At 51.3% G+C, this 62,734-nt stretch overlaps 2 protein-coding genes across 2 annotated transcripts; one reads left to right on the forward strand and one right to left on the reverse strand.

The window, feature by feature from the left end:
• Positions 1-16,104: 16,104 nt before the first annotated feature.
• On the forward strand, positions 16,105-19,933 carry FEM1A (fem-1 homolog A). The gene has a single exon (XM_005587586.4). The coding sequence runs from the start codon at positions 16,226-16,228 to the stop codon at positions 18,233-18,235; it is 2,010 nt and encodes a 669-aa protein (XP_005587643.3). The 5' UTR covers positions 16,105-16,225; the 3' UTR covers positions 18,236-19,933.
• A 20,042-nt stretch (positions 19,934-39,975) lies between these two features.
• TICAM1 (TIR domain containing adaptor molecule 1) lies at positions 39,976-56,525 on the reverse strand. The gene is made up of 2 exons (XM_005587588.5): positions 56,411-56,525; positions 39,976-43,663 (listed from the first exon to the last, which is right to left on the reverse strand). The coding sequence occupies exon 2, from the start codon at positions 43,525-43,527 to the stop codon at positions 41,392-41,394; it is 2,136 nt and encodes a 711-aa protein (XP_005587645.3). The 5' UTR covers positions 43,528-43,663; positions 56,411-56,525; the 3' UTR covers positions 39,976-41,391.
• Between the last annotated feature and the right edge of the window lie 6,209 nt (positions 56,526-62,734).

Consider the following 62,734-nt stretch of genomic DNA (forward strand, 5'->3'; position numbering starts at 1 on the left):
ATGTTGACCAGGCTGGTCTTGAACTGCTGACCTCGAGTGATCTGTCTGCCTTGGCCTCCCAAAGTTCTGGGATTATGGGTGTGAACCACCATGCCCAGCCCAATCCAGGCAGTTTGATGCACAGTCTGCAAGTTGAACCCCTACCTTCCACCCCTCTAACAGTTTGGTATTCAGAGACAATGTGGCAATTATAATGTATCTCTCTGTCATTTTCCCAGGAAAGGATGCCAAGACGCAGACAGGAGCTTGTGGCGGTCACCCAGCGAATCGTCCCCAGCTAGGGCTAGAACTGAAGACTCAGGCTTGGGGAGGAGTCAGTTCAGAAACCTTGAGGGTCTTCTCTGACGCCTGCCTGGCTCCCTTGCGTATGTTTTGGAGAAGTTTTTTGTAGGGAGGCAAGTGAGGGAAGAGGGCAGAACTAAAACGCTGCAATATTCAAGGGCTCAAACGGTGGTTGCCTCCCACCAGGGAGGGCAGGGGGCTGCCAGAGAGAACCTTGATTATTTCCTGCACCTTAATGGGTCCTTCCTAAGAGAGTGGCTTTGGTTTCCATGACAACAAGCCGGCAGCATCAGAGCAAGATGGTGGAGTCTCCTCCCCCGACCCACATCTGGTTCTGGAATTTCTATCCCTGTCATTCCAAATCGCAGGAATCCAGCTGTGGCTCAGCCCAAGACCAGAGTGGGCAGCCGGGCAGTGGACAGCATTCCTTCTCTGTGGCCTGGCAGGCAGGAGGACCTCTGGCCCTGCCCCACACGGGTAAGGAAGAGATGAATGGACAGACATAGCGTATGCCGGGCCTGGCACAGTGGCTTACGCCTGTAATCCCAGCACTTTGGAAGGCTGAGGCAGGCGGATCACTTGAGGCCAAGAGTTTGAGACCAGCCTGGCCAACATGGTGAAACACCATCTCTACTAAAAATACAAAAACGGCCGGGCGCGGTGGCTCAAGCCTGTAATCCCAGCACTTTGGGAGGCTGAGATGGGCGGATCACGAGGTCAGGAGATCGAGACCATCCTGGCTAACACGGTGAAACCCCGTCTCTACTAAAAAAAAAAAAATACAAAAAACTAGCCGGGCGAGGTGGCGGGCGCCTGTAGTCCCAGCTACTCGGGAGGCTGAGGCAGGAGAATGGCGGGAACCCGGGAGGTAGAGCTTGCAGTGAGCTGAGATCCGGCCACTGCACTCCAGCCTGGGCAACAGAACCAGACTCCGTCTCAAAAAAAAAAAAAAAACAAAACAAAAACTAGCCAGGTATGATGGCACGTGACTGTAATCCCAGCTACTTGAGAGGCTGAGGCAGGAGAATGGCTTGAATCTGGGAGGTGGAGGTTGCAGTGAGCTGAGATTGTGCTATTGCACTCCAGCCTGGGCAACAAGAGTGAAACTCTGTCTCGAGAAAAAAAAAAAAAAAAAAAAAAGCTACAGCCAAGAAGGGAGCAGTGGGTCACGCCTGTAATCCCAGCACTTTGGGAACCCAAGGAGGGATGATTGCTTGAGGCCAGGAGTTCAAGATCAGCCTGGGCAACATGGCAAGACCATGTCTCACCAATAAGTAAATGAATAAAAAATTAGTTGGGTGTGGTGGCACTTGCCTGTTATCCTACTTGGGAGGCTGAGGAAGGAGGATTGCTTGAGCCCTGGAGCAGGAGGCTGCAGTGAGCCATGACTGTGCCACTGCACTCCAGCCTGGGTGACAGAACAAGCCCCTGTCTCAAAATAACAGCAACAAAACAAACAAGCAAAACAAAACAAGACAAAAAAACTCTACAGCTAACAGCACACTTAAGGGTACAAGACTGAATGCTTTCCCCCTAGAATGGGACTAAGACAGAGACGTCCAGCTCTGTCACCCAGGCTGGAGTGCAGGGGTGTGATCTCAGCTCACTGCAACCTCCACCTCCTGGGTTCAAGCAATTATCATGTCCCAGCCTCCCATGTAGCTGAAATTACAGGCGTGCACCACCACACCTGGCTAATTATTGGCAGGTAATTTTAGTAGAGACAAGGTTTCGACATGTTGGTCAGGCTGGTCTCAAACTCCTGGCCTCAAGTGATCCACCCGCCTCAGTTTTTCAAAGTGCTGGGATAACAGAGCCACTGTGTCCAGCCGACTCTCATATTTTCTTCCTTTTCTTTTTTTCTTTTTTCTTTTTTGAGACAAAGTCTCACTCTGTCGCCCAGACTGAAATGCAGTGGCGCTATCTGGGCTCACTGCAACCTCCACCTCCTGGGTTCAAGTGATTCTCATGCCTCAGGCTCCCGAGTAGCTGGGGTTACAGGTGCCCACCACCACGCCTGGCTACGTTTTGTATTTTAGTAGAGATGAGGTTTTACCACATTGGCCAGGCTGGTCTCAAGCTCCTGACCTCAGGTGATCTACCTGTCTCAGCCTCCCAAAGTGCTGGAATTACAGGCAAGAGCCACCGCGCCCAGCCGCCACTTCTATTCAATATTGTATTGGAAGTTCTAGCCAGAGCATGAGAAAAAAACAAAAAATAGGCCCGGCACAGTGGCTCACGCCTGTAATCCCAGCACTTTGGGAGGCCGAGGCGGGAGGATCACAAGGTCAGGAGATCGAGACCATCCTGGCTAACACGGTGAAACCCCGTCTCTACTAAAAATACAAAAAAATTAACCGTACACGGTAGTCCCAGCTACTAGGGAAGCTGAGGCAGGAGAATGGCGTGAACCCGGTAGGCGGAGCTTGCAGTGAGCCGAGATCCCACCACTGCACTCCAGCCTGGGTGACAGAGCGAGACTCCGTCTCAAAAAAAAAAAAAGAAAAAGGAAAAAACAAAGAGTAAAGGCATCCACATTGCAAAGAAGTAAAATTGTGTTTACTCATGGGTCCTGTGGTTGTCTATGTAGAAAATCCTACAGAATCTACAAAAGGTTGCAGGCTCCAAGAACAATATAAAACATTAATTGTATTTCTATATACTAGTAACAATCTTTCAGAAACTGAAATTAGGCTGGGCGCGGTGACTCATGCCTGTAATCCCAGCACTTTGGGAGGCCGAGGTGGGTGGATCATGAGGTTAGTAGATCGAGACCATCCTGGCTAACGCGGTGAAACCCCATCTCTACTAAAAATACAAAAAATTAGCCAGGCGTGGTGGCGGCACCTGTAGTCCCAGCTACTTGGGAGGCTGAAGCAGGAGAATCACTTGAATCGGGGAGGTGGAGGTTGCAGTGAGCTGAGATCGTGCCACTGCACTCCAACCTGGGTGACAGAGCAAGACTCCATCTCAAAAATATAAAATTAATAATAATAATAACAATAATAATAAAATCCACAAACATCTGTTTTATTGTGAAGATCCGATTCTCTCCCTTGAAAGTGGGCTAGATTTGGCAAATATGATGTGGCAGAAGTGACCCTGTGACTTCTGAGGCTGCATAATAAGAGGTGATACTATACAGCTGCTGCCTGTTTCTCTCTCTGGGTGCTTGCTCCTGGGACCCAGCAGCCATCTTGTAAGGAAGCTCAAGCTACAATGAGGAGTTCCCACCGGCAGTCCCAGTTGAGGTTCTTCAAGATGACTCCAACCTCAGCCTCCTTACGACGTGAACCACATAAGAACCGCCCCCAGTGAGAACTGTCTAGCAGAGTCCACTCTCAGAACCATGACAAGTAATAATAAGAGGTTGTTGTTTATGTCACTAACCTTGAGGTTGTTTGTTAAGTCAACTTACGTATCTAGAGCAGTCTGGAGCATTTCTTTCTTCCAAATCTCTACCTACAAAAAAAATCCCTGTCCAGGCTGGGCGTGGTGGCTCACGCCTGTAATCTCAGCACTTTGGGAGGCTGAGGTGGGCGGATTACGAGGCAGGAGATCGAAACCATCCTGGCTAACACGGTGAAACCTCGTCTCTATTAAAAATATAAAAAATTAGCCGGGTGTGGTGGCGTACGCCTGTAGTCCCAGCTACTCGGGAGGCTGAGGCTGGAGAATGGTGTGAACCTGGGAGATGGAGCTTGCAGTGAGCCGAGATCACGCCACTCCACTCCAGCCTGGGTGACAGAGCAATACTCCATCTCAAAAAAAAAAAAAAAAAAAAATCCCGGTCCATATGTCCATATTCAAATACTAGCCTCGTCCATGAAGTATCTCCCAGCTTCCTCCTTTCCTCTCCAGCCAGATACAATTCATTCATTCTCAGGCTCCCGCATCCCCAGCCACACAGTCTAACTTGAGTTATTCTCCTCCCATCAGACTCTAGGCTCTTGAGAACATCTGCTTGTTTACTGCTATATAACCAGGATCCAGCACACAGCCCAGCACATAGCAGGTGCTAAGAATATAAATAAATGTGGCTGAATGTATAAATGAATGAAGAAATGAAACAAAGATACATACTAATGCCTTCAGGCTGTGCTACATTATATAAATCTATCTAGTCCCTTCAGGGAGTGGGAGACACACTGAGACTGTTTCTTAGAAACTAAACCATGTCATATTTTCCCAATGAACAGACAGTTCCCCGGAGAGGAAACAGACATTGTAAACAAACTCTTGGGGAACTGTGTGATTTGGTTAGTAATTATAGACAGGCAAATTAAAGCTACCAGCTAGCACGTGGCACGATTCCAGTTACTATTACTGCACCACAGATGACCTCAAAATGTTCAGGCTTAAAACAATCATCATGGCTGGCTGGAGTGGCTCACGCCTGTAATCTTAGCACTTTGGGAGGCCGAGGTGGGCGGATTGCTTGAGCTCAGGAGTTCGAGACCAGCCTGGGCAACATAGTGAAACACTGTCTCTACACAAAAATACAAAAATTAGCTGGGCATGGTGGCACAGGCCTGTAGTCCCAGGTACTTGGAAAGCTGAGGTGGGAGAATCGCTTGAACCCAGGAGGCAGAGGTTGCACTGAGCTGAGATTGCACCACTGCACTCCAGCCTGGGCAACAGAGACAGATCCTGTCTTTTTTTTTGAAATAATTTTCTTATATGTTATGGATTCTGTAGGTCAGGAATTTGGGGCAGGGCTCCACTGGGAAAGTAGCCATTTGCCGAAGCCAAGGAGAGAGGCCTCAAGATAAATCAATCTTGCCCATATCTTTTTTTTAAATTATTATTATACTTTAAGTTCTAGGGTACATGTGCACAACGTGCAGGTTTGTTACATATGTATACATGTGCCATGTTGGTATGCTGCACCCATCAACTCGTCAGCACCCATCAACTCGTCATTTACATCAGTTATAACTCCCAACACCATCCCTCCCCCCTCCCCTCTCTTTCTTTTTTTTAAGTCAGAGTCTTGCTCTGTCACCCAGGCTGGAGTGCAGTGGTGCAATCATAGCTCACTGCAGCCTCGATCTCCTTGGGTCAAGATCCTCCCACCTCAGCCTCTCAAAGAACTGGGATCACAGGTGTACATCACTGTACCTGGCTAACTTTTAAAATTTTTTCATAGAGACAAGGTCTCGCTGCATTGCCCACACTAGTCTCGACATCCTGGACTCAAGCAATCTTCTCATATCAGCCTCTCAAGAAGGTGGGACTGCAGGCGTGCCCTACCATACTCAGATCATTCTGCCCATATCTTGATCTTGAACTTCTAGGATCCAGAAATGTGGAAAAATAACTTTCTGTGTTTAAGCCACTCAACCTGTGATATTTAGCTAACTAATACACTTACTCCTCTTCTCTTTCCTTTTCTTTTCTTTGTTTTTTTTTTTTGTTTTTGTTTTTGTTTTTTTTTTCAGATGGAATCTCGCTCTATGGCCCAGGCTGAAGTGCAGTGGCGTGATCTTGGCTCACTATAACCTCTGCCTCCCAGGTTCAAGCAATTATCCTGTTTCAACCTCCTGAGTAGCTGGGACTGCAGGCACGCACCACCATGCCCAGCTAATTTTTGTATTTTTAGTAGAGACAGGGTTTCACCATGTTGGCCAGGGTGGTCTTGATCTCTTGATCTTGTGATCTGCCTGCCTCGGCCTCCCAAAGTGCTGTGATTACAGGCACATGCCACCATGCACAGCTGATTTTTGTATTTTTAGTAGAGATGGGGTTTCACCATGTTGGCCAGCGTGGTCTCGAACTCCTGACCTTGTTATCCACCCGCCTCGGCCTCCCAAAGTGCTGGGATTACAGGCATGAGCTACCGCACCCAGCCGAGACCAGTGTTCTCAGTGAAGTAACTCAGTAATGAAAAACCAAATACTGTGTATTCTCACTTATAAGTGGGAGCTAAGCTATGGGTTTGCAAAGGCATACAGAGTAATATAATGGGTGGGACACAGTGACTCACACCTGGAATCGCAGCACTTTGGGAGGAGAAGGAGGGAGGACCATTTGAACTCAGGAGTTTGAGAACAGCCTGGGTAATGTAGCAAGACCCCACATCTAAAAAAAAAAAATTAGGCCAGGCATGGTGGCTTACACCTGTAATCCCAGCACTTTGGGAGGCCGAGGCAGGTGGATTCCGAGATCAGGAGATCGAGACAATCCTGGCTAACATGGTGAAACCCCGTCTCTACTAAAAGTACAAAAAAATTGGCATGGTGGCAAGCACCTGTAGTCTCAGCTACTTGGGAGGCTGAGGCAGGAGAATGGTGTGAACCCGGGAGGTGGAGCTTGCAGTGAACTGAGATCGCGCTACTGCACTCTAGCCTGGGCAATAGAGTGAGACTCCATCTCAAAAAAAAAAAAAATTAGCTGGGTGTTGTGGCACCTGCCTTTAGTCCCATTTACTCAGGAGGCTGAGGCGGGAGGGTCACTTGAGCTCAGGAGTTCAAGCCTGCAGTGAGCTATGATTGCACCACTGCACTCCAGCCTGGACAACAGAGCACGACCTTATCTCAAAAAATAAATAAAAATAAATAAAATGGTATAATGGACAGCGGAACTCAGAAGTGAGGAGAGAGTGAAGAGTGAGGGATAAAAAGCTACACACCGGGGCCAGACACTGTGGCTCACACCTGTAATCCCAGCACTTTGGGAGGCGGAGGTGGGTGGATCACCTGAGGTCAGGAGTTTGAGACCAGCCTGGCCAACATGGTGAAACCTGTCTCTACTCAAAATACAAAAATTAGCCAGGCATGGTGGCAGGTGCCTGTAATCACAGCTACTTGGGAGGCTGAGGCAGGAGAATCACTTGAGCCCAGCAGCTGGAGGTTGCAGTGAGCTGAGATTGCGCCACTGCACTCCAGCCTGGGCAATAGAGCAAGACTCTGCCTCAAAAAAAAAAAAAAAAAAAAGAAAGAAAGAAAGAAAAGAAAAAAAGCAGAACAAGAAAACTGCATATTGGGTACAATGTACTGTACTTGGGTGATCTGTGCACTAAAACCTCATGCTTCACCACTATCCAATTCATCCACGTCACCAAAAACAACTTGTGCTCCAAAAGCTATTGAAATTTTTAAAATGTTTTTTTAAGGGTCCGTTTTGTTTTATTTTGCTCCCTGGTCTAGCTCAGCTCCAGAATCAGTGCAGACACGCAATATCCTCTCAGTAAATATTTATGGAATAAATAAATCTGTCTCATCTTTCTTTGGCATTGCTATGATGGGGTCTATTTTGTCTTTTTCTCTATTCATCCGAGTGTTTAAAATATTTTTTCATTAGAAAAAAAAAAAAACGGAAGGCACCTTAGGATGAAAGCACCCCCACCTCCCGACCCCCAGTGGGGTTTGGCACGTCCCTCGCTGTCCCCATCACCTCCCCAGCCCGTGCAGGTGGCCTGGCCGTGGCTCTGCACGGGCAGTCGCGTTTAGGCGGCGCTGCAGCTAATGACACCCCGCTGTGTGTGCCCTGGCTGGCAGCCCGAGATGTGCCTGTGCATGGCATGGGGACGTTTGCAAGCCTGGAGCCTGGCGCGGGGGCGGGTAGCGGGAGAACAGGCACGCAGATGGCAGAGGGGCTGCGGCGGAGACGCTCGCCTGGCGTGGGCCACAGTCACGACCCAATCGTAGCCCCCACTGTGTCTCTTCATAGTTGCATCCTTGGAAACCGGCGGGGCCGCAGGAAAAAATTTAAAAATCAGATGAAAGAAAAGAAAGCAGTGGAGACCTCCAGAATGCGCCAGCGCCGCAGCGCTGTAGTCAGGGTGGTGCTGTGGTTAGAATGTGCTTCCTGGGGTGCTGCCTTTATTCATTCCACAGATATTTATTATTATTATTATTATTATTATTATTATTTATGTATTTTCATTTTTTATTTTATTTTACTTTATTTTATTTTTGAGACGGAGTCTCCCTCTGTCACCCAGGCTGGAGTGCAGTGGTGCAATCTCGGCTCACCACAACCTCTGCCTCCCAGGTTCAAGCGATTCATGTGCCTCAGCCTCCCAGGTAGCTGGGATTACAGGCATGCACCACCATGCCTGGTTAATTTTTGTATTTTTAGTAGAGACGGGGTTTCTCCATGTTGGTCAGGCTGGTCTCAAACTCCTGACCTCAGGTGATCCACCCGCTTCAGCCTCCCAAATTGCTGGGATTATAGACATGAGCCACTGTACCCGGCTTCCACAGATATTTATTGAGCATCTACTCTGTTCTAGAAACGGGAACACAGCAGTGAACACGACAGAGAAGAGTCCCTGAACAAACATTCCCAAATATGTAAATTATACAGCAGGCTAGGTTAGACAGTGCTATATGCTATGGGGGGAAAAATAGGCTGAAAGGATCCTTCCACCTTAGCCTCCCAAAATGCTGGGATTATAGATGTGAGCCACCGTGCTCAGCTTTAATTTTTAATATTGGCCATGATTAACAACTGGTCAGAAAAAAAAATCCTGAAAATTTAACAATCAGCTCTTGTGAGCCAGTTTACACCAACATACCAACATACGCACACTCTGGAGGGGTAAATTGTTTTGTTTTTTTGAGACGGGGTCTCTCTGTCACCCAAGCTGGAGTTCACTGGCATGATCTTGGCTCACTGCAACTTCCCAGGGAGTTGGAGGGAGAGAGGAGGTTGGAGGGAGGAGGTTTGCTGGTCTTTAGCATTGACCCATTTCCCATGGTGTAAATACTCAGGCCAAGAATGATTTCCAGCTACCACCAAGGAGCCATAGAACAGGGTATGGGGGGCGGACGTGGTGGCCCACACCTGTAATCCCAGCACTTTGGGAGGCTGAGGCGGGTGGAACACAAGGTCAAGAGATAGAGATCATCCTGGCCAACATGGTGAAATCCCATCTCTACTAAAAATACAAAAATTAATGGTGTGGTGGTGGGTGTCTGTAATCGCAGCTACTCAGGAGGCTGAGGCAGGAGAATCGTTTGAACCTGGGAGGTGGAGGTTGCAGTGAGCCGAGATCACACCACTGCACTCCAGCCTGGCAACACAGCAAGACTCCATCTCAACAAACAAACAAACAAACAAAAAACAGGATAGTCAGAAGGAACGTGCAGGAGTACCCCAGCACACAGTATCCCAGTACCACTGGGTAGGTGCAGCGGACTTAAATAACCCAGGAAACATAGAACAGAGGAGGACACAGTAACAAAAACAGTGAATTTGTGAGCATTTGTTATTTGTCACCTTTGTTTTTTTGTTGTTGTTGTTGTGTTTTGGGTTTTTTTTTTTTTTTTTTTTTTGAGAGAGTCTCTCTCTGTCGCCCAGGCTGGAGTTCAGTAGTGCCATTTTGGCTCACCACAACCTCCACTTTCCCAGTTCCAGCCATTCTCCTGCCTCAGCCTCCAGAGTAGCTGGGAATGCAGGCACCTGCCACCATGCCCAGCTAATTTTTGTATTTTTATATTATTTTATTTTATTTATTTATTTATTTTTTTTGAGACGGAGTCTCACGCTGTTGCCCAGGCTGGAGTGCAGTGGCGCGATCTCGGCTCACTGCAAGCTCCGCCTCCTGGGTTCACGCCATTCTCCTGCCTCAGCCTCCTGAGTAGCTGGGACTACAGGCGCCCGCCACCGCGCCCGGCTAATTTTTTGTATTTTTAGTAGAGACGGGGTTTCACTGTGGTCTCGATCTCCTGACCTTGTGATCCGCCCGCCTCGGCCTCCCAAAGTGCTGGGATTACAGGCTTGAGCCACCGCGCCCGGCAATTTTTGTATTTTTAGTAGAGACAGGGTTTCGCCATGTTGGCCAGGCGAGTCTTGAACTCCTGACCTCAGGTGATCCATCTGCCTCAGGCTCCCAAAATGCTGGGATTACAGGAGTGAGCTACCACGCTTGGCCTACAAAGCACTTTTTAAATTATTTATTTATTATTATTATTTTTTGAGACAGTCTGGCTCTGTCACCCAGGCTAGTGTGCAGTGGCGCGATCTCGGCTCACTGCAACCTCTGTTTCCCGGGTTCAAGCAATTTTCCTGCCTCAGCCTCCTGAGTAGTTGGGATTACAGGTGCCCACCACCACGCCGGCTAATTTTTATAGTTTTAGTAGAGACGGCGTTTCACCGTGCTCACCAGGCTGGTCTCGAACTCCTGACCTCAGGTGATCCGCCTGCCTCAGCCTCCCAAAGTTCTGGGATTACAGATGTGAGCCACTGCACCTGGCCACAAAGCACTTTTAGCCATGTTTTTTCTCTCACACTCCTGTGTTCTCATTTTATAGATGAGAAAGCTACATTCGGGGAACTTGGGCTGCTGTTTGAAGTCATGCCGCTGTTTGACCGTGGACCTGGTTGTTGGATCCAGGAATTCAGCGTTTAGAATTAACCTCTTGTCTGTGTTGAGAGGCAAATGGTTCATAAAGTATTTTCACGAGACCACTTAGCCTCCCTATGGTGCCAAACACTATAAGAGGCAAAAGGAGTGTCCCAGGGGTTGACCAAGGTCCATCTGGCTGGAGCTTCTCATGTCCCCAAATGGTCTTATGGCCAGTCCCAGGTGCACCGTGGAAACCTTAAAAGTAGAAATTTAACATGCAACTTTAAGCTGCTGTCCTATTATTGGATCACATTCCCTCTAGTGAATTAATTTTTTAAATAAATCCATAATTACTTCATGCAAAGAACAATTATATTGCAAGATGTTGCCATCTGTGGAAGGACATTAAAACACAATGAAGTGGCCGGGCATGGTAGCTCACGCCTGTAATCCCAGCACTTTGGGAGGCCGAGGTGGGTGGATCACTTAAGGCTAGGAGTTCGAGACCAGCCTTGCCAACATGGTGAAACCCCATTTCCACTAAAAATACAAAAATTAGCTGGGTGTTGTGGCGCGTGCTTGTAGTCCCAGCTACTTGGGAAGCTAAAGCAGGAGAATCGATTGAACCTGGGAGGTGGGCCGGGCGCGGTGGCTCACGCCTGTAATCCCAGCACTTTGGGAGGCCGAGACGGGCGGATCACGAGGTCAGGAGATCGAGACCAACCTGGCTAACACGGTGAAACCCCGTCTCTACTAAAAATACAGAAAAATTAGCCAGGCGTGGTGGCGGGCACCTGTAGTCCCAGCTACTTGGGAGGCTGAGATAGGAGAATGGCGTGAACCCGGGAGGCGGAGCTTGCAGTGAGCTGAGATCCGGCCACTGCACTCCAGCCTGGGCAATAGAGAAAGACTCCGTCTCAAAAAACGAACAAATAAATGAACCCGGGAGGTGGAGGTTGCAGTGAGCCAAGATCACACCACTGCACTCCAGCCTGGGCAACAAGAGTGAAACTCTGTCTAAAAAAAAAAAAAGGCCGGGCGCAGTGGCTCAAGCCTGTAATCCTAGCACTTTGGGAGGCCGAGACGGGAGGATCACGAGGTCAGGAGATCGAGACCATCCTGGCTAACATGGTGAAACCCCGTCTCTACTAAAAAATACAAAAAACTAGCCGGGCGAGGTGGCAGGCGCCTGTAGTCCCAGCTACTCGGGAGGCTGAGGCAGGAGAATGGCATAAACCCAGGAGGCGGAGCTTGCAGTGAGCTGAGATCCGGCCACTGCACTCCAGCCTGGGCCACAAAGCGAGACTCCGTCTCAAAAAAAAAAAAAAAAATTACTTTGGGGTGTGTGTATGTATATTTCAAATGGTTGAATTGTTCATTAAAAACATTTCAAATATGCCATGAAATCCTATTTGGAGGCATTTCTTCATGTTGTACCACACACAAGAAAGCATCAAAAAAGAATTGGTGGCCGGGAGAGGTGGCTCACGCCTGTAATCCCAGCACTTTCCAGCACTTTGGGAGGCTGAGGCGGGCGGATCATGAGGTCAGGAGTTCAAGACCAGCCTGACCAATATGGAGAAACCCTGTCTCTACTAAAAATACAATATTAGCTGGGCGTGGTGGCGCATGCCTGTAATCCCAGCTATTTGGGAAGCTGAGGCAGGAGAATTGCTTGAACCTGGGAGGTGGAGATTGTGGTGAGCCCAGATCGCACTATTGCATTCCAGCCCAGGCAATAAGAGTGAAACTCTATCTCTTTTTTTTTTTTTTTTTTTTTTTTTTTTTTTTTTTTTTTTTTTTTTTTTTTTTTTTAATTTTTTTTTTTTTTTGAGACGGAGTCTCGCTCTGTCGCCCAGGCTGGAGTGCAGTGGCCGGATCTCAGCTCACTGCAAGCTCTGCCTTCTGGGTTTACACCATTCTCCTGCCTCAGCCTCCCGAGTAGCTGGGACTACAGGCGCCCGCCACCTCACCCGGCTAGTTTTTTGTATTTTTTTTTTAGTAGAGATGGGGTTTCACCGTGTTAGCCAGGATGGTCTCGATCTCCTGACCTCGTGATCCGCCCGTCTCGGCCTCCCAAAGTGCTGGGATTACAGGCTTGAGCCACCGCGCCCGGCCTTTTTTTTTTTTTTTTTTGAGGTGGAGTCTCGCTCTGTCGCCCAGGCTGGAGTGCAGTGGCGCGATCTCGGCTCACTGCAAGCTCCGCCTCCCGGGTTCCCGCCATTCTCCCTGCCTCAGCCTCCCGAGTAGCTGGGACTACAGGCGCCGCCACCACGCCCGGCTAATTTTTTTGTATTTTTAGTGGAGACGGGGTTTCATTGTGTTAGCCAGGATGGTCTCGATCTCCTGACCTCGTGATCCGCCCGTCTCGGCCTCCCAAAGTGCTAGGATTACAGGCTTGAGCCACCGCACCCGGCCGAAACTCTATCTCAAAAGAAAAAAAGAAAAGAAAAAAAAAGAATACTTACACTCGTAGGCATTACCCAAGAGAAATGAAAACATATTTCCACACAAAGACCTGTACGCAGAAGTTTATAGCAGGTTTATTTGTCATCTAAAACTGGAAAGAACCATTACGTAATGGATAAAAGAATGGTGGCTCATTCTTGCCATGGAATACAGCTCCATAATAAAAGGCAACGAGCTACTAATACGCGCAACAGCATAGTTGCATCTTGAATGCATTGTGCTGAATGAAAGCAGCAGACCCCAGAGGCCGCATATTGCATTTTTCCATTTCTATGCTGTTATTATGAAATGCAGAGAACAGATCAGCATTTACTAGTGGCTGCGGGTGGACAAAGGCGTTGACCAAAAGGGCATGATACAACATTCTTTTTTTCTTTTTTTTTTTTTTTCAAGATGGAGTCTCGCTCTGTCCCCCAGGCTGGAGTGCAGTGACGCAATCTCGGCTCACTACTACAAGCTCCGCCTCCCGGGTTCAGGCCATTCTCCTGCCTCAGCCTCCTGAGTAGCTGGGACTACAGGTGCCTGCCACCACGCCCGGCTAATTTTTTGTATTTTTAGTAGAGACGGGGTTTCACCGTGTTAGCCAGGATGGTCTTGATCTCCTGACCTCGTGATCCACCCGCCTCGGCCTCCCAAAGTGCTGGGATTACAGGCATGAGCCACTGCTCCCAGCCAGCATGAGATAACATTCTGAATGAAGATGCTGTTGAACATCTCAGTTGTGATACTGGCTACATAACTGCATGTTTGTCACACCTGTTCTATTTATTTATTTTCATTTATTTATCTTGGAGACAGGGTCTCCCTCTGTCACCCAGGCTGAAGTGCAATGGTGCAATCATGGCTCACTGCAGCCTTGACTTCAGAGGTTCAAGCAATCCTCCCACTTCAGCCTCCTTAATAGCTGAGACAACAGGTGCACGCTACCACGTCCAGCTAATTTTTGTATTTTTGTAGAGATGGGCTATGTTTCCCAGGCGGGTCTCGAATTTCTGGGTTCAAGCAATCCTCCCACCTCAGCCTCCCAAAGTGGTGAGATTACAGGTGTGAGTGACCCTACCTAGCCAAACCTGTCCTCTTTTTTTTTTTTTTTTTTTTTGAGATGGAGTCTCGCTCTGTCGCCCAGGCTGGAGTGCAGTGGCCAGATCTCAGCTCACTGCAAGCTCCACCTCCCGGGTTCCCGCCATTCTCCTGCCTCAGCCTCCCGAGTAGCTGGGACCACAGGCGCCGCCACCTCCCCCGGCTAATTTTTTGTGTTTTTAGTAGAGACGGGGTTTCGCCGTGTTAGCCAGGATGGTCTCGATCTCCTGACCTTGTGATCCGCCCGTCTCGGCCTCCCAAAGTGCTGGGATTACAGGCTTGAGCCACCGCGCCCGGCCCTGTCCTCTTTATTAAAAATGCATTTTAGCAGGCCGGGCGCGGTGGCTCAAGCCTGTAATCCCAGCACTTTGGGAGGCCGAGACGGGCGGATCACAAGGTCAGGAGATCGAGACCATCCTGGCTAACATGGTGAAACCCCGTCTCTACTAAAAATACAAAAAACTAGCCGGGGGAGGTGGCGGGCGCCTGTAGTCCCAGCTACTCGAGAGGCTGAGGCAGGAGAATGGCGTAAACCCGGGAGGCGGAGCTTGCAGTGAGCTGAGATCCGGCCACTGCACTCCGGCCTGGGCGACAGAGCAAGACTCCGTCTCAAAAAAAAAAAAAAAAAAAAAATGCATTTTAGTGTATATATATTGCATCTTGAATACATTTTAAAAATAAATAATTCGGGCCACCAAAGATTTCTGTCTCATAATTCACTGCTGTCAAAAAAATGCCAGGAAATGGATCACCTTACAACTGCTAGAATAGCTATTATCAAAAAGATGAAAGGTACCAAATGTTGGCAAGGATTTGAAGAGAACACTTACGCACTATTGATGGTAATTTTAATTAGTATAGCCATTATGGAAAATGGTATGGAAGTTCCAAAGAAAAATTTAAAAATAGAACTACCAGATGATTCAGCAATCCCAGTTCTCAGTATTTATCCAAAGGAATTGAAATCAGCATGTCAGGCCGGGCACAGGGGCTCACGCCTGTAATCCTAGCACTTTGGGAGGATAAGGCGGGGGTATCGCCTAAGGCCAGGAGTTCGAGATCATCCTGGCCAACATGGTGAAACCCCGTCTCTACTAAAAATACAAACATTAGCTGGGTGTGGTGGCGGGCGCCTGTAATCCCAGCTACTCGGGAGGCTGAGGCACAAGAATCGCTTGAACCCGGGAGGTGGATGTTGCAGTGAGCCGAGATTGCACCACTGCACTACAGCCTGGGCGACAGACAGAGACTGTCTCAAAAACAAAAACACACAAAAAAATCCCACGAAGTTATTGAAAGATAAGAAATAATTACGTAAATAAAATAGAAGAAGGAAATTCTGACATATGCTAGGATATAAATAAATGCATGTAAATGAATGAATGAATAAATGAATGGGGGAATAAGAACTGAGCGCGTAATTTTTTACCCTTATCTCTCCCTGTTCTCCCAGCTCAAAACGCTTTCGCCCTGTCTGGCTTTTCGGCCTCCTCTTGGCGCCCCCTGCCGGTGGGCTGCTCGCCTATGCTCCAACCCCGAATCATGACTCGCCCCCTCTGGCCGAGCTTGGCCTTCGGTCTAGGTCCTGATTGGCTCAGAGTCGCTCGCCATGCCTTTTGGGAAATGTAGTCCTTAAGGGCATCGTGCAGGCTTTTTCCATAGGCTCTGACGTAGAGACAGCCACGGGAAGTACGTCACCAAATTTCGCCGGTTCCCACAAGCTAGGTCGTGTAGCGCTGCATGACGGGAATTGTAGTTCTCAAATTGCTAACTTCCCTGGTCATGCACTGCGACTGGAACACCAATTTCCATCATGCCGCGCGCTCACAGCTCGCGGGGGCTGTCCTGTGGCCTTTTGGGAAGTGTAGTCTTAATCCCCCATGATTCCTTTTTTGTTCTATGGAGTGGGCCCGCGCAGAGGACTCCATTTCCCGGCGTGCTCCCATTCGTCGGGTCGCAGCAGCCATTTTGTTCCGCCCGAGGAACCCCTAAGATGGCGCCGAGGGAGACGGTGAAGGTTGCCTCCCGCCCGTCCGGGCTCTGATCCTCTGTCTCCCCGTCCTCCGGCGGCCGGCCCATGGCCTGGCGGAGGCCCGAACCATGGACCTCCGCACCGCCGTGTACAACGCTGCCCGTGACGGCAAGCTGCAGCTGCTCCAGAAGCTGCTCAGCGGCCGGAGCCGGGAGGAACTGGACGAGCTGACGGGCGAGGTGGCCGGCGGGGGGACGCCGCTGCTCATCGCCGCGCGCTACGGCCACCTGGATGTGGTGGAGTACCTGGTGGACCGGTGCGGCGCGAGCGTGGAGGCCGGTGGCTCGGTGCACTTCGATGGCGAGACCATCGAGGGCGCGCCGCCGCTGTGGGCCGCCTCCGCCGCCGGCCACCTGGACGTGGTGCGGAGCCTGCTGCGCCGCGGGGCCTCGGTGAACCGCACCACGCGCACCAACTCCACGCCCCTGCGCGCCGCCTGCTTCGACGGCCACCTGGAGGTGGTGCGCTACCTGGTCGGCGAGCACCAGGCCGACCTTGAGGTGGCCAACCGGCACGGCCACACGTGCCTCATGATCTCGTGCTACAAGGGCCATCGTGAGATCGCCCGCTACCTGCTGGAGCAGGGCGCCCAGGTGAACCGGCGCAGCGCCAAGGGCAACACGGCCCTGCACGACTGCGCCGAGTCCGGCAGCCTGGAGATCCTGCAGCTGCTGCTGGGGTGCAAGGCCCGCATGGAACGTGACGGCTACGGCATGACCCCGCTGCTTGCGGCCAGTGTGACGGGCCACACCAACATTGTGGAGTACCTCATCCAGGAGCAGCCCGGCCAGGAGCAGATCGCAGGGGGAGAGGCTCAGCCTGGGCTGCCCCAAGAAGGCCCCTCTACCAGCCAGGGGTGTGCGCAGCCTCAGGGGGCCCCATGCTGTAGCTCCTCCCCGGAGGAACCACTGAACGGGGAATCTTATGAAAGCTGCTGTCCCACCAGCCGGGAAGCTGCCGTGGAAGCCTTGGAATTGCTGGGAGCTACGTATGTGGATAAGAAACGAGATCTGCTTGGGGCCCTCAAACACTGGAGGCGGGCCATGGAGCTGCGTCACCAGGGGGGCGAGTACCTGCCCAAACCGGAGCCCCCACAGCTGGTCCTGGCCTATGACTATTCCAGGGAGGTCAACACCACCGAGGAGCTGGAGGCGCTGATCACCGACCCGGATGAGATGCGCATGCAGGCCCTGTTGATCCGGGAGCGCATCCTCGGTCCCTCGCACCCCGACACTTCCTATTATATCCGTTACAGGGGCGCCGTGTACGCCGACTCGGGCAATTTCGAGCGCTGCATCCGCTTGTGGAAGTACGCCCTGGACATGCAACAGACCAACCTGGAGCCTCTGAGCCCCATGACCGCCAGCAGCTTCCTCTCCTTCGCGGAACTCTTCTCCTACGTGCTGCAGGACCGGGCCGCCAAGGGCAGTCTGGGCACCCAGATCGGCTTTGCAGACCTCATGGGGGTCCTCACCAAAGGGGTCCGGGAAGTGGAACGGGCCCTGCAGCTGCCCAGGGAGCCCGGAGACTCGGCCCAGTTCACCAAGGCGCTGGCCATCATCCTCCACCTGCTCTACCTGCTAGAGAAAGTGGAGTGCACTCCCAGCCAGGAGCACCTGAAGCACCAGACCGTCTACCGCCTGCTCAAGTGCGCACCCAGGGGCAAGAACGGCTTCACCCCTCTGCACATGGCTGTGGACAAGGACACCACAAACGTGGGCCGCTACCCCGTGGGCAGATTCCCCTCCCTGCACGTGGTCAAAGTGCTGCTCGACTGCGGGGCCGACCCGGACAGCAGGGATTTTGACAACAACACCCCACTACACATAGCAGCCCAGAACAACTGCCCGGCCATCATGAATGCCCTGATCGAAGCAGGGGCCCACATGGATGCCACCAACGCCTTCAAGAAGACGGCCTACGAGCTGCTGGACGAGAAGCTGCTGGCCAGGGGTACCATGCAGCCCTTCAACTACGTTACCCTGCAGTGCCTTGCGGCCCGGGCCCTGGATAAGAACAAGATCCCTTACAAGGGCTTCATCCCGGAAGATCTGGAGGCATTCATTGAACTGCACTGACCTGCCCAGAACGTCTGTACCCTCACCTCTCCACGCTCCTGCTGAAAGGCGGGAAATCGGGCTGGGGTGTAGCAGATGCTCCGTCTCGCCTCCTTCCGGCACCAATCAGGAGAAGGGTTCTTCCGCCTCCCATCCCTTGACCTGCAGAGAGGGTGGGAGGTGTTAGCCAGCCTTTGGTGCTAGAAGCCTTCAGGGTCACGTGCTAAGAGGATAGTCTTTCTCCAGGAGCCCGCTTACTCATTCTGAGTTAGGGAAAGACACAAGGCCTTCCCCACATCCTGTCTGCCTGGGTTACAGAGGCCTTTGCCTTGTTACCTAGAGGTGGAGGGACCGAAGCCATTGCGTTCCTTCCCTGCTAGAAACACAGGAAGAAGTTGAGGACGGCCTTCCTTCCCTTTCCCCTTTACGTGGCCGGATAACTCCAGCTGCCGAATACAGTGTTAGGACTGGGGGCTCCCGAGATGAGAGTCTGAAAGTCAGGGAATGAGCCCACCTCTCATTTCTTCCAGCACGATCACGCCCTGCTCCCGTGCCACCGTAGTCCCTGGCAGACAGGCAGGGCTCTGCCCAGGGCAGCCTGCCACTTGCATAGCTTTCGGTTGGTTTGGTGTTCTATTTATTTAATAAGTGGGCAGGTTGCAAGCATTGCACAGAAGTTCTGAGATTTTACTGCCTTTTTTTTTTTTTTTTTTTTTTTTTTTAAAGAAAGTTGTTTGTTGGACTCCATAAGTGAATTTCAAGCCGTGAGGATTTTGTGGTGCCCGAGATGGCCGAGGCCACAGGAGTGAGCTGTGTGTGTGTGAGGAATTTGGTGAGCGAGATAAAAGTCCATGGGTGTCGACCCCTAAAACACGGGCGACCGTACATTTTTATACATCTCCACTCTACCGCCTTTTACAGGCTTTCCGATTTTACAGGCCTTTCCAATTTTCCATTCTCATTAGAAAGAGAACTGTTCTTCCAAGCAGAAATCAGGAGTGACCACAAAGCCTGACAACACTTTGCCACCCAGCAAGAACTGGCACAATTGGTTTGGGTCTGCATCGCCATCGTGCCCGAGTTAAAACTACAGGCCACTCCGCCTTGCAAACCTCACGTGGCCTCTGATTTCATTGTGGGCGCATCTACAGGTGGCCCGGGTTGTTTTCTTCAGCTGCTTCGAGGATTAGGACCCAAGTCATCATGAAAAAGGCCCAAGTACAGTCTTAATGCAATAAATCCACTAGCTAAGACGTTGAGTGCCAAGACCAGCCTTCCAGCCGAGCTTTGGACAAAGTCTCAGGTTCCCATGTCTCAGGGTGAGGTGCTGGGGCTGCCAGAGGACCTGCCCCAGCAAGACTTTTTCTCAAGAGCGAGACTCCATCAGCCCAGGCAGACAGGAGCAAACAGCAGAAGGAAAGCCATTCTCACTACATCCTCCCTGCAGTGGCCAGGCCCTTAGGAGGAGCAGCCACCGGGGGTGTCCAGAAACGTCGTGTCCCTGGATGGAAACTAGGTCTCGTTTGTTTTTTTTTTGTTTTTTTTTTTTTTTGCCGTGTTAGGAAATTATTTATTTGCAAGACAGGTTTTAACTTAACTCAGCCAAGGTGGGAAATGGCGTCCCCATCCCTCCCAAAGCACAGAGCACAGAAATGAGGCCGTTTACATTGCAAGTCTGCGCGCTGGTGTTTAAGTCATTAAAAAGATACTGGAAGAGAATTGCCTGATACGTCCTTGGCGTGGGTCAACTGGGGAAGTGGGAGGTGGGTGGATCCGTCCATGGCATTGGTCCGAGTGAACAGAGAGCCCTAGGGCCACCTCCCCTAGCCAGAGGGGTTTCTATGTTATATACTGGGGCTTATTTTATTTTATTATTATTTTTTTGAGACAGAGTCTCGCCCTGTCACCCAGGCTGGAGTGCAATGGCGTGATCTCAGCTCACTGCAACTTCTGCCTCCCGGGTTCAAACGATTCTCCTGCCTCAGCCTCCTGAGTAACAGATTTACAGGCACCTGCCACCATGCCCAGCTAATTTTTGTATTTTCCGTAGACGCAGGTTTTGCCATGTTGGCCAGACTGGTCTCAAACTCCTGGACTCATGCGATCTTCCCACCTCGGTCTCCCAAAGTGCTAAGAATACAAGCATGAACCACTGCACCTGGCCTCTATGTTATATACTGGGGCTTTGTGTAAAATTTCATTTGAAAAACAGTATGTTGCTGTATTTAAAAAAAAAAAAAAAAAAAAAAAAAAAAAAAAAAAAAAAGCCTGAGCAGCATAGAGCCTGCCTTTACAAAAATAAAAAATAGTCTGAGTATAGCGACTCACGTCTGTAATCTCAGCACCTTGGGAAGCCTAGGCAACATAATAAGACCTCTGTATCTACAATTTTTTTTTTTTTTTTTTTTTTTTGAGACGGAGTCTCGCTCTGCCACCCAGGCTGGAGTGCAGTGGCCGGATCTCAGCTCACACTGCAAGCTCCGCCTCCCGGGTTCACGCCATTCTCCTGCCTCAGCCTCCCAAGTAGCTGGGACTACAGGCGCCCGCCACCTCGCCCGGCTAGTTTTTTGTATTTTTTAGTAGAGACAGGGTTTCACCGTGTCAGCCAGGATGGTCTCGATCTCCTGACCTCGTGATCCGCCCGTCTCGGCCTCCCAAAGTGCTGGGATTACAGGCTTGAGCCACCGCGCCCGGCCTTTTTTTTTTTTTTTTTAAGATGGAGTCTCACTCTGTCACTCGGGCTGTAGTGCAGTTGCGCCATCTCGGCTCACTGCAACCTTCGCCTCCTGGGTTCGAGTGATTCTCCCGCCTCAGTCTCCCAAGCAGCTGGGACTACCGGCATATGCCACCATGCCCGGCTAATTTTGTATTGTGAGTAGAGATGGAGTTTCACCATATTGGCCATGGTGGTCTTGAACTCCTGACCTTGTGATCCGCCTGCCAAAGTCCTGGGATTACAGGCATGAGCCACCACACCCAGCCTCTAGAATTAATTTTTAAAAGTAACCAGGAATGGTGGCATGCACCTGTAATCCCAGCTACTTCAGAGGCTGAGGTGGGAGGATTACTTGAGCCTAGGAAGTTGAGGCCGCAGTGAGCCATGACTGCACCACTGCACTCCCGTCTGAGCGACCAAAAAAAAAAAAAAAACGAAAACCACTAACCCCTGCTTTTCGGTAGGGTTACCTCTAGAAGGAAAGGGTGGCTCCTTTAAGTTGGGGAGAATGAAGTTCACAGGAAGCCTTCCTCAGCTGGTGCCTGAGGAGCTGGGACAGGGACGGTGGAGAGCTATGTGTTGGTGTTTGTGTTTTGGTCAAACCTATCCTGCTTTCCAGCAAGACTCACCGATGAAGCCAGTAAGCGTCTTTGGTGAACTTGGATTTCCTAGAGCTGGTTCAGGCTTAATGAGGAAAATCCCCCTTCCCTTTTTCTTTTTCTTTTTCTTTCTTTCGAGATGGAGTCTTGCTCTGTCACCCAGGCTGGAGTGCAGGGGTGCAATCTTGGCAACCTCCGCTTCCTGGGTTCAAGCAATTCTCCTGCCTCAGCCCCTCGAGTAACTGGGATTACAGGCGTGCACCACCACACCTGGCCTAATTTTTATATTTTTAGTAGAGACAGGGTTTCACCACATTGGCCAGGCTGGTCTCAAATTCCTAACCTCAAATGATCCACCCGCCTCAGCCTCCCAAAGTGCTGGGATTATAGGCGTGAGCCACCACACCAGGCCCCCCCCCACCTTTTTTTTTTTCTTCATCTGCCATCTCATCTCACTTCCTTGTGTAAATTTGTTCCATTCTAAAATTCTTGTTTTCTCCCTATTAGAACAGTCAAACCCCCACTAGAAAGCACCACCCCGTTAGCTGGGTCTGTGGGATTTTGCTGAGCCCCTGCCATGTGCCAGGCAGGTTCCAGGCCCCCTTGGGGATAAGGATCGAGCTGTCGATACCAACGTGTGGTTAATCCCTGTGCCCCCGCCGCACGTGGCAGTGGAGGGAGGCCCTGCTGTGGGGTGCGTGCTACTTCCATGGTGCATTGGGTCGGAGGGCTCTCCCAAAGGTGGGTGTCTCCCATCTCTTGCCTTCACGCACCTGTGGTCTGGTTTCATTCGGGACTGGACAGTGCCACAGGTGACAGCTGTTGGGCTGTCGTCTGACTGTTTGGTGTGGCATCAAAGGAGTGGATTTGAATCAGCAGGTGCTGCTCTGAAAGCCATCTCCTGGGGGACACAGTACTAGTGAGCATTTATTGAGCACCTACTGTATGCCAGGCACCATTCTCTGTAGTTAAATGCACTGCCTGTTTACACAACAGCCCTCTAAAGGAGGAAAAACATATCAGAGTCCCATGGATGGAAGAAAAATAATAAGAAGAAAGTAGGAAAAATAGCCCTCTTAAGATGAAGGCCATCTTAAAGCTCTACCAGTTTCGGGTGAGGACTGATCCAGCAGATCCCAGTCGTTCCTAAAGAGCTGGCTGATAGCTCCCCTGAGACTGGAGTGAGGTGGGCGTCCCAAGATGACCACCAGCAGAAAAGAGAGCATCTTCCTCCCAGTCAAAGTAGGTCCCATCTAAAGTAGGTCCTGGCCAGGTGCGGTGGATTATGCCTGTAATCCCAGCACCTTGGGAGGCCAAGGCTGGAGGATTGCTTGAGCCTATGAGTTTGAGACCAGCATGGGCAGCAAAGTGAGATCCTGTCTCTACAAAAAAAAAAAAATTAGCCAGGCGTGGGGATGTGTAGTCCCGGCTGCTGCTGGGGAGGCTGAAGCAGGAGGATTGATTGAGCCCAGGAGCTTGAGGCTGCAGCGAGCCTTGATGGCACCACCACACTCCAGCCTGGGCAACAGAGTGAGACCCTGTTTCAAAAAAACAAAGTAGGTCCTGTATGGCAGGTGGGGGAACTGAGGCTACTAAGCGACATTAAGATGCCTAAGGCTGGCCGGGCGTGGTGGCTCACACCTGTAATCCCAGCACTTTGGGAGGCCAAGGCGGGAGGGTCATGAGGTCAGGAGATGGAGATCATCCGGCTAACAGTGACGGTGAAACCCTGTCTCTACTAAAAATAGAAAAAATTAGCCGCGTGTGGTGGCAGGCACCTGTAGTCCCAGCTACTCAGGAGGCTGAGGCAGGAGAATGGCGTGAACCCGGGAGGCGGAGCTTGCAGTGAGCCGAGATGGCACCACTGCACTCCAGCCTGGGGTACAGAGCACGAGACTCCGTCTCAAAAAAAAAAAAAAAAAAAAAAATGCCTAGAGACACAGCGCATGAAGGAAAGGCTGAGGTTGGAACCCAGGGCTGTCAGAGTTCATACCTTGTGCTGATTCTCCATCCCGGACGGCAGACACACGGATCCCTTTCCTCTGCTTTCTGGTAGTGGTGTTTTGGCACAAGCTGTCCCCTCCCTGGGGCAGGTGACCATCCTGCCTCCACATCCTGAGCGTCTGTTTCCCTCGGGGGTCTGCCAGAATCGGTCCCCTAACCCCAAGCAAATCACTCACAAAAATTATCTGAGCTAAATGCTTGCTTTGAAAGCTCAGACCTGGGGATCGTAACTTCAGCCTCATACCTCCTAATGAAGGCCATCTTAAAGCTCTACCAGTTTCAGGTGAGGGCTGAGCCAGCAGATCCCAGTTGTTCCTAAAGACCTGGTTGCTAGTTCCCCTGAGACTGGGGTGGGGGTGGGGATCCCAAGATGACCACCAGGAGAAAAGACAGCCTCTTCCTCCCAGTCAAATCCCAAGATTCGTGACCGAGCGCGGTGGCTCACGCCTGTAATCCCAACACTTTGGGAGACTGAGGCGGGTGGATCACGAGGTCAGGAGTTCTAGACCATTCTGGTCAACATAGTGAAACCCTGTCTATACTAAAAATACAAAAAATTAGCCGGGCGCGGTGTCAGGCACCTGTAATCCCAGCTACTCGGGAGGCTGAGGCAGGAGAATTGCTTGAATCCGGGAGGTGGACGTTGCAGTGAGCCGAGACTGTGCCACTACACTCCAGTCTGGGCAACAGAGTGAGGCTCTGTCTCAAAAACAAACAAACAAAAAACACCAAGATTAGCTCTGATTGGACCGGCCTGGGTCCCATGTTCTTCCATGACCCAATCGTAGTATCTCAGGGGTGGGGTGTGCCAATTGGCTTGGCCTGGGGAGGGCCCCCCACCAGAGGGTCTGTAATCCACGTGTAACTGGGGTTGCTGTAAAATGGGGCCATCAACGCCATCAAGGGTAGCAAGAACTGTCCACAATAATCAAATGACTACCTGACGCTGATCAGTGAAGTAAAAAGCTCAGAGAGGTCAAGTGGAGTGCCTAAGGCCATGAAGCCAAGAGGGTGACCCGGGTGGTCTGTGGTTAAATGCACTGCCTGTTTACACAGCAGCCCTTTAAAGGAGGAAAAACATATCAGAGTCCCATGGATGGAAGAAAAATAAGAATAATAAAGTAGGAAAAACAGCCCCCTTAAGATGAAGGCCAGCTTAAAGCTCTACGAGCTTCAGGTGAGGGCTGATCCAGCGGATCCCAGAGAAACAGGCTCACAGAGAGGGGAGGGGGCTTCTCTAAGCTTACCCAGCCGGGAAACATCAGGGTCAAAGCTTAACCCCTGCTGGAAGGTGTCGAGAGCCAGGCAGCCCAGCCTGACCTGGGAGATGGGGGAGTGGGGGCCCCCCAAGCTCGCAAACCGCCCTTCCCAGCCTGCTGCCAATCCGATTCCACAGAACTGAAGTGGGGGATCTGGAGTTCTTCTCATTTGCTCGTCTACTTGGTCAGTGACTTTCTCAGACCCTCCCCAACCCTTTGAGGGTCTTGGTCACTGCTGCGTCCTCAGCACCCGGGCCAGGGTCTGTCCCACGCCAGGTGGCCTGTAAATATGGGCTGAGCGAGTGAACAGTGAACGAGCTGGGAATTCGCGACCTCCTCTGACTACTTAGGGCAGCAGCAGGGGACACGAGTAGGCCCCGAAGGCTTTGCCAGACCCCGGGGGGCCGCCACCCCTGTGAAATTCCAGCACTGTTATCTGAGCAACGTCGACGGGGAGGGAACGCCCCTGCCCGAGGTTAAAGATAGCACCGCTCGAATCACGTCACAGGCCGAAAAGGCCAGATGACCCACCGGGGACATTGAATCCATGTCCCGAGAGAGAGGGGTGGAGCGGGGGTGTGGATTCCTGTGGGGAGCTTCGGGACTGGAAGAAACAGAGGGTGCTCTGACCGAGTGTTTACCAAAACATGTATTAGGCAAGACCCGGGCCAAATGTGGGCGGCACTGCCCATGTGCTGGGCCAAGAGAATGTGCCCCCACCGGTCCCAGCTCCTGTTTCTCCAGTGGGTTGTACAAGACACCTTGAACCTCCACACAAACTGGGACATTTAGAATTCCCCGGGACAACCCCCTCCCTCCGCCCTGTGCCTTGATATCTCCTATTAAAGCTTATCTCTGAATGTCTGTTAACTTAATATACATGATTTAATTATTGATATTAATTCAAATTTATTAATTTGAATTATTAACTTATTAGTTATTTGATGTCGATTAAAGCAATGATCTTGATCCAATGTCATCTCCTCCATGAAGCCTTCACGGATTACCCAACGTGCAGTCCCACAGCCAGGGACAGTGGCTCATGCCTGTAATCTCAGCATTTTGGGAGGCTGAGGTGGGAGGGTTGGTTGAGCCCAGGTGTTCGAGACCAGCCTGGACAACTTAGTGAGACCCACCCCCTCATCTCTACAAGAAATATATAAAAATTAGCTGGGTGTGGTGGTGTGCACCTGTGGTCCTAGCTGCTCAAGAGTGGCTCATGCCTGTAATCCCAGCATTTTGGGAGGCTGAGGTGGGAGGATCGCTTGAGCCCAGGAGGTGGAGGCCGTAGTGAGCTGTGATCACACCACTGCACTTCAGCCTGGGTGACAGAGGGAGACCCTGTCTCAAGATAAATAAATAATTAATACGAGTTAAATGTTTTTTACTTTTTTAATGGCTTTTATATTTTTTAATGGAGATATAAGTTGCAAAACATAAAATTCACTTTTTTTTTTTTGAGACGGAGTTTCGCTGTGTCGCCCAGGCTAGAGTGCAGTGGCGTGATCTCTGCTCACTGCAAGCTCTGCCTCCCAGGTTCACTCCATTCTCCTGCCTCAGCCTACCGAGTAGCTGGGACTACAGGTGCCCGCCACCACGTCCGGCTAATTTTTTTTTTTGTATTTTTAGTAGAGACGGGGTTTCACCGTGTTAGCCAGGATGGTCTCGATCTCCTGACCTCGTGATCCTCCCGCCTCAGCCTCCCAAAGTGCTGGGATTACAGGCGTGAGCCACCATGCTTGGCCACAATTCACCATTTTAACATGGATAATTCAGGGGCTTTTAGTATATGTACAAGGTTGTACAACCATCACCAAGATCTAATTCCCAAAAAAATTAAGGACTGATTTTTAAAGCCTATTTAAAGAAAAATGTTAACTGGCTCAAGCAATAGAAAATACATTAAAGAGCCAGGCACAACGGCAAACGCCTGTAACCCCAGCTACTCAGGAGGGTGAGATGACAGGATCACTGAAGGCCCGGAGTTCAAGACCAGCCAACACAGCAAGACCCCATCTCTTAAAAGAAAAAAGAAAAGAAAATGCATTGATTTTGGCCAGGTGTGGTGGCTCACGCTTGTAATCCCAGCACTTTGGGAGGCCGAGGCGGGAGAATCACTTGAGGTCAGGAGTTCAAGACCAGCCTGGCCAACATGGTGAAACCCCGTCTCTACTAAAAACACAAAATTAGCCAGGTGTGGTGGTGTGTGCCTGTAATCCCAACTGCTCTGGAGGCTGAGGCATGAGAATCACTTGAACCCGGAAAGTGGAGGTTGCAGTGAGCCAAGATCGCGCCACTGCCACTGTAGCCTGGGCGACAGAGTGACCCTTCATCTCTAAATAAATAAATAAATAATAAAAAATAAAACTAGAGACAGGGGTCTCACTGTGTGGGCCAGGCTGGTCCCAAACTCCTGGGCTTAAATGATCCACCTCAGCCTCCCCAAATACAGGGATTACAGGAAAGAGCCACTGCACCCAGACACTCCTTTTCCTCAGAAGAGAAAAAGTTTTGCAGCTTCCCTTGGAAACTGGAGACCGTGGCAGCCTCCCAGGGCTATAATAAGGCCGCAACCACTGAACAGGTTAAAAATAAAAGATCCCCGCCCAGGGGCACTTGGGGATGGCATTTGTGAGCCCAGGCAAACCCCAGGGCTGCAGGGAGACACTCTTGGGGGAGGGGACTGGAGAAGAGCCTGCTGTGTGGCCTCAGGCTGGCATCTGCCCTCTCTGGGCTCTAGCCGGGCTGGAAACAATATTAGACAGAAATTTCCAAAGATCCCGCACTTGCGCACCCCTGGGGATGAACTCTGCCTTTAATTTGTCTCTGAGGGTGCTCTCTAGCCTCATCCTAATCCCGGCTTTACAGTCTCACTATGTGACTTTGCAAAGCGACGCTACCGTCCTGTGCCTCAGTTTCCCCACCTGCAAAATGGGGCAAAAAGAGCCCTAGTGACCTGCCAATGGGGATAAGTATTTAGCTGTCATTCTTGTTGCAATTATTTATTTATTTATTGTTGAGGCACAGTATTGCTCTGTCACCCAGGCTGGAGTGCAGTGGCACCATATCGGCTCATTGCAATCTCAGTCTGCCGGGTTCAAGCGATTCTCCTGCCTCAGCCTCCTGAATAGCTGGGGCTACAGATGCCGGCCACCGTGCCCAGCTAATTTTTGTTTTTTGTTTTTTGTTTTTTTTTTTGAGACGGAGTCTCGCTCTGTCGCCCAGACTGGGGTGCAGTGGCGCGATCTCGGCTCACTGCAAGCTCCACCTCCCAGGTTCACGCTATTCTCCTGCCTCAGCTTCCTGTGTAGCTGGGACTACAGGCGCCCGCCACCACGCCCAGCTAATTTTTTTGTATTTTTAGTAGAGACGGGGTTTCACCGTGTTAGCCAGGGTAGTCTCGGTCTCCTGACCTCGTGATCCACCCACCTCAGCCTCCCAAAGTGCTGGGATTACAGGCGTGAGCCACCGCGCCCGGCCTAATTTTTGTATTTTTAGTAGAGATGGGGTTTCACCATGTTGGCCAGGCTGGTCTCGAACTTCTGACCTCAGGTGATCCACCCGCCTCGACTTCCCAAAGTGCTGGGATTACAGGCGTGAGCCACCGCACCCGGTCCATTGTTGCAATTTACAGAGGGGCGAGGAGGCTGTTGGCATGGTTGAGAACTGGGCACTTTTTCAGGACCCCTCCCGCTTTGGGCTGTCTCTGGAGCAGGCCGGGGAAAGAGGGACTGTCCCCGCGCCAGCCGTCGTTGGGAGAGGCTGGAACCGCTGTCCGATGGTGCCCTCTGGTGGCAGCGTCTGCTCATTGCGGCACCTTCTGGGTCCCCACAGATAATTCATGCCTCCGCTACCTCCAGGCTTGGGGGACAAAAGGCCTGCACCAAGGTGGGCCACACTGGCTCCCCTCGGTCCCTTGGAGGCTCCACACTCCCTCCTACCCCTCCGGGTTGTTGCCTGTGCCATGCCCTCCACCCGGAGTGCCCTTTCCTTCCTGGGGGCTGCAGAGAGCTCTGAGCACTACCGGTGGGTTCAGATCCCTGCTCCCGGGGCCCCGCCCCCTAGTTCCTTCTGCATCCCGGTCACACCCAGGGCAAGCCCACACGAGACCACCCACTCCTGTACCCGCCTCCCCTTGGAGCTGCGAGCCCCGTGAGGGCAGCAACGGGATCCGTCCCGGAAAACATCGTCCACCTGATCTGAAGCCACCCCTGGCATACAGTAGATGCTCAATACACACTGCTCAGCAAAGGAATGAACAGATAATGGAGGGAATGAACAAAATACACCAGCTAGCAGGAAGCGAACATGGAATCGAGAAACGGAAAAACTGACTTGAGTCCAGGTGCAGAAGCTCACGCCTGCAATCCCAACACTGGGAGGCCAAGGCGGGAGGATTGCTTGAGCCCGGGAGTTCGAGACCAGCCTGGGCAACACGGTGAAACTCCATCTCTACAAAACGTGTAAGGCTGGGCGCAGTGGCTCATGCCTGTAATCCCAGCACTTTAGGAAGTTGACACAGGAGAATCATTTGAGGTCAGGAGTTCGAGAACCAGCCTGGCCAACATGGTGAAACCCCGTCTCTACTAAAACTACAAAAAAAATTAGCTGGATGTGGTGGCACATGCCTGTAATCCCAGCTACTCAGGAGGCTGAGGTGGGAGGATTGCTTGAGCCTGGGAGGTCGAGGCTGCAGTGAGCTGTGATCATAACACTGCACTCCAGCCTGAGCAACAGTGAGACCCTGTCTCAAAAAAAAAAAAAAAAAAAAAAAAAAAAAGCAGCTAGGCATGGTGGTGCATGCCTGTAATCCCAACACTTTGGGAGGCCGAGCTGGGCAGATTGCTTAAACCCAGGAGTTTGAAACCAGCCAGGGCAACACAGCAAAACCCTATCTTTACAAAAATCACCTGCGTGTGATGGCATGCACCTGTGGTCCCAGCTACTCAGGAGGCTGAGGTGGGAGGATTGCCTGACGTGGAAGGTTGAGGCTGCAGTGAGCTGTGATGGCATCACTGCATTCCAGCCTGGGTGACAGAGTGGGACCCTGTCTCAAAAAAAAAAAATTAAATAAATAAAATTTTTAAAAGACTTGGGCATCCACCAGGCATGGTGGCTCATGCCTGTCATCCCAGCACTTTGGGAGGCTGAGGCAGACAGATCACTTGAGGTCAGGAGTTGGAGACCAGCCTGACCAACACAGTGAAACCCCATCTCTACTAAAAATACAAAACTAGCCGGGCGTGGTGGCGTGTGCCTGTAATCCCAGCTACTTGGGAGGCTGAGGTAGGAGAATCACTTTTTTTTTTTTCTGCCTCCTGGGTTCAAGTGATTCTCCTACCGGCCGGGCGCAGTGGCACACGTCTGTAATCCCAGCACTTTGGGAGGCCGAGGCGGGCGGATCACGAGGTCAGGAGATCGAGATCATCCTGGCTAACACAGTGAAACCCTGTCTCTACTAAAAATATGAAAAAATTAGCCGGGCATGGTGGCGGGCGCCTGTAGTCCCAGCTACTTGGGAGGCTGAGGCAGCAGAATGGCGTAAACCCGGGAGGTGGAGCTTGCAGTAAGCCGAGATCACGCCACTGCCCTCCAGCCTGGGTGACAGAGCGAGACTCTGTCTCAGAAAAAAAAAAAAGAGAGAGACAGCATCCCACTCTGTCGCCCAGGCTGGAGTGCAGTGGCGTGTTTGATCATAGCTCACTGCAGCCTCGAAATCCTGGGCTCAAGTGACCCTCCCACCTCAGCCTCTGGAGCAGCTGGGACAACAGGTGCCCACCACTACGCTCAGCCAGATGGTGATGTTTGAGCAAAGACCTGAAGGAAGTGACGAGGGAGGCATGTAGGTGCTTGGGGGAAGGGCATTCCAGGCAGAAGGCACAGCCTATGCAAAGGCCCTGAGGCAGGACCACACCCGGTATGTTGGAGGAACAATAGGAAGGCTCACATGGCTGGAGCAGAGTGACAAAGGCCAGAGGTCAAGGCAGATGGAGAAGTGACCCTGGGATTTAACAACACAAGGTCGGCTGGGCGCAGTGGCTCAAGCCTGTAATCCCAGCACTTTGGGAGGCCGAGACGGGCGGATCACGAGGTCAGGAGATCGAGACCATCCTGGCTAACACGGTGAAACCCCGTCTCTACTAAAAAATACAAAAAATTAGCTGGGCGAGGTGGCGGGCGCCTGTAGTCCCAGCTACTCGGGAGGCTGAGGCAGGAGAATGGCGTGAACCCGGGAGACGGAGCTTGCAGTGAGCTGAGATCCGGCCACTGCACTCCAGCCTGGGTGACAGAGCGAGACCCCGTCTCAAAAAAAAAAAAAAAACAACAACACAAGGTCACCAAGGACCTTGAGCTGAGCAGTTTCTTTTTGTTCTTTATTTTATTGTATTTTGTTTTTGAGACAGAATCTCGCTCTATTGCCCAGGCTGCAGTGTAGTGGTGAGATCTCAGTTCACTCCAACCTCCACCTCCCACGTTCAAGCAATTCTCCTGCCTCAGCCTCCCGAGTAGCTGGGAATCCAGGCGTAAGCCACAGTGCCCGGCCAATTTTATTGTATTTTTTTATTTTTAGTTTTGTTTTCTTTCAGATAGAGTCTTGTTCTGTCGCCCAGGCTGGAGTGCAGTGGTGCGATCTCGGCTCACTGCAACCTCCGCCTCCCGGGTTCAAGCGATTCTCCTGCCTCAGCCTCTCGAGTAGCTGGGATTACGGGCGCGTACCACCACCCTCAGCTATTTGTTGTAATTTTGTGGAGATGGGATTTCACCACATTGGCCGGGCTGGTTTCGAACTCCTGGGCTCAAGTCATCCACCAGCCTCAGCCTCCCAAAGTGCTGGGATGACAGACGTGAACCACCGCGCCTGGCTGAGCAGAGCAATTTCTGGGACATAGGGCTGAGGTGGGGGGTGGATGGTAATAGTTTCACAGGAAGGACAGAACAGGAAGAGGATCCTGGGGGGCCTTCTGGAAATTCCATGCTGGTGCAAAGCCTGTAGGAAGTGAAGCTCTATTCTGGTCCCTGCCTTCCAGAAGGCCCTTTATTTTCACGGCCAGAGGGGCCAAGCGGGGCCTGGCTGTGCAGTCTCAGAAACTTCCTCCTTTCAGTTTCTGGAGGGAGTCTGCAGGGCTAGGCCAGGGCCTGGGTCATGCAATCTCTAGCTTCAGCATTAGGGTGACCCCCGGCAAAGGCTCAGCCTCATGCCAAGCCCGGGAGAGCAACAGATGCTTCTAGAAGAAACTAAGGGCCGGGCACAGTGGCTCACACCTGTAATCCCAGCACTTTGGGAGGCCGAGACGGGCGGATCACGAGGTCAGGAGATCGAGACCATACTGGCTAACACAGTGAAACCCCGTCTCTACTAAAAAATACAAAAAAATAGCCGGGCGAGGTGGCGGGCGCCTGTAGTCCCAGCTACTCAGGAGGCTGAGGCAGGAGAATGGCACAAACCCGGGAGGCGGAGCTTGCAGTGAGCTGAGATCTGGCCACTGCACTCCAGTCTGGGCGACAGCGCGAGACTCCCTGTCAAAAAAAAAAAAAAAAAAAAAGGATGGGCATCAGAAAAGATATTCATGTTTTGCTCAATGAGAGAAGGCAGACACAAAAGGCCATACAGTGTGTGATCCAATTTCTTTCTTTTTTTTTTTTTGAGACAGAGTCTAGCTCTGTCACCCAGGCTGGAGTGCAGTGGCGCGATCTCGGCTCACTGCAAGCTCTGCCTCCCAGGTTCACGCCATTCTCCTGCCTCAGCCTCCCGAGTAGCTGGGACTACAGGCGCCCGCCACGGCGCCCGGCTAATTTTTAAATATTTTTAGTAGAGACGGGGTTTCACTATTTTAGTCAGGATGGTCTCGATCTCACTGATCCTCCCAAAGTGCTGGGATTACAGGCGTGAGCCACGGCACCCGGCCACGTGATCCAATTTCAGTGAAATGTGCAGGACAGGCCTATCCACAGAGACAGGAAGGGGATGCGTGGGTGCGGGGCTGGTGGGGACGGCAGTTGGGAGTGTCAGCTGATGGTTCCAGTGCTGCTTTTTGGGGTGATGAAAGTTTCTGAAATTAGATAGTGGCGATAGTTGCATAATATAGTGAATACAGTAAAAGCCACTGACGTTTCCACTTAAGAAATAACAGGACCAAGCGCAGTGGCTCACGCATGTAATCCCAACACCTTGGGAGGCCAAGGTGGGTGGATCACCTGAGGTCAGGAGTTCAAGACCAACCTGGCCAACATGGTGAAACCCCGTCTCTACTAAAAATACAAAAATTAGCTGGGCATGGTGGCAGGCGCCTGTAATCCCAGCTACTTGGGAGGCTGAGGCACAAGAATCACTTGAACCCAAGAGGTGGAGATCACGTCACTGCACTCCAGCCTGGGTGACGGAGCAAGACGCCATCTCAAAAAATAAAAAATAAAATAAATAAATAATAATAATAATAAATGCCGGGCGCAGTGGCTCACGCCTGTAATCCTACCTCTTTGGGAGGCCGAGGCAGGTGGATCACCTAAGGTCAAGAGTTCAGGACCAGCCTGACCAACATGGAGAAACCCCATCTCTACTAAAAATACAAAATTAGCCGGGCATCGTGGCACATGCCTGTAATCCCAGCTACTCAGGAGTTCAAGACCAGCGTGGCCAACATATGCAAAACCCCATCTTTACTAAAAATACAAAAATTAGCTGGGCATAGTGGCGCATGCCTGTAATCCCAGTTACTCAGGAAGCTGAGGCAGGTGAATTGCTTGAACCTGTGAGGTGGAGGCTGCAATGAGCTGAGATCAGGCCTCTGCACTCCAGTCTGGGCAACAGAGTGATAGTCAGTCTCAAAAAAATATATATCAGAAAGAGATCATTCCAAGCAGGCACACATAGCTGCCCAGCCCAGTCTGGCTGTGTGTATACTGACTTGCAGAAAGAAATCCTCTGTTGTTTATTCACATTTCACCGTTTTTAAATAGAGGGGACATCGGGCCAGGTTCGACGGCTCACGCCTGTAATCCCAGCACTTTGGGTGGCCGAGGCAGGCTGATCACCTGAGGTCAGGAGTTCAAGACCAGCCTGACCAACATGGAGAAACCTCGTCTCTATTAAAAACACAAAATTAGCTGGGCGTGGTGGTGCATGCCTGTAATCCCAGCTACTCGGGAGGCTGAGACAGGAGAATCGCTTGAAACCGGGAGGCAGAGGTTGCAGTGAGCCAAGATCACGTCATTGCACTCCAGCCTGGACAACAAGAGCAAAAATTCCATCTCTATATAAATAAATAAATAGGACATTTTCTTATATTTTTTTCTTCCTATTTTTCTCCAAGGCTGTTAGGCTCCCAGGGAATCTGGGCCGCCGTGGCCACGTGGCGCTGGTGGGTGGTGACCGCCAGAGGGCGCCAGGGCAGCACAAATCTCAGCTGAGTCCCTAGCTCTGGGGACCTGGTCCTGCCTGGAACTGCTTTCCAGACCTTCCAGACTTTCCCCCATGCCGTACCACCCTCTAGAACTCTCTCCCCACCTGTGGTTCATTCCGATGTAGGCCTGAGGTCTTAGCTTACTTCCTTCTTTCAGAAACTTCCCTTAATCCTCCCAGGCCAGTCTAGGGTCCCCTTTGGGGTCCCACAGCTTCCCCAACAGAGCTCCCATCACCCCATAGCTGCCTGATACTGTCTCCAGCACTGGACAACATAGATTTTCTTCTTCTTCTTCTTCTTTTTTTTTTTTTTAATGGAGTTTCTCTCTTGTCGCCCAGGCTGGAGTGCAATGGCACGATCTTGGCTCACCGCAACCTCTGCCTCCCAGGTTCAAGACATTCTCTAGCCGGGCGAGGTGGCGGGCGCCTGTAGTCCCAGCTACTCGGGAGGCTGAGGCAGGAGAATGGCGTAAACCCGGGAGGCGGAGCTTGCAGTGAGCTGAGATCCGGCCACTGCACTCCAGCCTGGGCGACAGAGCGAGACTCCGTCTCAAAAAAAAAAAAAAAAAAAGAAATTCTCCTGCCTCTGCCTCCCGAGTAGTTGGGATTACAGGCAGGAGCCACCATGCCTAGCTAATTGTTTTGTATTTTCGGTAGAGAATGGATTTCTCCATGTTGGTCAGGCTGGTCTTGAACTCCCGACGTCAGATGATCAGCCCCACTCAGCCTCCCAAAGTGCTGGGATTACAGGTGTGAGCCACCGCGCTGGGACAACAACACAGATTTGTTTCCTGAGGAGACAAAACAGATTTGTGGCCGGGCGCGGTGGCTCAAGCCTGTAATCCCAGCACTTTGGGAGGCCGAGACGGGCGGATCACGAGGTCAGGAGATCGAGACCATCCTGGCTAACGCGGTGAAACCCCGTCTCTACTAAAAATACAAAAAATTAGCCGGGCGAGGTGGCGGGCGCCTGTAGTCCCAGCTACTCGGGAGGCTGAGCCAGGAGAATGGCGAGAACCCGGGAGGCGGAGCTTGCAGTGAGCTGAGATCCGGCCACCACACTCCAGCCTGGGCGACAGAGCCAGACTCCGTCTCAAAAAAAAAAAAAAAAAAAAACAGATTTGTGTTGGTCACCTCCACAGTGACCACCAGTGTAGAGCTTGCACACACAGGTGCTCAATAAATGCTGACAGATAAATGGAGGGATGACTGCCTACTCCTCCCTCACTGCCCAGTGAACCAGGGCAGGGAAGAACTCTGTGGCCCCAGGGCCCTGTAGAGACTTGCATACAGCAAGCGCTCAATAATTGCTTATCAAAAGAACTCACAGACTGGGCGCGGTGACTCACACCTGTAATCCCAGCACTTTGGGAGGCCGAGACGGGCGGATCACTAGGTCAGGAGATCGAGACCATCCTGGCGAACACGGTGAAAACCCGTCTCTACTAAAAAATACAAAAAACTAGCCGGGCGAGGCGGCGGGCGTCTGTAGTCCCAGCTACTCAGGAGGCTGAGACAGGAGAATGGCCCGAACCCGGGAGGCAGAGCTTGCAGTGAGCTGAGATCCGGCCACTGCACTCCAGCCTGGGCGACAGAGTGAGACTCCGTCTCAAAAAAATAAAAAAATAAAAATAAAAATAAAATAATATAAAAAGACAAAAATTATCCGAGTGTGGTGGCGCCCGCCTGTAATCCCAGCAACTCTGGAGTCTGGGGCGGGAGAATCCCTTAAACCTGAGAGGCAGAGGTTGCAGTGAGCTGAGATCACGCCACTGCACTGCATCCTGGGCGACAGAGTGAGACTCTGTCTCTAAAAACAAATAAACAACATGGAGGCAGTGAATGAACTGTCTGCACAGCCTCCGTATGGGCTAGAATCCAGGAGAGAGCGCCCAGCTCCTTCTTCTGCCCCTGCAGGTCGGTTATGTGGCTGTGAGACCTCAGATAACTGACTCCACCTCTCTAGGCCTCAGTTTCTTCATCTGTAAATGACGGACAATGATGGTCCCCTTGGCCCAGGGCCTGGACACCCCCCAGGGATAAGGCCCTCAGGTCCTGGGGGCTTTTTTTTTTTTTTCCTGAGACAGAGTCTCACTATGTTGCCCAGGCTGGAGTGCAGTGGCACGATCTTGGCTCACTACAACCACCGCCTCCCTGGTTCAGGCCATTTTCCTGCCTCAGCCTCCCGAGTAGCTGGGACTACAGGCACCTGCCACCACGCCCGGCTAATTTTTTGTATTTTTAGTAAAGACGAGGTTTCACTGTGTTAGCCAGGATGGTCTCAATCTCCTGACCTCGTGATCCGCCCACCTCGGCCTCCTAAAGTGCTGGGATTACAGGCGTGAGCCACCGCGCCCAACCTGGGCTTTTTTTTTTTTTTTTTTTTGAGACGGAGTCTCGCTCTGTCGCCCAGGGTGGAGTGCAATGGTGCGATCTTGGCTCACTTCAATGTCTGCCTCTCGGGTTCAAGTGATTCTCCTGCCTTAGCTTCCTGAGTAGCTGGGATTACAGGCACCTACCAGGCTCAGCTAATTTTTGTATTTTTAGTAGAGACAGGGTTTCACCATGTTGGTCAGCCTAGTCTCGAACTCCTGACCTTGAGTGATCTGCCCACCTCGGCCTCCCAAAGTGCTAGGATTACATGCATGAGCCAACGTGCCTGGACACTTTTTTTTTTTTTTTTTTTTAGACAAAGTCCAGCTCTGTCACCAAGGCTGGAGTGCAGTGATACCATGGTAGCTCACTGTAGCCTTGACCTCCCAGTCTCAAGGGATCCTCCTGCCTCAGCCTCCCGAGAAGCTGGGGCAACAGGTGGATGCCACCATGCCTGGCTTTTTCTTTCATTATTTCATTTCATTTCATTGAGACAGGATTCTCACTATGTTGTCCAGGCTGATCTCAAAGTCCTGGCCTCATGTGATCCTCCCACTTTGGCCACCCAAACTACTGGGATTACAGACGTGAGCCACTGTGCCTGACCCTCAGGGCATTCGAAATGACCCTCCTTTACAGATCTAAAGGAGGTACATGGAGACAGCTAGGAATGGGAGTTCCAGATCTGAGGTCCGTGGTACAAATGAGGAAGATGAGGCCCAGAAAAAGGCTGCGGACCGGGCGTGGTGGCTCACGCCTGTAATCCCAGCACTTTGGGAGGCTGAAGCAGGTGGATCACCTGAGGTCAGGAGTTCGAGACCAGCCTGGCCAACATGGTGAAACCCCATCTCTACTAAAATAAAAAAATTTTAAAAAAATTAGCCAGGCGTGGTGGTGGGTGCCTGCTTGAACCCAGGAGGTAGAGGTTGCAGTGAGCTGGAGATTCCCCCATTCACATCCATCTTGATCTCCTGACTTCATGATCCGCCCGCCTCAGCCTCCTAAAGTGCTGGGATTACAGGCGTAAGCCACCACGCCCAGCCAGTTTTGTATTTTTTTTTTTTTTTTTTTTGAGACGGAGTCTCACGCTGTTGCCCAGGCTGGAGTGCAGTGGCGCGATCTCGGCTCACTGCAAGCTCCGCCTCCTGGGTTCACGCCATTCTCCTGCCTCAGCCTCCTGAGTAGCTAGGACTACAGGCGCCCGCCACCGCGCCCGGCTAATTTTTTGTATTTTTAGTAGAGACGGGGTTTCACTGTGGTCTCGATCTCCTGACCTTGTGATCCGCCCATCTCGGCCTCCCAAAGTGCTGGGATTACAGGCTTGAGCCACCGCGCCCGGCCCAGTTTTGTATTTTTAATAGAGATGGGGTTTCACCATGTTGGCCAGGCTGGTCTTGAACTCCTGACCTTAGGTGATCCACCCACCTCAGCCTCCCAGAGTGCTGGGATTATAGGCGTGAGCCACCACACCTGGCCTGAAGCCTCTTCACTTTCTGAAACTATTTTACTTCCTTCTTTGATAACTTGTTTACTATTCCTTCCTCTCCTCCCCTACGGAAATGACAGTCACTGACTAATCACTTCTGTCTGCTGTCTGGGACAATTCCCAGCACGCAGTAGGCGCTCGATGAACGTCGGTCAAATAAAGAAATAGCCAGTTCACTGCCCCTGCTCAGGTATTTGCAGCTGGTTCCGGCCTGGATGGTCTAAAACCCTCTATTGGGAACAACCTCACTGCACCCTGGAATCTCATCTCAGAACTCTGCTCCCCAGTTTCACTTCAGGGCCGCTGCGGCTGCCACCGGGACCAGAGCTCTGACAAAATCTGAGTCAGCACCTAAAATAGCAAGTGGTGCATGGCTGCTGGGTGATTCACACCAGCCTCCTCCTTCCACGTGGCCTGGCAATCGGGTTGTCAGGCGGGAGGGGCCCCTCGGGTGAGTCCAGTTTCACCTTCGGGGACCGTCCTTCGCTTCCTCCCTTAGCGCCTTTCATTGCAATTCCCCACTTCTGATCTGTGTGGCTTTTGGAGTCAGAATTAATCTTTTTGGGCCTCAGTTTGCCGCATCTGTAGGGTGGATCCATAATAGAAGCTTCTACCTTGAGGGGTCGTTTTGAGGATGAAAACGTGTTTGTTTATTTCTGTATTTGATTTTTTGTTATATCGATGAGGGCTTCCTATGTTGCCCAGGCTGATCTCGAACGTCTGGCCTTGCCTCCTTATGCACCAGGACGATGGGCCTGCGCCACCGTGCCTCCTTATTTATTTTTATTAGTATTTTATTATTATTATTATTATTATTTGAGACGGAGTTTCACTCTCGTCACTCAGGCTGGAGTACAGTGGCACAATCTCAGCTCACTGCAACCTCCGCCTCCCAAGTTCAAGCAATTCTCCTGCCTCAGCCTCCTGAGTAGCTGGGATTACAGGCACCTACCACCACACCGAGCTAATTTTGTATTTTTAGTAGAGACAGGGTTTCATCACATTGGCCAGGCTGGTCTCGAACTCCTGACCTCAGGTGATCCACCCGCTGCAGCCTCCCAAAGTGTTGGGATTACAGGCATGAGCCACCACGTCCTGCCTTTATTTATTTATTTATTTATTTATTTATTTATTTACTGATACAGAGTCTTGCTCTGTTGCCCAGGCTGGACTGCAGTGGCGCAATCTCAGTTCACTGCCACCTCTGCCTCCCAGGTTCAAGCGATTCTCCTGCCTCAGCCTCGCGTGTAGCTGAGACTACAGGTGCGTGCCACCACACCCAACTGGTTTTTCTATTTGTAGTAGAGACAGGGTTTCATCATGTTGGCCAGGCTGGTCTCAAGCTTCTAACCTCAAGTGATCCGCCTGCCTTGGCCTCCGAAAGTGCTGGGATAATAGACGTGAGCCACCATGCCTGGCCAATTTATTTATTTATTTTTTAAAAAGAGTTGGATGTCTTATTCAGTTGATAAATAAATAAATAAATAAGAAAGATGTGGCTGGGTGTGGTGGCTCACGCCTGTAATCCCAGCGCTTTGGGAGCCCAAGACAGGTGGATCACCTGAGGTCAGGAGTTTGAGAGCAGCCTAGCCAACATGGCGAAACCCCATCTCTACCAAAAATGCAAAAATTAGCTGGGCGTGGTGGCGAGCTCCTGTAATCCCAGCTACTCGGAAGGCTGAGGCAGGAGAATCGCTTGAACCCGAGAGGTGGAGGTTGCAGTGAGCCAAGATCTCTTCACTACACTCCAGCCTGGGTGAGAGAGCCAGGCTCCATCTCAGAAAAAAAAAAAAAAATGGAGATGGGGTTTCATTATGTTGCCCAAGCTGGTCTTGAATTCCTGGCCTCAAGCAACCCTCCCACTTCAGCCTCCCAAAGTTCTGGGATTAATTACAGATGTGAGCCACCACAGCACCCAGTCTTGTTTACGTATGTACTTATTTATTTATAATCCAGAATCAATAAATGTTAAGTGTCCAGCAAACCTTGGCTCCATTCTTATTCTTAGAAGATCTGTCACCCTGAAAAATATTAATCCCTTCCATGTGGGTCCCCCCACTTAATGAGCGCTGCACCTGCTACCCAGATACGGTGTACCTGATATTTATGTGGTTCTGCATATCATCCGCTGAGGCCTTGAAACAACAGCCTCCACAGACCCATTTCTCAGATGAAAAAGCAGAGACTCCGAAAGGTGAGGCACTTGCTCAGCATCACACAGTGGCATCAGAGTCCAACCTTGGTGGGGGCATCAAGGCAGACCCCAAAGAAAAAAAAGGGCTGCAGCAAAACTGCTAAATGTCCCCCAGTGGCATTTATTCCAATTCATTCATTCATTCGTTTGCTCATCCATTCATTCATTCACTCACTCGTTCATTCATTCATTCATCTATTCATTCACTCACTCATTCATTCACTCATTCATTCATTCATTCACTCATCCATTCATTCACTCACTTATTCATTCACTCACTTATTCATTCCTCATTCATTCATTCACTAATTCGTTCATTCACTCACTCGTTCATTCATTCAGTCACTCATTCATTCACTCACTCGTTCATTCATTCACTCATTCATTCATTTATAGCTCACTGCAGCATTCACCTCCTGGGCTCAAGCAATCTCCCCACCTCAGTGTCCTGAGTAGCTGGGACTATAGGCGTGCACCACCACACCCAGTTAATTTTTGTGTTTTTGAAGAGACGGGGTCTCACCATGTTGCCCAGGCTGCACCCTCCCCGCTCTCAACAGTATCTTTTCCCTCCACCTTTCCTGGTATTAGAACCCAGACTCGGCGAGGCACATGGCCGCTTAGAAAGGACTACATTTCCCAGCGTTCCTTGCCGCAGGAGCAGGGCCATGTGATTATATTCTGACCAATGGGATGAGGATGGATCCTGGTTTACGCCCTCCAAGAAAAGGCGTGCACTTCCCGCTTCCGTTTCCCTTTTGCAGAAGCGGGAGCCACGTGTTTTATAATAAATAGCTGGGCAGAAGGTGTCCCAGAAGACAATGGCGCTGCGGAAGCAGTCAATAAATATTATTATAATTAAAAGACCGTAGCAATACCCTCACCACCAAGACCCCTCACCTAAAAATAGAGATTGGAATTGGAAACACGGTATCCAGTTCTGACCACCCTGAAAGCCAGGTCATTATCGCGCTCCTTTTGTCCTAAATGAAGGGCTCCCAGGCAATGTCCTGAAAGCGGCAGATGACCTCATCTTCCACTGTCCACAGGGCGCAGGGCAGACCGGAATGGTCTATGGGGTCCTGCCCAAAGCTGATGCCTGGGTCCAGGTGTGTTCCCCAGGTGGTCAGGTCAAAGGACACACAGTCATTCTGCCTCCTGTGTTTTGTCCTCGGGCGCCTGGGACCCTCTCTGGTTCCACATGTGATTGTTCAGCCCCAGCTGTACCATCTGTGCATGGTGGATAATGAGGGGTTGCAGTCCTGGGCTCTGAGGGGGTGCAGGTGAGGCCGTAGGGAAGGCTGGTGGCTGTGAGAAGGGCAGTGACGGTGGGAAGGTTGCTGGCTGTGGGGAGGGCGGTGGTGGGGTGCCAGCCTGCCACGCGTGCAGGGGCGGCGGCTGCGGGCACCCCTGCCAAGTGGGAAAGGATGGAGGGGCTCCCAGGGGCCCCTGGCCCCCAAAGGGCATTCGAGCCCCAAAGGGTGCCCCAGTCCCAAATGGCATGTGGCTCCCAAAAGCCACCTGGAGCTGCTCCATCTGTGCCTGATAGGACAGGTAGCTCTGGAGGTAGGCCGAGTAGGCCGCGTTCAGGGCCGCTGCTTGCATCCGCTCACTGTCCAGGTGTTGGCTCTGTTCCCGCAGGGCTCGGGCGTCCTGTTCCTTCCTCCACATGGCCTTTCGGGCCTGAAGCCTGTGGGGCCTGAAGGTGTTGGCCACCTTCCTAGCGAAGATCTGGGAGTGTTCGTCCAGCCGCACCAGCCCGGAGAGCAGGCTGGCCGTGTCCGAGCTGAGCTGGGCCGGGGAGCTCTCCAGGGGTAGGAAGGGGATGACACAGTCTGGCGACCCCTGTCGTGTGAGGTTGCTCATCATGGCTTGGTTCACCTGGTGCAGGCTCAGGTGACAGTCGAAGTTGGAGGTGAGAAGTAGGATGATGAAAGCTGAATGGTCTATCGCATCCTGCAGGCAACTCAGCTCCCCACGCCCGGGCACCTGGAAATCCTCGCAGAAGGTGGCCCCGTCGGGCACACCAAGGGCCTCCAGCTTCTCCCGGACCCGCAGGGCGATGTGCTCGTCCGCCCTGGCATGGAGGATCACAAAGTTATAGAATTTCTGTTCCGATGACGATTCCAGGGAGGAAGGGAACAGGGAGGAGGGGGTCAGGTGAGCTGAACAAGGGGCTGATGAAGGAGGAGGAGGAGGCGGAGGGGATGTTTTTGCGGTGGTGGGAGTAGGTGGGCACGGCTTGGTATCTGGAGAGGTGGTGTCTTCTACAGAAAGTTGGAGTGGCGACTGGTGTTTGACAGGGCAGGGGTTTTTGACGGGCTCCACAATGGGCGACGGGAGAGACTGGGCGCCTGCAGACTCCTCAGTGCACTCCACCGGGTAGTGGGTGCTGGTTTCTGGAGCTGTGGGGGTTTCAGGGAGGCCAGTTGAGGTTGTATCTGAGGCCACTTTGGGAAGCGCAGGGGGTGGGCTGCTTGGCAGCTCTTGGGGGCCGGCAGTCTCCCCCGATGGCGGCCAGCTCATCTCCTCAGGCTCCTGGCAGCCACCGGGGACAGGCTCCAGCACCAGGTTGGCCTGAGGGTCGTCACAGAGCTTGCTGGGCCTGTGTGGGCTGCGGTGCGGGCTGAGGAAGGGCATGGTGGGGGACTGGCTGATTTCCAAGTTGCTGGCCAGGGAGGCGGGGCTGTCGGTGGATCGCAGGGAGCGCCCTTGGCTCCAGCCGGCAACACCGTCGATGGGACGCGGGAGGCTCCGGGTCCCAGAGGGCGAAGCCGAGGATGGTGGGAGGCAGTCCAGATTGGACTGGAGCGTCCGGATGCTCCCTGGATCCCCAACAACGTCCCACCCACACCGGTTTCGGGCCTCATCCTGAAGTTCCCCCAGCCGGTGGTCGTCCCTGGAGCTGAGGGTATGGAGGGCTTCCTGGTAGGCCACGTCCCGCAGCGAGGCCGGGCACAGCTTCTCCTCAGCCAGCAGGTGGTACAAGCGGGCTACGGTCCAGGACACATCTGGGGGCTCCTCTGGGTCCTCGGTGCTGTCCACACCAGCCCACTGGCGGGCCACCAGCCGGGCCGCTGCATCGGCCTTCAGTGCCTCTAGAGAGATCCTGGCCTCAGTTTCCTGGCCCAGCTTCAGGAGGACCATGGCATGCAGGAGGTCCTGCCCTTGGCAGCCTGGGCGTGGGGTCTTCAGTTTGTGTTTCAGATACAAGAGCTTGTCCTGGCCTGCTGCGCCTAGAATGTCGAAGGCACTAGGAAGTGACGGGCCCGTGCAGGCCATGGGCACAGGTGGGTGCAGCCTCGGGCAGCAGAAGCTGGGGGTAATGAAGGCATGTTCCACACTGCCCGCCTTCTGCACGCCCGGCGTCCCCTACGCATTCACTGTTCCAGGTTCCGCGGGAGCTGCCCGAGCAGATCTGTAGGAAACAGGAGAGGCAAACATGGTTACCCCCAAGAAAGGTCAGCACGGGAAGGCAGCCCACACACCCCCGCCTGCTTTCCCATCCTGCCACCCAGACCTAACCAGGTGACCTTCGGCAACTTCCATTTCCTTCTCTGCAAAATGCTATGAGGCCAGCACGATGGCTCACATCTGTGATCTCAGCACTTTGGGAGGCTGAGGCAGGAGGATCACTTAAGCCCAGGACTTCCAAACCAGCCTGGGCAACATAGCCAGACTCTTGTCTCTACTAAAAATTTAAATATTAGCTGGGCCAGGCGTGGTGGCTCACACCTGAAATCCCAGCACATTCGGAGGCCAAGGCTGGGGGATCACCTGAGGTCAGGAGTTTGAGACCAGCCTGAAACCGCGTTTCTACTAAAACTACAAAGAGTTAGCCAGGCATGGTGGTGCACAACTGTAATCCCAGCTACTTGGGAAACTGAGGCTGGAGAATCACTGGAACTCAGGAGGTGGAGGCTGCAGTGAGCCAAGATCACACCACTGCACTCCAGCCTGGGCAGCAGAGTGAAACTCCAGATCAAAAAACAAAAAAAGTAGCTAGGCGTAGGTGGCATGTGCCTGTTGTCCCAGCTACTCCGGAGGCTGGAATGGGAAGATTGCTTAAGCCCAGGAGGTTGAGGCTGCAGTGAGCTAAGATGGAGCCACTGCACTCCAGCCTGGGCAACAGAGCAAGACCCAGTCTCAAAAAAAAAAAAAAAAGTTATCCTCTGATACTTACCTGGTGTTACCTGGGAGGTAAACACTATTACACTATTTTCCCCATTTACAGATGGAGAAAGTGAGACACACAGAGGTGATGTCACTTGCCCAAAGTCACACTATCAGCGGATGGCAGAGGATGGATTTGAACCCCAGGCAGTCTGGCTGTGGAGTCTGTGTGCCTAATGGCATACACTTATAGACTTGTTTTGGGCAATTGAGTTGCATTAACACACAGAAACTTCTTAGCTTGATGACTGAAAGCCAGTAGGTGCTCAATACATGCTTGCTAAATAAAGTGGTCAGCCTCGGCTGGGCATGGCAGCTCACACCTGTAATCCCAGCACTTTGGGAGCCCAAGGCGGGCGGCTCACCTGAGGTCAGGAGTTCAAGACCAGCCTGGCCAACATGGTGAAACCCCATCTCTACTAAAAATACAAAAAATTAGCTGGGTGTGGTGGTCCGCGCCTGTAATCCCAGCTACTCAGGAGGCTGAGGTAGTATAATCGCTTGAATCTGGGAGGCAGAGGTTGCAGTGAGCCAAGATCACATCACTGCACTCTAGCCTGGGCGACAAGAGTGAAACCCTGTCTAAATAAATAAAGTAGTCAGCCTTCTAGATGGTCTTCAAGGACCCAACATCCTGGTATTTGCAGGCTTGAGTAGTCTTTCCAACACTGTCCCAGGGTTGGACTATGAGATTAACAGAAAATGGCAAGGGAGCCGGTCGCCACATCTGCTCATTTTTCAAGAGAAGCCAGAGATCTAGATTTTTAGAAATATGCTCACTTTTCTCGGGATGACAATCAATTCCAATACTTTTAAGAAATCTTGTGAGTTGAAAAAAAAGTTTGGGCCAGGCGCAGTGGCTCACGCCTGTAATCCCAGCACTTGGGGAGGCCAAGGCGAGCAAATCATGAGGTCAGGATGTCGAGACCAGCCTGGCCAACATAGTGAAACCCCATCTCTACTGAAAATACAAAAAATTAGTCGAGCATGGTGGCAGGCGCCTGCAATCCCAGCTACTCGGGAGGCTGAGGCAGGAAAATCACTTGAACCCGGGAGGTGGAGGTTGCAGTGAGCCAAGACTGCACCACTGCACTCCAGCCTGGGCAACAGAGTGAGACTCCATCTAAAAAAAAAAAAAAAAAAAAAGTTTGGAGCCAGGCCTGGTGGTGTGTGCCTGTGGTCCCAGCTACTCGGGAGGTTAAGGCAGGAGGATTGCTTGAGCTGAGGAAGTGGAGGCTGCACGGAAGGATACATACATAGCATTCATTCATTCATTTAAGAAGTAATTTTTTGGCTGGGCACTGTGGCTCATGCATGTAATCCCAGCACTTTGGGAGGCTGAGGCGGGTGGATCACAAGGTCAGGAGTTCAAGACCAGTCTGGCCAACATGGTGAAACCCTGTCTCTACTGGAAAAAAAAAAAAAAAAAAATTTAGCCTGGCATGGTGGCATGTTCCTCTAATCCCAGCTACTCGGGAAGCTGAGGCAGGAGAATTGCTTGAACCCAGGAGGCGGAGGTTGCAGTGAGCCAAGATTGCGCCACTGCACTCCAGCCTGGGCAAAAGAGCAAGACTCCATAAAACAACAAACAAACAAAAAATGTACTTTTTAGCCAGGTGCGGTGGCTTACGCTGGTAATCCTAACACTTTGGGAAGCCAAGGTGGACAGATCACTCGAGGTCATGAGTTCGAGACCAGCCTGGTCAACACAGTGAAATCCCCATCTCTACTAAAAAAAAAAAAAAAATTGCCAGACATAGTGGTGGGCGCCTGTACTCCCAACTACTTGGAAGGCTGAGGCAGGAGAATCACTTGAACCCAGGGGGCGGAGGTTGCAGTGAGCTGAGATCACACCACTGCATTCCAGCCTGGATGACAAAGCGAAACTCCATCTCAAAAAAAAAAAAAAAAAAGTAATTTTTTCAGCATTTGCCATGTATTGGGTACCAGTGAATATACCAGTACGCAAACAAGGAAAAACAGCAATAGACTCTTCCCTGGTGCAACTGACTGTCTAATGGTATGTTAGTTATATGTAATATATAAGTATCACATATATTACATACGACAATATAATGGGCATGTGTAAATACACACAAACACTTACATGCAACCACTTATTTGAGGACTTACTACATGCTATATTGTGCACAACTCCGTTCTTTAAACTGGGCACAGTTCTGCTTTAGGACCTTTGCACTGGCTGTTCCCTCTACCTATATCACTGTTACCTGCCAGGTATCCCTGTGGCTTACTCCCTTACCCTTCTTCATGTTTTTGGTTATGACCTGATCCCAGTGTGCACATCTCCCTTTGACAGGGGCCACTAAATATGGTCCACCAATTTTTTTTTTTTTTTTTTCCGTTTTTGAGATGGCGTCTTGCTCTTGTTGCCCAGGCTGGAGTGCAATGGCACGATCTCAGCTCACTGCAACCTCCGCCTCCTGGGTTCAAGCAATTCTTCTGCCTCATCCTCCCAAGGGATTACAGGCATGCACCGCCATGCCTGGTTAATTTTTTATTTTTAGTAGAGACAGGGATTTTCTGTGTTGGCCAGGCTGGTCTTGAACTCCCGACCTCAGGTGATCCACCTGCCTTGGCCTCCCAAAGTGCTGGGATTACAGGCGTGAGCCACCATGTCCAGCCAATTGTTTTTTTTGTTTTGTTTTGAGACGGAGTCTCGCTCTGTCACCCAGGCTGCAGTGCAGTAGCACGATCTCAGCTCACTGCAACCTCCACCTCCCGGGTTCAAGCGATTCTCCTGCTTCAGCCTCCCGAGTAGCTGGAACCACAGGCGCCCGCCACCACGCCCAGCTAACTTTTGTACTTTTTATAGAGACAGGGTTTCACCATATTGTCCAGGCTGGTCTCGAACTCCTGACCTTGTGTGATCCACCCACCTCAGCCTCCCAAAGTGCTGGGATTACAGGCGTGAGCCACTATGCCCAGCCAATTGCTTTTATAAATAAAGTTTTATTGAAACACAGACATGTTCACTCATTTACATATCATCGATGGCTGCTTTCTCACTAGGGTGATGGAGTCACTACAACAGAGACCATGTGGTCTACAAAGTGGTCACTCTCTGACCCTTGACAGAAAAAGTTGGTAGACACCTGGGTTATGAGACAGGCATGTGATTTTTTTATTTTCCGTTCCACAGAGGGGCAAACATGACCGAGATCACACAGCCAGTGACTGATAGAGCAGCCATTTGATGCCAATGTTTGTAACTATAACACCAAGTGCCTTTCAATTAGTAGGGGCATGATTGGCTATTATCGGTTCAATGTCAATCGTGTCTATCCCCAAAATCATACGTTGAAGTGCCAACCTCCAGTAGCTCAGAATGTGACTTTATTTAGAGAAAAGGCCTTTTTTTGGTTTGTACTTGGCTTTGATGTTTTTGTTTGTTTGTTTGTTTTTGATGTTGAAAGTATTTTTATTTGGCTGGGCGCGATGGCTCATGCCCGTAATCCCAGCACTTTGGGAGGTGGAGGTGAGTTGATCACTTGGGATCAAGAGCTTGAGACCAGTCTGGCCAACATGGTGAAATCCCATCTCCACTAAATATACAAAAATTAGCCAGGCATGGCTGGGCGTGGTGGTTCACGCCTGTAATCCCAGCACTTTGGGAGGCCGAGGTGGGCGGATCACCTAAGGTCAGGAGTTCCAGACCAGCCTGGCTAACATGGTGAAAATCCATCTCTACTAAAAATGCAAAAATTAGCCGGGCGCGGTGGCGGGCGCCTGTAGTCCCAGCTACTCGGGAGGCTGAGGTAGGAGAATGGCGTGAACCCGGGAGGCGGAGCTTGCAGTGAGCCAAGATCGTGCCACTGCACTCCAGCCTGGGTGACAGAGCGAGACTCCATCTCAAAAAAAAAAAAAAAAAAAAAAAAAATTAGCCAGGCATGGTGGTGTGTGCCTTTAATCCCAGCTACTTAGGAGGCTGAGGTGGGAGGACTGGTTGAGCCTGGGAGGTTGAGGCTGCAGCAAGCAAGCTAAGATCTCACCACTGCACTCCAGCCTGGGCAACAGAGCCAGACCCTGCATCAAAAAAAGAAAAGGCAGCGGACACTTAGATACAGACATAGAGCTGCACAGAAGGAAGATGATGTGAGGAGACCCAGGGAGAAGGCGGCCGTCTGCAAGCTAAGGAGAGTCCTCAGAAGGAACCAACCCTACGACACCTCGATCTTGGACTTCCAGCCTCCGTAACTGTGAGAGAATCAATTTCTGTTGTTTAAGCCATCCGATCTGGGGCACTTTATTACCACAGCCATAGCAGCTAATACACTGCAGACACTCGCTGTCTAGACCAGCCTAAACACTCTGTGTTGTCCAGTATGGGAGCCCCCAGCTACCTGTGCCTACTGGGCACCTGAAATGGGGCTGTGATAGTGAAGAGGCTCTGAATTTTAATTTTTTTTGAGATGAAGTCTCGCCCGGCCACATGTTCTCACTTCTAAGTGTGAGTGAATCATTGAGTTCACAAAGACACAAAGAAGGGAACAACAGGGCCGGGCACAGTGGCTCACGCCTGTAATCCCAGCACTTTGGGAGGCCGAGGAAGGTGGATCGCCTGAGGTCAGGAGTTCAAGACTATCCTGGCCAACATGGTAAAATCCCATCTCTACTAAAAATACAAAAATTAGCCAGGTGTGGTGGCGGGTGCCTGTAGTCCTAGCTACTAGGGGAGGCTGAGGTGGGAGAATCACCTGAACCCAAGAAGTAGAGGCTGGAGTGAGCAGAGATCAAACCACTGCACTCCAACCTGGGCGACAGAGCGAGACTCTGTCTCCAAAAAAAAAAAGGGGGGGAACAAAAATACCGGAGCCTGCTTAAGGGTGGTGGAGGTGAAGAGGAGGAAGAGGATCTAAAAACTGCCTATTATGGTCCAGCACGGTAGCTCACGCCTGTAATCCTAGCACTTTGGGAGGCTCAGGTGTGTGGATTGCCTGAGCTCATTCAAGACTAGCCTGGGCAACATGGTAAAACCCCGTATCTACTAAAATACAAAAAAATTAGCTGGGTGTAGCAGTGTGCAACTGTAATCCCAGCTGCTTGGGAGGCTGAGGCGGAAGAATTGCTAGAACCTGGGAGGCGGAGGTTGCAGTGAGCCGAAATGGCACCACTGCACTCCAGCCTGGGTGACACAGTGAGCCTCCGTCTCAAAAAAACAAACAGACAAAAAACTACCTGTCAGGTACGACAATTATTACCTGTGTGATGAAATAATCTGTACACGAAAACCTGTGACATGCCATTCGCCTATATAACAAACCTGGACATGTACCTGTTAATTTTTGTATTTTTGTACACACTGGGTCTCCCCATGTTGCCTGGGCTCAAGCGATCCTCCCACCTTGGCCTCCCAAAGTGTTGGGATTACAGGCATGAGCCACCGCAGCCGGCATTTTATCTAATTTTTAATTAATTAAGGCAGGGTGCAGTGGCTCATGCCTGTAATCCCAGCACTTTAGGGGGCAGAGGTAGGAGGATCTCTTGAGCCCAAGAGTTCAAGACCAGCCTGGGCAACAGTGAGACTCATCTCTACCAAAAAAAAATAGGCCGGGCGCGGTGGCTCAAGCCTGTAATCCCAGCACTTTGGGAGGCTGAGGCAGGTGGATCACCTGAGGGCAGAAGTTCGAGACCAGCCTAGCCAACACAGTGAAACTCTGTCTCTACTAAAAATAAAAAAAATTAGCAGGGCGTGGTGGTGGGTGCTGGTAATCCTAGCTACTTGGGAGTCTGAGACAGGAGAATCACTTGAACCGGGGAGGCAGGGGTTGCAGTGAGCCAAGATTACACCATTGCACTCCAGCCTTGGCAACAAGAGCAAAACTCCGTCTCAAAACAAACAAGAAAATAAATAAAATAAAAATAAAAATAATTAGCTGGGTGGGGTGGTACATGCCTGCATCCCAGCTACTTGGGAGGCAGAGGTCAGAGGATCGCCTGAGCCCAGGAGATCGACGCTGCAGTGAGTGGAGATCGAGGCTGCAGTGAGCAGAGATCGCGCCACTGCACTCCAGCCTAGGCAACAGAGTCTCAAAAACAGCAAAACAAAAAAGGTATGGAAGATGCCTCATTCATTGGGCCGGGCGCGGTGGCTCAAGCCTGTAATCCCAGCACTTTGGGAGGCCGAGACGGGTGGATCACGAGGTCAGGAGATCAAGACCATCCTGGCTAACACGGTGAAACCCCGTCTCTACTAAAAAATACAAAAAACTAGCCGGGCGAGGTGGCGGGCGCCTATAGTCCCAGCTACACAGGAGGCTGAGGCAGGAGAATGGCGTAAACCCGGGAGGCGGAGCTTGCAGTGAGCTGAGATCCGGCCACTGCACTCCAGCCCGGGCGACAGAGCGAGACTCCGTCTCAAAAAAAAAAAAAAAAAAAAAGATGCCTCATTCATAATATTTTATAATGAAACATGTTGGGTATATTGAATTAAATAGAATTTATTATTAAATGCGTTTACATATTGGATTAATAAAATGTATTATTAGGATTAATTTTTGTTTTTATTATTTTTTCTTTTTTCGAGGTGGAGTCTTGCTTCATTGCCCAGGCTGGAGTGCAGCGGGGCGATCTCGACTCACTGCAACCTCTGCCTCCTGGGTTCAAGCGATTCTCTTTCCTCAGCCTTCCGGGCAGCTGGGATTACAGGCATCCGCCATTATACCTGGCTAATTTTTTTTTTTTTTTTTTTGAGACAGAGTCCCACTTTGTTGCCAGGCTGGAGTGCAGTGATGCGATCTAGGCTCACTGCAGCCTCCTCATCCCGGGCTCAAGTGATTCTTGTGCCTCAACATCCTGAGTAGCTCGGATTACAGGAGCCTGCCACCACGCCCAGCTAATCTTTTTTTTTTTTTTTTTTTTCTTTTTTGAGACCAAGTCTCCCTCTGTTGCCAGGCTGGAGTGCAATGGTGCGATCTTGGCTCACTGCAACCTCCACCTCCTGGGTTCAAGCAATTCTCCTGCCTCAGCCTCCCAAGTAGCTGGGACTACAGGTGCGCGCCACCATGCCCAGCTAATTTTTGTATTTTTAGTAGGGATGGGGTTTCACCATGTTGGCCAGGATGGTCTTGATCTCTTGACCTCATGATCCGCCTGCCTTGGCCTCCAAAATTCTGGGATTACAGGCGTGAGCCATCGTGCCCGGCCTTATTTTTGTATTTTTAGTAGAGACGGGGTTTCACCATGTTGGCCAGGCTGGTCTGAAACTCCTGACCTCAAATAATCCACCCACCTTGGCCTCCCAAACTGCTGGGATTTCAGATGTTAGCCACCGCACCCAACCTCAGTAAAATATATGTGTATATATATATTTTTAGGCTGGGCTCAGTGGCTCACGCCTGTAATCCCAACACTTTGGGAGTCTGAGGTGGGCAGATCACAATGTCAGGAGATCGAGACCATCCTGGCTAACACGGTGAAACCCCGTCTCTACTAAAAATACAAAAAATTAGCCAGGCGTGGCAGTGGGAGCCTGTAGTCCCAGCTACTCCAGAGGCTGAGGCAGAAGAATCACTTGAACCCGGGAGGTGAGAGGTTGCGGTGAGCTGAGATCATGCCACTGCACTCCAGCCTGGGCGACAGAGTGAGACTGTGTCTCAAAAAATAAATAAATATGTGTGTGTGTGTGTGTGTGTGTGTGTGTATTTAACTTCAGAGACCTCTGGACAACCCCACTGGCAAAGCAATGTGAGATTCAAATTACTTTGAATTCATTGCCAACATTGAACAGAGACTTTGTATACAACTCCGGCATTCCGGATTCTCTCGGAAAATCAAAGATCCGGCCACACTGGGCCCACGTTCCCACGGGGCAACAATCCGCAGTGAGAGAAGTTCAAGTCCTTCCATCTGAGGGCTAAGGCCTGCCCTGTTGACCCCACACCCATCTGAAATGAGTCAGTCCCAGGGCAAGCGAGAGCAACAGGTAGAAGCTTGCCCTTGGGATTCAAGTCACACCCAGGCTGTGACCCTGGGGCAGGCCATGGGTACTTAAAATGCCTCAGTCTCCACGTGTGTGAAATGGGCACCAGGTAGGGTAGCTGTGAGGGTGAATGCGTTCATTTGTACAGGACTCTTTTTTTTTGAGACAGAGTGTTGCTCTGTCACCCAGGGCAGAGTGCATTAGTGCAACCTCAGCTCACTGCAACCTCCACCTGCAGGGTTCAAGCAAGTCTCTTGCCTCAGCGTCCCAAGTAGCTTGGATTACAGGTGAGTGCCGCCATGCACGGCTAATTTTTGTAATTGTATTTATTTATTTATTGAGACGGAGTCTTGCTCTGTCACCCAGGCTGGAGTGCAGTGGCTCGATCTCAGCTCACTGCAACCTCCACCTCTCAGGTTCAAGTGATTCTCCTGCCTCAGCCTCCCAAGTAGCTGGGACTACAGGTGTGGGCTACCACGCCCAGCTAATTTTTTTTTTTTTGAGATGCAGTTTCACTCTTGATGCGCAGGCTGGAGTACAATGGCACGATCTTAGCTCACTGCAACCTCCACCTCTCAGGTTCAAGTGATTCTCCTGCCTCAGCTTCCTGACTAGCTGTGACTACAATTGTGGGCCACCATGCCCAGCTAATTTTTTTTTTTTTTTTTTTTTTTTTGAGGCGGAGTCTCGCTCTGTCGCCCAGGCTAGAGTGCAGTGGCCGGATCTCAGCTCACTGCAAGCTCCGCCTCCCGGGTTCCCGCCATTCTCCTGCCTCAGCCTCCCGAGTAGCTGGGACTACAGGCGCCGCCACCACGCCCGGCTAATTTTTTTTGTATTTTTAGTGGAGACGGGGTTTCATTGTGTTAGCCAGGATGTTTTTTTTTTTTTTTTGAGGTGAAGTTTCACTCTTGTTGCCCAGGATGGAGTGCAGTGGCATGATCTCAGCTCACTACAACCTCTACCTCCTGAGTTCAAGCGGTTCTCCTGCCTCAGCCTCCTAAGTAGCTGGGATTACAGGGACCCGCCACCACGCCCAGATTTTTTTTTGTATTTTTAGTAGAGACGGGGTTTCATCATGTTGGCCAGGCTGGTCTCCAACTCCTGACCTCAGGTGATCCTCCTGCCTCAGCCTCCCAAAGTGCTGGGATTATAGGTGTGAGCCACCACATCCGGCCCATGTCAGTTACATTTAAATCTCATTCTTTTTTCTTTTTTTTTTGAGATGGAGTTTCAAGCCACTGCACCTGGACTTTTTTTGTATTTTTAGTAGAGATGGGGTTTTGCCACGTGGGCCAGGCTGGTCTCAAACTCCTGACCTCAGACAATCTGCTCACCTCAGCCTTCCAAAGTGCTGGGATTACAGGCGTAAGCCACGGCACCCAGCTAATTTTTGTAATTTTAGTAGAGACAGGGTTTCAGGCCATCGACCAGGCTGGTCTCGAACTCCTGACCCCAATTGATCTGCCCGCCTTGGCCTCCCAGAGTGTTCAGATTACAGGCATGAGCCACTGCGCCCAGCCCGTATAGGACTCTTAAAGCAGTGCCTGGCACATGTGTGCTCCATGAACATTAGCATGCAAGACTGAAACCTCCTGGCAAGGACTCAGGGGAGTTTTGCAGAAAACACAACAAAGCCAGTCAGACTTAGAATCATCAAGGCAGGACCACCCCCACCTGTATGCCTGGCAAATCTCTAAAATCACGTGGTCTTTCTTCTCCTTCTCTCTGCCCATGGGCCTGAACTCAACCCTATTTCATTGACTGCCCCAGCTTCCCCTGCCCGCCTCCCCTGCCCGCTGCCACCTCCACCTTCTGGAGACCTGGAGAGTTTCATTTCTCACTGTCCATGGCTGGGACAAAGTCCACTCCTCACTCTGAAGAGCAGGCGCCTGGCGGGACAAAAACACCCACAGGGTAGGGGCGTTCTGGCTCTGCCACCTGCCGGCTTGTGCAGTCTGTTTCTCAGCCTCCGTTTCCTCATTTATAACACCCACATGAACTGGTACTTAGGATGAATGGGAGTCTGTTTTGAAACTTCAATGCAAAAATATGGTTAAAAAGTTTACATCAGTGCCCAGGAAGAAGCAAGAGCTTGATATAATAATGTTAGTGTGACAATAAATGTTGACAGACTTTTTCTCTTCCTCTTCCTTTTTTAAAAAAATTTTGATTTTTAATTTCATTTCTTTCTTTCTTTCTTTCTTTTTTTTTTTTTTGAGACAGAGTCTCGCTGTGTCACCCAGGCTGGAGTGCAGTGGCACGGTCTCGGCTCACGGCAACCTCCGCCTCTTGGGTTCAAGCAGTTCTCCTGCCTCATCCTCCTGAGTGGCTGGGATTACGGCACGCGCCACCACGCCCGGCTAATTTTTGTATTTTTAGTAGAGACGGGGTTTCACCATGTTGGCCAGGCTGGTCTCAAACTCCTGACCTCAGGTGATCTGCCTGGGATTACAGGTATGAGCCACTGTGCCCAGCCCCCATTTCATTTTTTTTTTTTTAGAGACAGGGTCTCACTCTGTCACCCAGGCTGGAGTGCAGTGGTGGGGTCACGGCTCACTGCAGCCTTGAACTCCTGGGCTCAAGCAATCCTCCGACCTCAGCCTCCTGAGTAGCTGGGACTACAGGTGTGTGGCACAACACCTGGCTAATTTTTGTCTTTTTGGTAGAGACAGGGTCTCACCTATGTTACCCAGGCTCCAGGGCTCAAGCAATCCTCCTGCCTCAGCCTCCCAAAGTGTTGGGATTATAGGCATAAACACTGCACCTGGCTAACTTTCTTTTTGAATTTTTTTGTAGAAATGGAGTCTTGCTATGTTGCCCAGGCTTGTCTTGAACCCCTGGGCTCAAGCGATCCTCCCACCTCGTCCTTTTTAAATGTTTTAACTGCATCTGAAACGTGCTCTTCTCTCCCACTCTTCCTCCCACACTGTCATACAGTCTTTCATGCGTTGCGTATGCATTTATTGAGCATCTACTAGGTCCAGGAACTGTTCAAAGTGCCACTGCATATCAAGGCAAGCACATCCGCTCTCACAGAGCTCCTAGTCTGGTTCAGGGAGACCAACAGTAAGTGGGAAAATAACCCAAGATCATTTCAGAGAATGAAAAGTACTGTGAAAGCCATGAGCTGGGGGCTGTGTGGCTCTGAGAGACTGGCTGGGAAGGGGCTACAGGGGACCATGGTGGTCAAGGGAGGCCTTTGGGGACAGGAGGTGACATTGAGCTGAGACCTGAACGAGCTGAGGGAGGAGGCTGGGTGGAGATCAGGGAGGAAAGCTCTCGGAAGGTGAAGCCACCTGCCCAAAGGCCCTGGGGCAGGATTGCGCCTGGCTAGCTGGAGGAACAGTGAGGAAACCCATGTGACTGGATAACCGTTAGGAGGGGGAGAAAGGAAGAAGGTGTGGGGTGGTATAGGGTGTGAGGTTGGGATCCTGGGTCTCAGGGAAGAATTCGGGGTGTCAGGAAGGAATTTGGGATGTTGGGGAGGGATCCTGGGTGTCAGGGAGGAATCTGGGGTATTGGGGAGGGATCCTGGGTATTGGGGAAGAATCCAGGGTGTCAGAGAGGGATCCTTGGTGTCACAGAGGAATTTGGGGTGTCTGGGAGGAATCTGGGGTATTGGGGAAGGATCCTGCACGTCAGGGAGGAATTTTGGGTGTCAGGGAGAAATTCAGGGTGTTGAAATATCGGGTGTCAGGTAGGAAGCTTGGGGCTCAGGAATTTGGGGTGAGGAGGAATATGGGGTTTCAGGTAGGCATCCTGGGTGTTGGGGAGGAATCTGGGGTTTGGGGGAGGGGTCAGGCTGTAGGGGAGGAAACCCGGGTGCTGGGGAGGATCCCGACAGTGGGGGAGGATCTGGGCCACCAGCGAGGAGAGCTGGAGGTTGAGGGGAACGTCAACCTCCCAACGCGCGGCGCCAGGCCTCCCCGGGGCCCTAAGAGGGAGGCCAGGTGGCCTGGAGTCCTGGCGAGCGGCGCGGGCGCAGGGCCACCCTCCACACCCCCGACACTTTCTCCACCTCTGGCCAGTCCTCGCCGCTTCCCCACCTACCAGGGATCCGGGGCTGCCGGCTGCGCCACTGGGTCCTAGGGTCCTGGGGTCCTGGGGTCCTGGGGGCCGGGACTTCTGCGGAGGTTCCCGCAGACCTCAGCGCGCTGAGGGCGCTGGCTCCACCCCGCGGCTCCCGCCCTTGGAAGGAAACGCACCGCCCCTTCCGCGTCCTGGGTGGGTGTGGGACGTGAGGTCACGGTTTCGGAGTCCTGCCCCGCAGCACCGGGAAAGTCCCCGGGGCGCCCCGCACCTGTGCCCTCTCTTCCCAGCCCTTGCGGTCACGTTCAGCAAGTGTGAGCACCTACTGTGTGCAGGGGGCCAGAAGAACTCGCATCTGCCCTGGGGAGCCCACAGTCATCTGGGCTGGGGGCCCAGATGAGAAAGTAATCACAATTGGAAAGTAGGATCATCTCCGTTAGCGATAGGTGCTTTCCAGGAAATAAATGCAGCAGCTGTTTTTTTTTTATTTATTTTATTTTATTTTATTTTTATTTTATTTTATTTTACTTTACTTTATTTTACATTTTATTTTATTTTACATTTTATTTTATTTTATTTTATTTTATTTTATTTTATTTTATTTTATTTTTCCCCGAGACGGAGTTTCGCTTTTGTTGCCCAGACTGGAGTGCAGTGGTGCGATCTCAGCTCACTGCAACCTCCGCCTTCCCGGGTTCAGGCGATTCTCCTGCCTCAGCTTCCCGAGTAGCTGGGACTACAGGTGACATGTGCCACCACGCCTGGCTAATTTTGTATTTTTAGTAGAGACGGGGTTTCTCCATGTTGGTCAGGGTGGTCTCGAACTCCTGACCTCAAGTGACCCACTCACCTCGGTCTCCCAAAATGCTGGGATTACAGGTGTGAGCTTCCATGCCCGGGTCCCCCCAACTTTTTTTTTTTTGAGATGGAGTCTTACTCTGTGGCTCAGGCTGGAGTGCAGTGGTGCGACCTCGGCTCACTGCAATTTTCTTGCCTAAGCCTCCTGAGTAGCTGGGATTACAGGCACGTGCTGCCACATCCGGCTCATTTTTGTATTTTTAGTTGAGACGGGGTTTTACCATGTTGGCCAGGCTGGTCTCGAACTCTTGACCTCAGATGATGGGTCCACATCAGCCTCCCAAAGTGCTGGGATTACAGGCGTGAGCCACCACGCCCGGCCTAATTTTATTATAATAATTATTCTTATTATTATAGGGGTCTCCCTATCTTGCCCAGGCTGCTCTTAAACTTCCAGGCTCAAGCAATCCTCCCATCTCAGCCTCTCAAAGTGCTGGGATTACAGGTGTGAGCCACCGCACCCGGCCTATAACATTATTTTTATCACCACGATAAATAAGATCTAATAATCACAGTGATTTTGCAGTGGTGACAAGTGTCAGTTGTGTTTCTGGTTGCAATGCAATCTGAAAGTATCTGTGGCTTTTATTAGGGACAAAGGGACAAAGTCCCAGGTCCTGCGGCTGTCTTCATTAATAATTGAGGAAATGGTAATTATCAGTTAGAGGCCGGGCGCGGTGGCTCAAGCCTGTAATCCCAGCACTTTGGGAGGCCGAGATGGGCGGATCACGAGGTCAGGAGATCGAGACCATGCTGGCTAACACGGTGAAACCCCATCTCTACTAAAAAATACAAAAAATTAGCCGGGCGAGGTGGCGGGCGCCTGTAGTCCCAGCTACTCGGGAGGCTGAGGCAGGAGAATGGCGGGAACCTGGGAGGCGGAGCTTGCAGTGAGCTGAGATCCGGCCACTGCACTCCAGCCTGGGCGACAGAGCGAAACTCCGTCTCAAAAAAAAAAAAAAAAAAAAAAAAAAAAAAAAAATTATCAGTTAGTCAGTGAAAATAAAGATGTGGGCCGGGCACGGTGGCTCAAGCCTGTAATCCCAGCACTTTGGGAGGCCGAGACGGGCGGATCACGAGGTCAGGAGATCGAGACCATCCTGGCTAGCACGGTGAAACCCCGTCTCTACTAAAAATACACACAAAAAAAAACTAGCCGGGCGAGGTGGCGGGCACCTGTAGTCCCAGCTACTCGGGAGGCTGAGGCAGGAGAATGGCGTAAACCTGGGAGGTGGAGCTTGCAGTGAGCTGAGATCCGGCCACTGCACTCCAGCCTGGGTGACAGAGCGAGACTCCGTCTCAAAAAATAAATAAATAAATAAATAAATATGTGAATTTTTTTTCCCCATCAGAGTTCACAGACACCCTGAATACCCCCAAGAGACTCAGGGACCCCAGGCTGAAGTTTACCTAAAAGTTCTTGTGGGGAGATAGCAATGGAAGTTATGTTGATGTCAAATCTCCCACAGTTCCCCTTATTGAGTACCTCTCTCCAGTGAGGGAGAAATTTTGAGCACTGACTGTGTTCCAGGCATGTCTAGGCTCTGGGAATACAGTAGCGGGGAAGACAGAAATGGTCTTACCCTTCAGGGTCTCCAGGGCTGGTAGGGGAGAGAATGTTAAGCACATCCTCCTGGCCTCTCTGTCTCCCATCCCCAGTATTACCAATTCAAGGAGTGTCTCAGGTGCTTGTCCGCATGCAAAACTGCACCCAGACTCTTTATTTTTATTTTTTTTGAGACAGAGTCTCACTCAGTCACCAGGCTGGAGTGCAATGGCACAATCTTGGCTCACTGCAACCTCAGCCTCCCGGGTTCAAGTGATTCTCCTGCCTCAGCCTCCCGAGTAGCTGGGACTACAGGTGCACGCCCCCACACCTGGCTAATTTTTGTATTTTTAGTAGAGACAAGGTTTCACCATGTTGGCCAGGATGGTCTCGATCTCTTAACCTCGTGATCCGCCTGCCTCGGCCTCCCAAAGTGCTGGGATTACAGGCGTGAGCCACCGCACCCGGTTTTTTTGTTGTTGTTGTTAGACAGAGTCTAACAACGCTCTGTCGCCCAGGCTGGAGTGCAGTGGGGTGCGATCTCTGCTCACTGCAAGCTCCGTCTCCCGGGTTCACGCCATTCTCCTGCCTCAGCCTCCCGAGTAGCTGGGACTACAGGCGCCCGTCAGCACACCTGGCTAATTTTTTGTATTTTTAGTAGAGACAGGGTTTCACCATGTTAGCCAGGATGGTCTCGATCTCCTGACCTCGTGATCTGCCCACCTTGGCCTCCCAAAGTGTTGGGATTACAGGCGTGAGCCACCATGCCTGGCCTTTTTTTTTTCTTTCTTTCTTTTTTTAGAGCTGGGATTTCACTCTGTCACACAGGCTGGAGTGCAGTGGCGCCATCTTAGCTCAAAGCAGCCTCCCAGGCCGGGCGCGGTGGCTCAAGCCTGTAATCCCAGCACTTTGGGAGGCCGAGACGGGCGGATCACAAGGTCAGGAGATCGAGACCATCCTGGCTAACATGGTGAAACCCCGTCTCTACTAAAAATACAAAAAACTAGCCGGGCGAGGTGGCGGGCGCCTGTAGTCCCAGCTACTCCGGAGGCTGAGGCAGGAGAATGGCGTGAACCCGGGAGGCGGAGCTTGCAGTGAGCTGAGACCCGGCCACTGCACTCCAGCCTGGGCGACAGAGCGAGACTCCGTCTCAAAAAAAAAAAAAAAAAAAAAAGCAGCCTCCCATTCTGGGCCTCAAGCAATCCTCCTGCCTCAGCCTCCCAAGTAGCTGGGACTACAGGCACACAACACTGCATAGAATTATTTTTTACATTTTTTTTTTAGAGACAGGATCTCACTATGTTAACCAGACTGGTCCCTGACTCTTAGGTTTAAGAGATTGTCCCAATTTGGCCCCCCAAAGTGGTGAGATTACAGGCGTGAGTCACTGTGACTGGGCTTTGGTGATCATCTGATCAATGTTTTTTTTTTTTTTTTTGAGACAGGGTCTCAGTCTGCCACCCAGGCTGGAGTGTAGCGGTGTGATCACTAATCACTGTAGCCTTGACCTCCTGGGCTCAAGCAATCCTCCCACCTCAGCCTCCCAAGTAGCTGGGACTGCAGGTGCATGCCACCATGCCTGGCTAATCTCATTTTTTTTTCTTTTGTAGAGATGATGTCTTGCTATGTTGACCAGGCTGGTTTCAAACTCCTGGCCTCAAGCAATCCTCCTGCCTTGGCTTCCCAAGGTGTTGGAATTATAGGCGTGAGCTACCATGCCTGGCTTGATCAATGTCTTAAAACAACCTTTCCTCCATCAAAATGGGTTTGATGGTTCCCATTTTACAGATGAGAAAACTGAGGCTCAGAGAAGGTAATGGCTGAAGCATTCAGACTTCCAGGGCTGCAGATGGGTGAATTTGGCCACTTGCAGAGAGGTGCAGTTGTCCCCTCCCTTCTTCAGTGAAAGAAACAGGCCGGGTGCGGTGGCTCATGCCTATAATCCCGGCACTTTGGGAGGCTGAGGTGGGAGGATTGCTTGAGCCCAGGCGTTTAAGACCAGCCCTGGCAACATAGTGAGATCCCATCTCCACAAAAATTAAAAATAAAGAAAAAACGAGCCAGGCGTGGCAGCACGTGCCTGTAGTCCCTGCTACTCAGGAGGCTGAGATGGGAGGATCACCGGAGCCCAAGAGGTTGAGACTAGTGAGCTATGATCGCACCACTGCACTCCAGCCTGGGCAACAGAGAGAGATCCTATCTCGAAAACATTTTTTTTTTTTTTTGAGATGGAGTCTCGCTCTGTCGCCCAGGCTGGAGTGCAGTGGCCGGGTCTCAGCTCACTGCAAGCTCCGCCTCCCGGGTTCATGCCATTCTCCTGCCTCAGCCTCCCGAGTAGCTGGGACTACAGGCGCCCGCCACCTCGCCCAGCTAGTTTTTTGTATTTTTTAGTAGAGACGGGGTTTCACCGTGTTAGCCAGGATGGTCTCGATCTCCTGACCTCGTGATCCGCCCGTCTCGGCCTCCCAAAGTGCTGGGATTACAGGCTTGAGCCACCACACCCAGCCGAACACATTTTTTTTAAAAAGAAAGAAATATAATATTCCAGTAAAAGTCCAAGGTTTTTTCTATTTTCCCTCTCTACCACCTCCCCTAGAAGCCTCCACCTACAAGCCTATCCATTCTGTTTTCCACTTTTTTTTTTTTCCTTTTGGAGACAGAGTCTCACTCTGTAGCCCAGGCTGGAGTGAAGTGGCGCGATCTTGGCTCACTGCAACCTCCACCTCCTAGGTTCAAGCAATTCTCCTACTTCAGCCTCCTGTGTAGCTGGGATTACAGCTGTGTGCCGCCACATCCGGCTAATTTTTGTATTTTTAGTAGAGACGGGGTTTCACCATGTGGGCCAGGCTGGTCTCGAACTCCTGGCCTCAAGTATCTGCCTGCCTTGGCCTCCCAAAGTGCTGGGATTACAGGCATGAGCCACCATGCCTGGCCTCTGTTTTCCACTGTTGCACACATATCCACAGATCCATGAACATGATACTGAATATTCTTTGATCTGATTTTCCTTTTTAATTCACATAGTACAGAGGTCAGCAAACTGTTCTTTTTTTTTTTTTTTTTTTTTTTTTTGAGGCGGAGTCTTCACTCTGTCGCCCAGGCTGGAGTGCAGTGGCCGGATCTCAGCTCACTGCAAGCTCCGCCTCCCGGGTTCGCGCCATTCTCCTGCCTCAGCCTCCGGAGTAGCTGGGACTACAGGCGCCCGCCACCGCGCCCGGCTAATTTTTTGTATTTTAGTAGAGACGGGGTATCACCGTGTTAGCCAGGATGGTCTCGATCTACTGACCTCGTGATCCGCCCGCCTCGGCCTCCCAAAGTGCAGGGATTACAGGCGTGAGCCACCGCGCCCGGCCCAAACTGTTCTTTATAAAAGACCAGACAATATTTTTGCTGGGTGAGGTGGCTCACACCTGTAATCCCAGCATTTTGGGAGGCCGAGGCGGGCAGATCATAAGGTCAGGAGTTCAAGACCAGCCTGGCCAACACGGTGAAACTCCATCTGTACTAAAGATACAAAACATTAGCCAGGTACGGTGGCTCACACCTGTAATCCCAGCTACTGGGGAGGCTGAGGCAGGAGAATCGCTTGAACCTGGGAGGCGGAGGTTGCAGTGAGCCGAGATTGCACCACTGCACTCCAGCCGGAGCGACAGGGTGAGACTCTGTCTCAAAAAATATATACATATGTATATTTTTTCATAATTATGGCCAGACATAGTCTCTGTCCCAACTTCTCAATGCTGCCATTACTGTCATAGGTGACATGTAAATAAATGAGTGTGGTTATGTTCCAATAAAACTTTATTTACAAAAACAGACAGTGGGCCGAACATGGCTCACAGACCATGGTGCGCCGACCCTTGACATAGATGGTGTCAATATTTAGCTGTATTCCATTGTCAACACATCTTTGATACTTTCCCAACATATGTATCCTGTAT

This window comes from Macaca fascicularis, chromosome 19 (genome assembly GCF_037993035.2).
Source record: "Macaca fascicularis isolate 582-1 chromosome 19, T2T-MFA8v1.1".
NCBI classification, from domain to species: domain Eukaryota; kingdom Metazoa; phylum Chordata; class Mammalia; order Primates; family Cercopithecidae; genus Macaca; species Macaca fascicularis.

Excerpts from the sequence above, each read along its gene's own strand:
- FEM1A (XM_005587586.4), top strand. The coding sequence starts at position 16,226 with ATGGACCTCCGCACCGCCGTGTACAACGCTGCCCGTGACGGCAAGCTG.
- TICAM1 (XM_005587588.5), bottom strand. The coding sequence starts at position 43,527 with ATGGCCTGCACGGGCCCGTCACTTCCTAGTGCCTTCGACATTCTAGGC.